At 44.2% G+C, this 72,089-nt stretch overlaps 1 protein-coding gene across 1 annotated transcript; it reads right to left on the minus strand.

Annotated features, from left to right (window-relative positions):
• Positions 1 to 20,553: 20,553 nt before the first annotated feature.
• LOC126474435 (serine/threonine-protein phosphatase 6 regulatory ankyrin repeat subunit A-like) lies at positions 20,554 to 57,290 on the minus strand. Its single transcript, XM_050101906.1, has 2 exons — positions 57,232 to 57,290; positions 20,554 to 21,907 (listed from the first exon to the last, which is right to left on the minus strand). Exons 1-2 carry the CDS (start codon positions 57,288 to 57,290, stop codon positions 20,554 to 20,556), a joined length of 1,413 nt encoding a protein of 470 aa, XP_049957863.1.
• Positions 57,291 to 72,089: the final 14,799 nt, after the last annotated feature.

The following is a 72,089-nucleotide window of genomic DNA, read 5'->3' on the forward strand; positions in this document are numbered from 1 at the left end:
AGAAAGACTAATTGAGTTCTGTAACAAGTTTCAGCTAGTAATAGCTAATACCCTGTTCAAGAATCACAAGAGGAGGAGGTATACCTGGAAAAGGCCGGGTGATACGGGAAGATTTCAATTAGATTACATCATGGTCAGACAGAGATTCCAAAATCAGATACTGGATTGTAAGGCGTACCCAGGAGCAGATGTAGACTCAGATCATCACAATATAGTAGTGATGAAGAGTACGCTGAAGTTCGAGACATTAGTGAGGAAGAATCAATACACAAAGAGGTGGGATACGGAAGTACTAAGGAATGACGAGATACGTTTGAAGTTCTCTAACGCTATAGATACAGCAATAAGGAATAGCGCAGTAGGCAGTACAGTTGAAGAGGAATGGACATCTCTAAAAAGGGCCATCACAGAAGTTGGGAAGGAAAACATAGGTACAAATAAGGTAGCTGCGAAGAAACCATGGGTAACATAAGAAATACTTCAGTTGATTGATGAAAGGAGGAAGTACAAACATGTTCCGGGAAAATCAGGAATACAGAAATACAAGTCGCTGAGGAATGAAATAAATAGGAAGTGCAAGGAAGCTCAGACGAAATGGCTGCAGGAAAAATGTGAAGACATCGAAAAAGATATGATTGTCGGAAGGACAGACTCAGCATACAGGAAAGTCAAAACAACCTTTGGTGACATTAAAAGCGACGGTGGTAACATTAAGAGTGCAACGGGAATTCCACTGTTAAATGCAGAGGAGAGAGCAGATAGGTGAAAAGAATTCATTGAAAGCCTCTATGAGGGTGAAGATTTGTCTGATGTGATACAAGCAGAAACAGGAGTCGATTTAGGAGAGATAGGGGATCCAGTATTAGAATCGGAATTTAAAAGAGCTTTGGAGGACTTACGGTCAAATTAGGCAGAAGGGATAGATAACATTCCATCAGAATTTCTAAAATCATTGGGGGAAGTGGCAACAAAGTGACTATTCACGTTGGTGTGTAGAATATATGAGTCTGGCGATATACCATCTGACTTTCGGAAAAGCATCATCCACACAATTCTGAAGACGGCAAGAGCTGACAAGTGCGAGAATTATCGCACAATCAGCTTAACAGCTCATGCATCGAAGCTGCTTACAAGAATAATATACAGAAGAATGGAAAAGAGAATTGAGAATGCGCTAGGTGACGATCAGTTTGGCTTTAGGAAAAGTAAAGGGACGAGAGTGGCAATTCTGACGTTACGGCTAACAATGGAAGCAAGGCTAAAGAAAAATCTAGACACTTTCATAGGATTTGTCGTCCTGGAAAAAGCGTTCGACAATATAAAATGGTGCAAGCTGTTCGAGATTCTGAAAATAGTAGGGGTAAGCTATAGGGAGAAATGGGTCATATACAATACATACAACAACCAAGAGGGAATAATAAGAGTGGACGATCAAGAACGAAGTGCTCGTATTAAGAAGGGTGTAAGATAAGGCTGTAGCCTTTCGCCCCTACTCTTCCATCTGTACATCGGGGAAGCAATGAGGGAAATAAAAGAAAGGTTCAGGAGTCGAATTCAAATACAAGGTGAAAGGATATCAATGATACGATTCGCTGATGACATTGCTATCCTGAGTGAAAGTGAAGAAGAATTAAATGATCTGCTGACCGGAATGAACAGTCTCATGAGTACACAGTATGGTTTAAGAGTAAATCGAAGAAAGACGAAGGTAATGAGTAGTAGTAGAAATGAGAACAGCGAGAAACTTAACATCAGGATTGATGGTCACGAACTCAATGAAGTTAAGGAATTCTGCTACCTAGGCAGTAAAATAACCAATAACGGTCGGAGCAAGGAGGACACCAAAAGCAGACTCGCTATGGCAAAAAGGCATTTCTGGCCAAGAGAAGTCCACTAATATCAAATACCGGCCTTAATTTGAGGAAGAAATTTCTGAGGATGTACGTCTGGAGTCCTGTATTGTATGGTAGTGAAACATTTGAGATGTGGTGCTATAGACGAATGTTGAAAATTAGGTGGACTGGTATGGTAAGGAATGAGGAGGTTCTACGCAGAATCGGAGAGGGAAGGAATATGAGGAAAACACTGATAAGGAGAAGGGACAGGATGATAGGACATCTGCTAAGACATGAGGGAATGACTTCCATGGTACTAGAGGGAGCTGTAGAGGGAAAAAACTTAGAGGAAGACAGAGATTGGAATACGTCAACCAAATAATTGAGGACGGAGGTTGCAAGTGCTACTCTGAGATGAAGAGGTTAGCACAGGAGAGGAATTCGTGACGGGCCGCATCAAACCAGTCAGTAGACTCACGACCAAATAATAAAAAAATAAAATAGAAATGGAATGTTGTCTACTCCGGGGGCCTTTTTTCGACTCAGGTCCTTCAGTGCTCTGTCAAACTCTTCACGCAGTATCATATCTCCCATTTCATCTTCATCTACATTCTCTTCCATTTCCATAATATTGTCCTCGGGTACATCACCCTTGTATAGACCCTCTATATACTCCTTCCACCTTTCTGCTTTCCCTTCTTTGCTTAGAACTTGGTTTCCATCAAAGCTCTTGATATTCATGCAAGTGGTTCTCCTTTCTCCAAAGGTCTCTTTAATTTTCCTATAGGCAGTATCTATCTCACACCTAGTGAGATAACCCTCTACATCCTTACATTTGTCCTCTAGCCATCCCTGCCGCCATAAGATACATAGGATAAAAGTGAATTTTCTGTAGTGTCAGAACAGAAACAGGCAGATGTAAACATTTGCCAGAACTAGGTGGGTGTACAGGCAATGGGAAGTAATATCTTTAGCGACTTATAATGCCATTACACTAACAAAGTAACTGTAAAATAAATTAACATTGTAAATATTAAGATAACAGGAATGAAGAATGACATAATTCTTAATGGACCTCACAAAAAAGCTGTTATTCTAGAATAAACATATGAAGCTTACTAATTTACAAAAGCTGTGGAAACAACCACAAAGTTTGACTGGGCCGGCATACATATAAGACTTCAGTAGTAATCCAAGAAGCTAAAGGCACAAGGAACGAGTCATTGTTTATAAAAAAATTTAAAATATTTCGGTGAAGATAAAAACAAAACTGGGCTTCCACCTGATGGAATTTATCTTTCCACCGAGTTGGCATACTCTTTAACGCCTGTACGTAAACCACGTTTCTGATAAATCTTTCCACGAAATTTATAAAAACAATATCTGACAGCGTCGATATACCTTAAGGTTTTGACCACACAGTAGTTTTTTTTTTTTTTTTATTAAGCGTTACGCGGTTCAAAGTTTCACCATCAGATTGAAGCTTTGGAGTAAAGTGTGCAAAGGAATAAACGATGGCAAATATGTACATGCTAACGTGAATACGCATATTAGTGATCCACCTGATTTGGAAACTTAAAAAATGTCTCAGCAGGACTATTTTTTCTTTAATTTCAATAGATGGTTCCATTTAATGAAGAGTTCTTTTTTCTTTTTTTTTTTTTAAAAAAAATCTTTATTATCTGAATCATTATAATTATACAAATTTAACCCACTACCTTACTACATTAGTGGGTCCTAACAGTGATACATTTTTATTACATTTTTTGCAGCTTAGTGTACTTATTAATGGGTGAGCTACAGTTAACATTAGTAACAATGGGCGTCTAATCTACTTATATTGTTTATCCTAATTCCTATTACTAATCTAATCTATATATATTTACTGCAGCGTCACATGCGTGCCAGTGAAGATATAAACCTACTTTTACTGCCCTGCTCTTCGAGCTAACCCCGAAGAGCATGCCCCTGGCACTGGGCGGGCCTCGATGTTTATTCGCTGCAGTCCCTATCTTAATTTTCTATATCTAATTCCTACAGACTACTCTATCCTACGTCATGTCCGGTGTGTGTGTGTCGCAATCGGTAGTTGTTCCCTACTCCCCCTAGTCCTGCACGTGGCGGTTCCCAACTTAGAGGTAGTCGGCCAGTCCTCGCACAGGCGGTATGAGAATAGGGCTCTCAGACTCATTTGGTGGTTATTGTCGCTCATTTTTTAATGTATCTCTCCTAAGTAGTCGATTAATACTTTGCGTGATATCTCGTTTGCCAGGGTGTTCAAGGTCTGAAACGTTTCTTCTCGTCTAAGTAATTGGTATGTGTCTCGGTTGGGTAGTCTGTCTCTTAGTCCGTTGGCGATATCATTGAAGAGGGGACACTCGTAGACCACGTGCTCAGGCGTGCCCTCCGGATCGCCACAGTCGCACGCTGGTGTCGCCCTTTTCCCAAATCGACATAAGTATGTCGGGTAGGGTCCATGGCCAGTGAGAAAGTGGGTCAACCCTCGCGTAGGCTCAAAGTACTTCAGGCCAAGTCGTTCCCTCACATCGGGTAGGAACTGGAAGGTTCTCCGTCCAGTCTCTTCTGCCTCCCAAAACTCCTGCCAGAGCTCTTCCCCTTTTGTTCTTATCTCTCTTTTGTCCTTTAATCTGATACCCATGATATCAGCAATTTTCTCATTATTTCCCTTCTTGGCCCAATACCAAGCCGCCTGTTCTCTAATCTTTATATCCAGAGGGCAGAGCCCCATTATGATTGATAGGGCTCCCCCTGGAGATGTTCTGTAGGCACCTACGGATCTTAATATCATGCTTCTCTGAACCCTTCTCACTGCCATGGCGGGCACCACCCTCGTGAGCCTGTGCGCCCAGACTCCCGAGCCGTAGCCCACTACTGAGGTTAAGATACTATTATGGTAAAGTCTAATTAGGTGTGGAGGAAGATGAAATCTTTTGTGGCCTATGGAAATTAAATTATTTAATATCTGAAGGGCTCTCTGGGTGACCGTTTCAATATGCTTCCCAAAACTCCACCTCTCATCAATGATAACTCCCAGGTAACGTGTCTCTCGTCGTCGGAGAACTGGTGAACCATCAATTCTAACAGTCGGGTTTCTAATAAGATTTCCTTTTAGTAGTAAGTAGGTCGATTTACTAGGTGATATCGTCATTTTTGTCGATTGGCACCACTTCTGAAGTTTGTCTAGTGCTGTCTCTATTTTTGGTTCTATGTCTTCGCGGCTACGGCCGCCAACCAACAGGAGGAGGTCATCCGCGTAGGCTATCACCTCTAGCACCTCATTACTTTGTTGCAATCTATCTAGTAATGGCTCCATATGGATATCCCAAAAAAGGGGTCCTAAGACAGAACCTTGGGGACATCCTTTGGTAATTACCTTCCCAACTCTTTCGCTAGACGATGATAACCAGACCTCCCGATCCTTACAATAGCTCCTCAGGCAACCATATAGCGGCCCTGGACACTCTTTCTCCCGCAAGCAGGAGAAGAGCGAAGGCCACCAAAGGTTGTCGAAGGCGCCACTGATGTCCACCATGATGACAACCACGTATTTATGCGGGGTCGAGCTGCAGACCTCGGCCGCCAGGGCAATAGCATCAGATGCTGATCGCCGCGGCCTAAACCCGAACTGCCTGTCACTCACCCCGCACAACACTCGGTGTGCCGTCAATCTGTCAGCCAGCAGTTTCTCCAATATTTTACCAAATATATCCAACAGGCAAATCGGCCTGTAAGATTTCACATTTGCAGGGTCCTTGTCTATTCCTTTCTTTATAATGATTACGTTTGCTGTTTTCCATCTCTTCGGAAATTTCCTCTGTCGGAGACATTCGTTATAAAGATGCGTTAATGGCGCAGTTAACTGAGGCGCCAGAAACTGCACTACCTCCGCCACAATGCCGTCCGGCCCAGGTGCTTTACCTTTTTTCAATGATCTTATATGGGCTGCCACCTCCTCCTCTGAAAAAGGGTAGACAGCCGTCTCATTACCGTATTCCTCCTGGTCTTCGTTTCTGAGTTGTTTCTGCCCTTCTGTTTCCCCTTCCGCATTGTCGTCAGGCAACAGGGACTGGAGGAGGACCCCTGCAGTTTCCTGCCAGGACTCCGTCATCCTGTCCCCGTACCTGACTGTTGATAACTCCAGAGGAGAGCGGATTTTTTCCCTTACCAGCTTGTATGGGAGCCCCCATGGGTCCGTGACTAGCTGGTTAAGCACGAAATTCTCCCAACTTCGCATCCTAACTTCGCGTAGTTCCTTTTGGAACTTCTGCTTTTCCTCCCTGTATAATATCTGCCACCTTTGGCGTTCTTGCCAGACGACACTGCGCTGGTAGTGCCTTCTTAGCCTTCTGACAGATCGACGCAGTTCACCTAGTTCTGCAGTCCATGGTGACGGAGAGGCCGCCATGGCCCTCCTCCTTGTAGGTACGGCTACCTTCACCGCTCTTGTCACTGCATTCACCAGTTCCTCTGTTCTTTGGTCAACATCTATGTCTAGATACATGTCACCTTCCGGTAACGGAGGAATGTCACACTCCCTTGCTAGGCGCTCCCAGTCAGCTCTTCTATAATTTAGTTGCACCTCCCACCCCGTGGCCCAGCGGCACTCTCTTTCGCCCAAGGTAAAAGATATCAAGTTGTGGTCGCTTGTGGTGGCATTCTCTAGGACTCTCCAATTTTGAATAAAGTTAGCCATATTTGGTGTTACAAGGGTCACATCAATATTTGTGCCCTGTCCTCCCCCTGCAGCGTAGGTAGGAGGATTTCCAGGCCTGTTAGCCACCACAAGTTGTGATGCCATTATGAGTTCCTCAATTTTTTCACCGTTGGCATCCCTTGTGCTACTGTACCCCAGGGGGGATTTTGCGTTAATGTCAGCTGTTACTACTACTTTTCTTCCCTGCAACGCCGTGGTGACTCTAGCCAGGTGGTCAATATAGAGTTCTATGTTGTCCCCATATTGGAAATACATGTTGATGAGGATTATTGTTCCCATGGGGGTTTGAAGCTCCACGACGTTGCAGTGGCTTGTTGCAAATTGTGATAGTATGGTAACTCTGAGGAGCTTATTTGTGATTATGATCACCGCCTTCGGGTTATCTCCCGTGCTAACTATTTGCCAGCTTGCAGCGGCAAAAGCTATCTTTCCAGCAAGGGAGTATGGCTCCTGTAGACAGAGTACATCTAGTCTCCTCTCTTCCACCTCCCTCCGGAGCTCCTGCATGACGAGTCTGCTATTATGACTGTTAAGTTGTCCAATGGTAAGTTTCGTCATTAAGGGTAGTATGTGTGTGTTCGGTCATGTGGCCAAGTCTTGCTCCAGTCGAAAGCAATTCGTCCGTATGCTATTACTGATTGCTGGTAAATTTCGTTAAGGTCGAATTTCTCACCTCGTCTGTCGAAAACTTTCTTGAGCAGATCACGCAAGGCTCCGAAGTCGGTGGGGAGATTCACTGATTTTAGCTGGATTCTGTCAACAGCCTCCATAACCGAGAAGGTTACCTTTCTGCCTTCTTCATGTCCTACCCGGACCACATGTCGTAAGGCAGTGGTCAGGGTTGCCGGCTGCTCCAATCTGGATAATTGCATAGTATACTCCAAGTTGGGGTATACCCTCACCGGATCGACCGGTGGGACTCTGACAATTGGTGAGCTTTGTACAGTGGGGCTCGTGCTTGAGCTTGTCACTGTATTTTCTTGAATCGGTAGTTGATTTATATGATTGATTTGATTGTCTTTTGACGTTACGATGTGATTGTCTTTCGGCGTTACCACAGTTACAGGATGCCCTTGCCGTTGTAGATGTATTATCGGCTTTTTTCCCCGGCTTCCAGAGGAAAGAGTTTCAGTCGTGAGGGGGAGATTGGTTTGTATACCAATATCCATTGTTGGAAAATCAGTCCGAGTTGCTTTGTCTTGTATTTCAGTTCTAAAGGAGCCTGGGAGCGACCTCAGAAACTCCTTAAATCTGTTTGCCCTCACGGCATCCCTCCTCCTTTTGCTCGGGGACTTCCGTTTTGGCATCCTATTTGGTGTACCTGGCTCAGCCATAGTCTGTTCTGGAGATGAGTCTTTGCTTCAGCATTCTATATGTAGGGCAATTCCTGCCTGTGGCTCCGCATGACTTCTTACCTCTATTCTTACACGGTATGCAGACCGTCGCCGCCTTACAATCATTGCGGCTGTGACCATGTTCCCCACATTTAGTGCATGCCGGCTCCCTGGTGCACAACCTTAAGACGTGATCCAGGTCGCCACAGTTGTGGCAACGAGGTACCACGACATAGTCTCTAGCGTTAACGGCGTGAAAGCCAATATATATTCTGCCCATTGTTGTGATGTTCCGCCACATTTGTGCTGACACCTCGGCGACGTGATGAACGTCATCACGACCCCGTGGCCTAGTCTTAAATTTTAATTTAAAACAGTTCTTGAATTCTTCTTCGTTAATCTCCTCAAAATTTTGCAGCCTGATTGTTTCTATTAATTCTTCATTGGTCATTACTGATGGTACGTCATATAATATGACTAAAGCATTACGTTTCCTCGGTGGTTCGCATTTGACCACCGAGTTCAATTTCTGGTTGTTCAACAGTTTTTCTTTGTCATTCTCAGAAGCAACTTCAACTATGACAGAGTTTCTACTTGGTTTTATTCTTTTGATTCGTATCTTGTCTTTAACAGGATCTATGTTTTTTGTGAATAGTTCTTGGATCTTTTTGACACTGGTGTCTTGCCCAGGTAGTGTCCTGAGGAAGACTGCCGTGTCAGTTCTCTTTGTGATTCTGTCAATTGTGTCTTTGGTCGAGTTTTGTGGGCGCTTTGTGGGCGCTTGCGCGGCCACAGCTGCCCACGTCTTGGTTGGTTGTCTTCTTAATCTTTCATTTTCTTTTTCGAGTTCTTCAGCCCTTCCTTCTAGTTTGGCGTGGGCAATAGCCCATGCTGCCAACTCATTCTTAATAATGGCAAGACCGGCTTGGCTTATCTCGCCGTTTTTAATTTGTTGCTCCATGAGCGACGCTATCCTAGTATATCTTTCCATAACTGTTTCATTCTTTGCCTGTCCCTGCTCGTCCTGGGGAGAGGGATCAGGCGCAATGGAAGCTCGTTGAGGCGCACACGTATCACTCGTTTCGTTGTCAGCCATGATTGACGAGTGATAAAAAGAGTTTTTCCAATAGAAACGTTAGCGTACAAACTTCCTGTCAGATTAAAACTGTGTGCCGGACCGAGACTCGAACTCGGGACCTTTGCGTTTCGCGGGCAAGTGCTCTCGAGTTCGAGTCTCGGTCCAGCACACAGTTTTAATCTGCCAGGAAGTTTCATATCAGCGCACACTCCACTGCAGAGTGAAAATCTCATTCTGTTAGTGTACAAGTTTGTGATATCAGCTGATGACAATGTTGCTCCTTCAGGTATAGTTACATTCCTTAGAACATCAACTTCTTCCGATTTCTTTTGTTTTTTTTTTTTTTTTTTTTTTTTATACACTGACAGACTGAGAAAGTGAAAGCCTCTTCCTGTCCAGTATTACAAAGGCTACTGCTATCAACTTTAAGATTCTTACGACCACTATCATTTGTCTAATTGGCACGCCAACTTTCTGTATTTTAATTTAGTACTGAAATATAGACATCTTTCAAGTCATCTGACTAAACCTTTTCTTGTTGAATTCTTATTCTAACAATAAATTAGATATGTTTATTCACTTCTTAGTATCATCACTAAACTTACGCAAACTGATTTCTTTCACCTTCATAAATATGATTGCTTTCGGATAAATGCATAGTTGTACTAACGTGGTCATCAGGTATGATTGAAACTTGAAACTGACTGGTAGATTACAACTGTGTGCCGGACCGAGACTCGAACTCGGGACCTTTGCCTTTCGCGAGCAAGTGCTCTACCATCTGAGCTACCCAAGCACGACTCACGCCCCGTCCTCACAACTTTACTTCTGCCAGTACCTCATGTCCTACCTTCCAAACTTTACAGAAGCTCTCCTGCTAACCTGGGAATCAGGTTTGATTGCTTGGGAATATTTATGCCACATGATGGTAATGTAACCCAGGACAGAAAAAAGGTCAGCATCGATCGTAATATGATCGGTACACTTTACGGTAGATCTGTATTTAAGCTAACAGCGTAGCTATCGCCAGTCTTTTATATGTTGTGGTCATGTTGACACAGCACGATTATAACTACGCATATTGAGATATAACTTTGGCATTCACAAGCATCAAACAGTTTTATCGATGCCTGTACACATCGCAATTATAATGTGATACGTGTAGTAACTATGCCGAGTCAACAGGAATACGACATATAACACACTGGAGATAGCTACGCTGTTAGCTGAAATCTAAATCAGCAATAAAATACAGTTATTATGACTGATGCTGTCTTCCTTCCTGTCCTGCAATTTGGTCATGTCTTGATACAACAGAGATGTGTGTATCGGCTGTAGTAAAAACTACTTTATTCTAGCTGACTTAAAATCGTTGAAGGTTATACGAGTAATTTAAATAGCAATTGTACACCTGTGTTTTGGTAGATCCTATAAATTTTCACTGCAATTTCTGCTTGTAAATTACTTGAGATTTTGCTTTTGCGAGTAGTCTTACCTGCGACTATTCTTTTTGTAAGTATGGAGCCTAGGCCGTTACTCAGAAATATTCATACCCAGAAATGTGCAAAGCAGTCTGATTTACCATTAGCAGCAAATTCATATTTGTAGGTAGTGTAGCCAGTCTTCTCCCCGTCTCCATGGTCAGCTTGACTATGCAACATAAAGTTGGCATCTACGATCTAAGATCTGTTTAATCAGCCACAATCTAGCAACTGAAACGAACACTTGGATATTTGTAAAGGAAATAATCTTTCGGTCAGGTGGGAATAAAATTCAGTGAGTTTAGTTCTGGTTAGTTATTAGCACCCTAATTTCACTTCTCGCCCACTCACATTCAAATTTGTTGTTACAGCATTGTCCACTATATGACCTAATATGAGGTTTACACTTAGCATATCTAGATATTACTTCATATATAACAGACAAGATTTATTTATCTCATACACTACCAACCTTCTCACAATTGGAGTGAGTTGTGGAAAGTCGCGGGAGGCCTGCAACGTACTTAAATATTGAAAGTCTTTTTTTCACTTTTTGGCTGCTAATAACAGTCCTGTACAATAAATTAATATAGTGGGCCTGTACATGTGAGGTGAACTTAACGGCGATATTATAGTAGGGCAAGAGGACTAAGATCAACATGAGATGGGACATATTTCTAGAACAATTTGACAGATCACTGAGACTTCTAAGTCGAAGCAAGGCCCCTGGGTTAGACTACATTCCGTCAGAACTACTGATAAACTTGGGAGATCCAGCCATGACAAAACTCTTCAAAGTGGTGTGGAAGATGTACGATACAAACGAAATACCCTCACAATTCAAAAGGAATGTAATAACTCCAATGCCATAGAAAGCAAGTGCTTACGGCTGTGAATATTACCGAGCTATCGGTTTAACAAGATGAGGTCGCAAAATACTAACACGAATTCTCTACAGAAGAATGGAAAAAGTGGCAGAAGCGGCATTTGGAGATCAGTTTGGACTTCATAGTAATTTAGGAAGACGCGAGGCAGTACTCACCCTACAACTAATATTAGAACTACGTTTTTAGATTTGAAGAAATCTTTCGACAGCGTCGACTGGAATACACTATCAGAAATTCTGAAAGTAGCAGGGGAGTTAAATACTGGGAGCGGAAGACTACTTAAAACTGGTACAGAAACGAGACGGCAGTATAAGAAATGAAGGGCGTGAAAGCGAAGCAGTAGTCGAGAAGGGACTGGCCGTCGTAGCTTATCGCGACTGAGGCAGCAATAACGGAAATCGAAAAAAGAAATGGAATATGAGTTAAAGGTTAGGCAAAAGAAACAAAATCTCAGAGTTTTGCCAGTGACATTGTAATTCTGTCAGAGACAGCAAATATCCTGGAAGAGCAGTTGCACGGAATGGATAGTGTCTTTAAAGGAAGATGTGGGAGGAACACCAACTTAAGCAAAACAATTATAATGGAATGTTGTCGAATTATATCAGGCGATACTGAGGGAATTAAATTAGGAAACGAGATACTGAAAGTAGTAGGTGAGCTCTGCTATTTGGGAAGCAAAGTAACTAATGATGGCCGAGGTAGTGAGAGTATAAAACGTGGACTGCTAATAGCAAGAACAGCGTTTATGAAGTTGAGAAGTTTGTTAATATCTAATATAGGTTTAAGTGTTCTGAAGTTTTTCAGGAGGTGCTTGTCTTGAATGAATCCAAATATAAAACTGGGACTTGGATGACAAGTAGTTTAGAGACAAGGGGATAAGAGGCTTTTAAAAACGTGGTGCCATAGATGAAGACTGGTTGGGTAGATGCCGTTACTGAACAGAAGTTTCTGGACAGAATTACAAATACAAATTTTGTGGTACGACTTCATTAAAAGGAAAGATCAGTTGATATGAACCATTCTGAGACATCCAGAGTTTACCAATTAAGTACCAGAGGGAAGATAGTGTGTGTGTGTGTGTGGGGGGGGGGCATTGTAGAGGGGGAGCAAGAGATGAATACAGTAAGCAGATTCAGAAGGGTGTAGGTTGCAGTTGTTATTCCGAAATTAATAGATCTGCACCGGATGGAGTACCATAGCATGAAGAGCTGCATCGAATTTATCTTCGGACTAAAGACCACAACCACCACAACAACAATAAGTCCACTTTTTAAATCAATATTCACACGTTTCTCGCACATTGTATCAGAACACTTGCGAAAACATAACAACTGTCACACAAGCACTATCTCTAGATCCCATTAAGAGTATACCCATTTAAAATTATTGGCATATAAATTTACATGCCAGATGAAACAAATACAGTGTATCTTGTCACATAATTTCAATGCTATCCTTGATGCTCAACTGACGACTTACTGCCGTTAAAAATACTACTTATTATCACATGCCATCAGTGTGTACGGTTATGGTGTCGTGATTTTGTAGTAAAATTGACGGACAATTATTGACAGAATCAGTATCAGTAACAAGAGTAAAAACATAAAACAACCGTTATAAAGTTTCTACGTTATTTATGGTATTCAACAAAAGCGGTGTGAGCTCTATTTGCATTCGATGTGACGTGCTTCATATTTGTAAACTGGATATTTTTCAAGCATAAATCTTCAGTAGTCGATAAATTACGCCACAAGGATTCTGGGTACAAAACAATGTGATTGTCGGTTGTCAGTAGTAGTATCCGTTGCCAGTATCATCCTGAGAAAAGTAAGTGAGTGAATCGAATGGGCATCGTGCTATTACACAGTCTAGAAATACGTTGCAGAGCCCACAGATAAAGATATAAAGGTTGTTGAGGTTTTGCAGTACGACTTGATGAAGAATAATTTGATATGTGTGAAGGCATTCAGGTAATGTCATTGTACTGTCATTATTTAGAGGTATCTCTCTTTATTGATATCGCTTTGTTAGTTCGATTTTGAGATTTTATTAACAAAGTTAAATATTCACATGGCGTGCACTTAGAAGTTTTAGATCTACCACTCCCTTACCATTCTATTAGCTCATTTCTTGGCAGAAACATATTTTATTATAAAGTGATTTTTGTAAAGATGATTTCACTTGTTATATATAGTTTTTGAATGCTCTCTTCTACATTATTCAGTAAATGCAATTAGCTGAATACTAAAGCTTAATATGCTTAGAGTAATTACATTTCCTTGCACTGCACTGTGCAAGTCGCCTATCCTTTAGCTGGTCTGTTGCAGGGCTCTAGTTGTATTTTCATCACTTTCGAATACTACCGAGTTTCCGTTGCAGCAAGTAAACAATGAAAATTGTTTGGGCCAAGTTTACATCACAGTCATCACAATAAAATAATTTAAAGTTGAGCTTTTCATTTCAAAATTAAGATCACTTCAGATTAGGAAAACATTAGCTCAGATTTTAGAATTTCTTCCAATCCAAATGTGGAACTGGAAAGGAGGTTAGGAAAGTGGCAGGAAGAGAATTATAGGTCACAGAAAGAGATGAGAAAGAAAGTGGAGGAAAATGACAGAAAAATAGAAGAACGTAATAGGTCACAGCAAGAGATGACATCACAGATGCAGAATTTGTCAGTTCAGATCGGGCAAGAAATAAGCGACGACGTCCAGCCGGTAACAAATCATTTAGAGACTAGGAACTGTGATGCTGAAAAGAACAGTGCCGAAAGAACGAAATACGCCTAGGAAAAAATTAGAAATTAGATGAGAGGATCGCAAATATCGAACCATATCATGTTCAGAATAAAGACGAAGAGTTAGCAAAAATAATGAGTGTGGCACTCTGGGTAACACTGCTGTGGTCACTCAAGTAAAACAGAATGAGCAAGTTCATGCTGTTATTCGTGAAATAGACGAAGAAAGTGGATCATCGACATTACAATCAGAAACACATAAAGATCAACTAGATGCTATTTCTGAAAAGTCGAACTTTCTGTAAAAGTGATGAATTTGTCAAGCATTACACGTAAGGATTATGACAATTTCCCTGTTCATTTTTTAGAAACCGGAGAATACGAAGCCTTGAAATGATTTACAGACGGTCAAAGAAAAATCTACCAACAACGGAAACAGGAAGTAAATGCCAATGGGTCTCAGCTCACACATGTCGAAAGAAAATTTACTTGAGGTCAAGATGTTAGCAAATTTGGTCATTCTCATTCAGATAATTTAAATTAAAATAGAAGTGTGTGGCCTTTATGTGATCATCCTACTCTACAACTTTCCTTTCGAGGACAAGGTATTGCGCAGCCAAATCGTTGCAACAAACAAAGTTCGAGAACACTGAAAAATATGAACATCGACAATAAGTATTTCTTGACAGAAAAGTCAAAGTGTACCGAAATTTTGGTACGAAATTCAACTTCAAACTTGGCTGGGCCGATTTCAGTTCTCATTACCACCCAACTGGCCACTTGCTCACCAACCAGAAGTCATGTGCGGATACCTAGGGAGCGGATCAGTTACAACGATGCGATCTAGAGCGAGAGAATATCGAAGTCAAGGAGAATTTTATTATGCATGATTGCCCACATACTGGTAGCAGATTACAGAAGACTGACAAACACGGAATTATTATGCTTAAAATCTTTGATCAGTTAGAATATTCAAGTCACACGCGTTATTCTGAAGACATAGTGCGGAGAAACTAATATTTGTCAAACCCCTATAGTCTATCTGAACTCTTACATACGTATTTGGCAAAACTGACAACACATTTACGACTCCTTACGCGGGCAGGAAGATGCTAAGATGATTGGGAAGCATTTCAGGATGTACTGCAGGAACTGGAGACATAATAACGACAGCCTAAGAGGAGACAGTTACAATAGTTACAAATAAAGTTTCAATAGTAAGTAATTTTGACAACCGGAATGATTTTAGAGATGAAAATAGACATGAATCACAGAACACACTCGATTGGTTATCAAGAAACAGTTTTCTTAACAGAGTCAGCTTCCACACCAATGATATACGACATAACTCGTGGCACAATAGGAATCATGGTAATGAAAATCATTTCGATCGAAACAATCAAGATAGGGAGAGATGAGGTTGGCTTTATAATGGTAGAGTGCCGAAAGAACGAAAGAGACAAGTTGAAGTGACTGAAGTTCAGTCGCTTAGCCCACGCGACAATGCATATCACGAACGTCCAACGGAACAATGACTTGCTGTACCTACATATAACAATGTACTCTATCAGACAGAAAATACCGCTGCCAGAGCACATTAAAAAACAGTGCATCTTTTCCGACTTCACAAAGATTACATCACAAGGAAGAAGTAGACCTAGTATTGAGAAATACAAAGAAAGATGCTGCAAGACAAAAGAAATTAAAAACCACAAGATTTAATTTAAGCAATTTATACGTTAGACATGTTACTGAAATCCCATCGCTTATCACATAAATGTAAAAAGCTGAGTGATAACTTTTTTCTTGTTTATAACAGACCTTACCACACAGACATACAATGGTCCACGACATTGCTGTGGAGGATGAAACTTTGTGCATGTACAAGAGTAGAGGGCTTCACCATGTCAGTCATGTGAAGTCATTTATTGAGTACAACGTAACTAAGTTTGCTGTGAGTAGTTATAAATTTTTCATATTTTGTGTTTGCACTTCGCCACATTCATGCATCCATCCTGTTGTCTTTTTTATTGGGGAAGGTGAATTACTGTATGTAATTTTGCTGTTGTATCTCCAGTCACATGCATTGCAGTAAAGACATATGATTTTCCATAGATAGTAATTGGCTCTGTGTTTTTTCGTATGTTTATGGGATTTGAAAATGCAATGAAAGTTGAAGATGTATTTTAAATTGTGTTTCAAAGAAGAAATTATTGTTGTTCGCCTAATGTAAACCGATTAAAAATTTTTAAACATGCATGAAGAGTAAAACGGAAAAGTGTACACAAATCCCTAACACATTTTTCTTCTAATATGAGCATTACATCAGATTTTTCACATTCACATTTGATTTCTTCTGCTGTGATATAGTTTAACTTTTAATCTTATAAGGTGACCTAATGCAGATAAAATTGCTTGTAATAACATTCTTTTCAGGTTATGTAATTTTTCCTCTTAGCACCAACAATATTTAATAACGAAGTTTAGGGACATGATGGTTTTAGGTAAGTTATATCATATGGCAAGTGGGAGCTCTAATTCTGGAGAAAGGTCAAGTGTGGGTACGTTTAACTTACATTCTATTTAGTAAGCATGAGGAATTTAACATTTCATGTGATGGTATGTATTTGGGTTTTCTAATTGTTTGTGATGTTGTTGGCTTTCGAAGCAGCATGACAAATAGTATAGAGGTTAATGAATAAAGTGTGGTACTGTGGAATATTAAGTCAATAAGTATGCTAATAAAGTAGAGGTATTATTTTTAAACAATGAGATGAAAAATACAGATAATTAATAATGTGTGATACCACGTAATGTTGACAGTTGAAACTTGGGAATAAAGTGTAGATTTCGTTTGTAGTGGTCAAATGTGTATGAAACCGAAGGTTTATGAAGCTATGGTAGTAACAGAAATTAGGAGAAAGGTGACAAGATCGGAAAAAGAAGTCAACATTGATGAATTGTCAACGTGCTGAAGGGAGGTGTTGGTAACCTCACACGTCTTTATTACTGGTAATTTTATGTAAAGCCTCTTTCGTTTGTATTCTGATTTTATTTAAACAACAACGATGAAGGTGAGGCACAAAAACAGGTCATTTGCAACGTTATTTGAATGGTAAGGTACGTTTAGTTTCAAGAACCACGTTTGTACTCGTATTTTTCTTTGTTACCGTAAGATAATATTTTTAGGCCTTTGCTTGTGACTGACTGGTGACTAATGAGAGCATTTATCTTTCAGAAAATTCTCTGAGAGCATTTAATAACCTTTTCTTTAGTTAGCCCAACCATGGTTGTTCCCTGTCTTCATATGTTTGTACTATAATCGTTTCTTGTCCTCACATATGTTTGTAGTTACTTTCTTCCCTTTCCTTATATATGTGTGTAGTTGTAGTGGTGTAGTAATGGTCTGCATTCTTTGTATAGTGACTTAAAATGTGAAATTTCTTATAAATGTGCTCACAAAACTACTTCATTGTTTCTTGCCATTAACCATTAACACAGTTCACTGAAAATAAATCTGCTTGCTAATTGCCAACACGACACCTGACAAACCCGACTACACACTGTTTGCACAAGGATGCAAGTTACATCTGCCTTGATATCAAAGTGTTTACCTCTTCCTCAGCATGCTACTTTTGTGTCTGGACTACTGACGTTCTCTAAAACAGATGCAAATCAGCAGAGGCAGCAGCTAAATGAAAATAAACTACTCACTACTAATTTCTTTCATTTTGCTTGTCAGAAACAATCTGTAACTTCATGTGGCGTAAGATGCAATGTACACACCATAAAGTATTCAAAACGTTCCTGTAAATTATGAAGGTGGAGGGTACCTTAAAGAAAATGATTCTTGAGTAACCAAACTGATTATTCGCAAAAACTCTGCCCGACATAAGAAGACGAACAACTACAAAACTCTCCCATTTTAAAAGAAATCGATTGAGTTATTTGTGACATAATGAAAAACAAAGGTCAAATTAACACCAGCCATGAAAGTGGTTACCTGAGGGACAAAGATTTCCTTCAGTTAATACTTGTGACGAACAAAAATTAGTTCTTGCTCAAGCCTTCGTTATCTTTAAAATTCTTTCAAAATCTTTTCCATCAATACAAAGAATGAAAAAGTATTATAAATGAGTTTTCATCTCCATAGTAAAGTATTCCAGATAGCCTCTCCCAGAGTGCCAAGGAAACATCTCCTCTGAAAAACTCAAATGCTCATAACAATGACTCAAATGTTCCCACGCTGCACAACAGACTGACAAGCAAGTCAACTAAGCACAGAGTCAAGGACGTTACTACCACTCATGGAGTGACCTGAATCGTATTTGTCCCAGTAGTGTAAGGTGAATAATTTACAGTAGCAGAAAACATACGGGAACTCAAACATTACACAGTCAACACTAGCCCTCTATTACTAAACCCTCTTACAAATTGCGATTTAAGATGGTAACTAATCGCGGTTCCTGCGGTCTAGTACCGCCATTACGGGATGTAAAACACGGCAGTTTGTACATTATATTTGACGTACAACTGGACACCTTATAGACTTAATTAACTAGTGCATAAACAATACATTTCGAATTCCTTTTAATATGATATGAAGTTATAAAATGTTCGATGGTTCAATAATGAGTAACATTTTCTTCCCTTTATTGTTCTGTGGTTGAGGATAATTAAAAGTATAGTTAAAAGTGCACAAACCAAAGTTTCGGTATATTATTGAAGCTATGTGAGCTAATGATGATGGGAAGAAGAGAAAGGGAGGACAGAGGGGCAAGTCTTCATAAGAACGAGACCCAGTAATGAACAGTACTGACAAATCTAAACTATGTAGACAAGACCCTTTGTACATCTATTACGTATTATTGAAAATATACCAGAGAGGGGATAGGAAACGGCGCTTAGGTTTTGGGGAGAAATATCTTCATTCACCACTTTTTTAAATTTTCCTACCGAATCGGTGTCAGACTTCCGTATCCAGGTTTGGCGATGTTGACCTCTATCCTAGCCTCCCACTGATAATGCGTAGAGATTCTCGTCAGTTGAATGGACTGTGTAAATGAAATGTCGGAACAATTCTTCGCGAATTATTTGTCGTTGCAATTCATTGGAATAAAAGGACAAACCTCTATTCAGAACAGTCCGTCAGTCCATTCAAAATTTCAGAGCAAATACTCGTTCCCCCGTGTGCAGTGCGAAGACCATGGTTATCTTATCCCCATTCACGCGGAAGATACAAAGGATTTATTTGAAGTGCCGCAGACTCTTGAAACCTAACAATAGTTACAAATTCCGCCAGATTGTTTTTAACATTATAGTTGAAGAATTGGAGAGTGTAACATCTAATTTTGTTGATGAAGTAATGAAAAACTTTGAAGGAACCATATTCCTTGAGCAACGGAATTTCCTCGCTGTGCTAAACTGCTGTGGGAAAATGTATTCAAGACAGAGGCCACTAGAATAGTTCTGTGTAACTGGCATTCAACAGCAGCTTAGATCCTTTGGCGCGAATCAATGTACTACTTAAACATGATATGAAAGTCTATAGACATACAGGACGTAGAAAATAGTGATAAGTAGACGTATCTCGGGGACTCTTCAGTTGAAGCTGAAATAAAATTTCGTAGTTTACTCTACATGCTACCACAAGGAGTTTAAGAAGAGCCGAGTATCTGTAATTTCACCATTCAGTTCACAGAGACTTCGCAAAAGAAATTTTCTGAAATTTCTTCGTAGCAGTTACATTTCGAGAAGTTCATGGCAGATTGTAATTCAAGCAGTTTCCTCATTCATTTCATGTTAGTTGGTTTTAGCAGTAGAATTTCCGCAAGCTAATATAACTTTCCTCGTACCGAACGTCGGTTTGAATCAAATGGTGTTTTACCAAACAGCGTGATCAATTTGGAGGTAGGTCGTCATTGTGTACTCCACCAGTTACACAAAGATTTACACTTTAATGAGGACTACAAACCACTGTGCATCTCTGAAGTTTTCACAGCAAATGTTTATAGGAGTGAAAGTAATGATAAGTGACACACAAAAGTACTAGGACTGACTGGTAATCAATCCTGGGACATTTTTATCGGTAGCCTGACGCTTCACAACTGAGCCATCAAAGTGTGAGAAGTGGCAGTAAGAGAGGCGTTAGTTCACTTGCTCAGTGGCAGTTTTACAGCATGCATTCTTTGAGGCATGTGATTTAGAGTACTTTGTAGTTAACGATATTTGCACACTACTGAACATTCAGTGACCCAAAATTAAAAGGAAACCGAAGGAAATTGTTTCGAAACAACGTAACTGAGTGGTTGTAGATAATCACTGTTTTAGGATATGAGTTTGAAATGAGTTATTACATTGATTAATAACTGAATATAGTAATTATTAATAGAAAATGTTTTTATTAATACAGAATGTGTAACATGCGGCTTTCTTTTTTACTATACAATGACAGTGCTGATGAGCTCTAAAAGGAAATAGCGTAACAGTCAGACTCAGTGGATGTTGCAGATCTATGTATGCCTCCTCGTAGGCTGTTCAACCATTCTACTACGATGTCGCTCCGCTCTACTGCTTCGTTCACTGGTGTTTCCCACGGCAACATACTGAACGACAGAGTCGCCGCTGCCACAAGGGCAGCAGTAGAAGAAGCGACCCCGTTCACGGCAGTCAGGTGTAGAGGGGTGAGGCCCCCGCCGTCTGCCACATCCACGTCAGACCGCCGCAGAGAGAGAATATAGTCCGCCACTTCGTCGTGCCGCTCTGCAATGGCCACGTGCAGAGGGGTAGACCCTTCCGCGTTGCTAGCGTTCACATCCGCGCCAGCACCGATCAGAATCTCTACAGTTTTTCTGTCGCCGACTAGAGCTGCCATGTGGAGGGCTGTGTCCAAATCCACACTGGCGCTATCAACGTCTGCTCCCCGCTGCAACAGAAGTACTACCGCCCCCACGTGTCGGTGGCTGGCTGCTAGGTGCAAAGGAGTGCGGCCGAGGTCATCGCGGCATTCAGTGTGTATTCCGGCGTCCAGAAGTAGTTCCGCACACCTCACGTGACCGCCGGACGCCGCTTCGTGCAGGGCCGTTCGATGCATGGCGTTGCGAGCGTCCACGTCGACGCCCGCTTGCAACAGCGTGCGAACTGCGCTCGTGTTACCCTTCCCTGCTGCAGCGTGCAGGAGAGAGACACCGTCTGGCGTGGAGACGAAGGGGTTCGCCCCGAGGTCCATAAGCGCGTGAAATCCTTCGTGGAATCCGGAGGCCAGCGCCGTGTGCAGTGGTGTGTGGCCCTTCCAATCAGCGGAATTCATGTCCGCACCCAGGTCCTTCAGCAGTGACAGGGCGGCGGTGTTCCGGCTGCGAACTGCCCAGTGGAACACGGAATGCCCCTTGCTGTTTTGGGCCGTCAGTGACGCTCCTGCTTCAACGAGTTTCTTGATTGACTCCACACAACCGGCGAAAGCAGCGATGTGGAGGGCTGTGTTTCCATTGTCGTCAACTGCGTTTACGTCAACGTCAAATTCCAAGAGCAATGAGACTGCCTCCAAGATGTCTGCAGATGCTGCGAGGCGAAGAGCTTGGGACTCACCATTAGGCAGACGACTGATTCCCGACAAATACGGCAAAACCGCAGTCTTGGGCATTAGATGTCCACCGAGAATGTCGCAGGAGGCGGTTTCCTCGATTTTACCACCAGTAGCTACAAAGTTTACTCTGAACGTTGAATCCTCATCCGTTCCATGCTGCTCGTATTCACCAGGAATCATTAGTGTCTCAGGAGCTGAGAGAGTATCCGAATCAGCATCATCCCACTCTTCAAACCTGAAATAAAAAACTTATGTTATTCTGGACGTGCAATAACCACTCTCAGACTGCAGGTGGCAGCACTAGCAGTGGACGATAGACGCGAAAAACAGAAGAGTCGTCATATAATGCGGAAACAGATATTTATCTGACGTCCAAGACAGCATGATCTTTGGCCTCCGGGTCAAGCGTGGAAACATCTCCAAACCCGCTTAAGTTCTTAAACAGTTGGCGGGCTGCAGTGGTTTAAGTATAGCATGCCTAGCAAATTTGATTATCCAAGACCGGCGGCTAGGCAACCGCGGTGTACCATGGGTCAAACGACAAGTATGAATGACGGCAGCGGATGTGTGTGCGTACAAAGTAACGTGCAACAGTTGGACAACTGAATACCCAGATGAAATGTCCACCAACAGCTTCCTCAACGACCTTTCGGTGAAAGTTGCTGTGTATGGGTCACAGTAACAGGCCTGGTTCATGCACCCATACTGATTGCTGATCATTGGCGACGAAGGCTTGTATTTGCATGCCAATAGCGCAACTATTCTCCCACTAAGTGACGGCAGATGGTCTTTTCAGATGAATCACGTTTTCTGCTCCACCAGATGGCCGTAGGCGTGTACGGCCTGCAACAGTCATCGGAAGGATCCCGGCCAGAGGGGGGAGCGTTATAGTCTGGGGAATGTTGTCACAGCATTTCTGGATGATCTCGTCATTATGGAAGGCACAGTGGATCAACAGATATGCAGCTGTCATTAGGGACCACATCCACGCCCACATGCAGTTCGATTTTCCTCGGCAAGACGGCGTCTACCAGCAGCACAACGTAACCAGATACACAGCTCGTACTGTATGGGCGTGGTTCTAAGAACACCAGGATAAGTTTACCGTACTTCCCTGATCATGAGACTCATCGGATTGAAGCCCAATGATTCTGTAAGTACCTCTCGATAGGGCTCGTCGCGCTATTTATCTTGAACCGAGAATATATTCCTGGTTTCGTCAAGCGGGGGCGATCTGCAGTGCATGGTAACGGGAGAAAGCTTCACAAGCCAAGATCGCTAAAAACACCATTTTACTGTATGGCCTGTTTCGACAGAGCTATACTGTAACCATGGAATCTGAAGAGGGTGAACAACAGATGATACGAAAGTATTTTGCAATTATTATATTACTACTTGATACCCTGCTTTGTTACAGAATCTATGAAATGTTAACATACCATATGCTGCTGAATTTCTACAACTATTATCCATGAGGGTTACAAGTCGCTCTACATTGCGTATGTACACCGTGATCATGAAGATCACTACACATCACGATGTGAACTGTAAGAACCAACCGCCACAATGTCATCTGGGGAACGTAGCCGGAGGACTCCGGTCAATTGGCAGCTGGTAGTGTACACGAACACTTGCAATCTGCTCAGTATAGGTTTATGTCTGTACATAATACTATCACAATCGACAGTCCACTGTAGTTAGCTTCATGGTAGTGGGATGTACATAAGCAGCGTGAAGCGACTTTTAACATTGGTGGGTAGTTTATCGTAAAAATTCAAAAGCATAACGTATGTACCAAGTTGTATTACGATCATCGTAAAATATTTTTCTATCAGCTGCCGTACATCCTTTTGCAGAACCAATAATGACGGCATGGATCTGTCGAAAACGGTCACACAATGAACAGCTTTTTTAGCGATCTTTGCTTGTGAAGCTTTCCTTCGTTATTAAGCGAGACACACAGCGCAAATGGCCACGGTACTGGAGTCTTCATGGCTCCACATCCCCGTCGGCACCTTCCAGAACCTCACTGACACTCTCCCCTGCACGTTCGCGCTGCAAAACGTGGTTAGTCCAGTTTTTGTGGGTGGGCACAATGTCATAGGACCCTGTAAATATGGTTTCTGTAGTCTTCCGCACCAAACTCAAGGCACAGGAGTACATGGTTTTATATTATAAAGTAATGCAAGTCATTTTAAACTGTCTAGTTTATGTACGATGCTAAAGTTGTGAAGCTTTCACATACACCAAAATATCTAACAGTATATTTTCATTAAATAGTAGCACAGATGCCTCCATTGGAATGACAGTCACCAACGGCTGGAAAATATTCGTTAAGTCAGCTATGGTTGACACACTGATTTTATCGAAATGGGAGCCCTGATATTGAGAACTTACACATGGGAGACCTGATACTGAGAACAAAGAGATGGATATTATGAGAGAAAATGTTTCGAAAATAAGTAAAGGCTTGTTAATGTGCCTTGATGCGAACCTATTTATCAGCACTGACCAATAGTTTTCGCTATAGCAAACTACGATTCGGTAGTTTTGGTTCAGTACATAAATGAGGAAGTAAACAGTAGCCTTACCAGTTGTGTTGGTAGCTTTGGTAGGGAAGAAACATCAATGAATAAGTGAGAGGAACAGGAAGCTCATGACTTCCCTTTATCTCGTTTGTTAGTTCGTTTTCTCCCACATAACTAGAACCGCACATCATTCAGTGTTAGTCCATTGTGTAATTAATATGCTTACAATTAATGAATTGCATTTTTTAAGTGAAAAAAAATTAGCTACTCGCATAGCTTCTGCGCTTTTATACAATCAAAGCAATTAGTTTTCATTCAAGTACAGTTTAGATGCACACTGCACCGACACAAAAAGTCTGTATAATTACTGTTTTTATTTTAAAATCAATAGAATGTTCTCCGTCATGATCAAATGGAGTTTCCTGTTTTATCAAGTTCAAAAGTTGTGCAAAATAAAAGAAATATGTTTCGTATAAGCTCGACAAAGTATTGAGGCATTATTTGATGTGTGTTTGTCCTTTGTTTTTATTTTTTCTTGGTTTTGAGGAAATTCCGTGTGTAACACCACTTAATTTCTATTTTTACTACTGTATCACTATTTCACGCTAAAAAATCAACATTTTTCGAATAAAACCTGAATTAAGAAACGACAATTTTAGTTTTGCTACGAACCTTTTAGTTTTAAGTGACAGATAGGAGAACTATGTAAAACAATTTTCCATGGGTTACGCTTGTGGCCCTTTATACATTGTTACTGTTTCTAAGAGGTTCACCGCTTCCTATTCGTAGGGATTTCTGTTGAGACACTAATTGCATACGCAGGCAAAGCGAAATGAGGTATGGGCCGATAGGCATGCAACACGTCAAACGTACAGGTAACATGGTTACAAACTTAAAGCTCGGTTTACACTATCAAGTTATTGCAGCAATTTACTTGCGCGGAGGAATTTTCCGCGCGAGTTTTGAGTTTTCTTTGTGTGGTTTTAGGGTGCACAACTACGGTGGTCATTAGCGTCCAGACTAATTTAGGAATGCTTTGCGAGGCACAAGGTTAAAACAGCAACTAAAAACGACAACACTATAAAAGGCACATTAACAGGCAAGGGATTAAAACAAAACAGCATAATCAAATGTCCTTAGACAGGTTTGTCAAGTGGATAAAACGAAGGACGCGAGCAGCTGCTCCTGGGTCATCCGCTAAAATTTCATCCAGAGTACATGGCAGGACAAGATCAATGCGCAGTGTATTAAAATTCGGACAGGACATTAAAATGTGGCGTACCGTCAGCAATTGCCCACATGGGCATAACGGCGCCGGCGCAGCCGTCAGCAGATGGCGATGGCTCAACCGGCAGTGTCCAATCCGTAACCGGGCCAAAACGACCTCCTCCCGCCGAGATGGGCGTGAAGAGGGGAGAAGTTTCAAGGCCCGAAGCTTGTTTTCAGTAAGTGTAGACCAATCGGCATGCCACAGCGATAAAATGCGCTGACAAATGACCCTGCAAAAATCAGATGAAGGCACACAACAAGAAGCTGTCCGAGTCTGGATGACCACAGCCTTGGCTGCGGCATCTGCAGTTTCGTTCCCAGGGATACCGACATGGCCAGGAACCCACATAAAGGTAACCGGAGAATCGTCCGCCAGGTGCTGAACAGAGCGTTGGAGCCTGTGCACGAAACGGTGAACCGGATATGGATCACTGAGGCTCTGGATGGCGCTCAGGGAATCAGAGCAGATGACATAAGCAGAATGTCGGTGGCGGCGGATGTAAAGAACAGCCTGACAGAGGGCAAATAGCTCAGCTGTGAAGACCGAACAATGGCAATGGAACCGGTATTTGAAACTGTGTGCCCCGACAATGAAAGAACACCCGACACCGTCACTGGTCTTAGAGCCACCTGTATAAATGAAGATCGTATTAACGAACCTCGAACGAAGTTCGACAAACCGCGAGCGGTATACCGAAGCAGGGGTAACCTCCTTTGGGAACGAGCTGAGGTCAAGGTGACCGCGAACCTGAGCCTGAAGCCAAGGTGGCGTTTGGCTCTCACCACTCTAAAGGTTGTAAGGAGTGAAAAATCAAGGTGCTGAAGGAGGCGACGAAAGCGAACTCCAGCGGGTAGCAGGGCAGGTACATACAACCCGTATTGACGGTCGAGAGAGTCATCAAGAAAGAAACGATAAGACGGGTGGTCGGGCATTGATAATAGCCGACAGGCATACCGACAAAGCAGTATACCGCTCCCGTGGGTTAGTGGCAATTCACCGCCTTCAGCATGAAGACTCTCGACGGGACTAGTATAGAACGCACCGATCGCAAGACGTAACCCCCGATGTTGTATAGAGTTGAGGCGGCGTAAGATGGACGGCCATGCAGAGGAGTATACAAAGCTCCCATAATCCAGCTTTGAGCGGACGATCGACCGATATAGGCGAAGTAGGACGGTTCGATCCGCTCCCCACGACGTACCGCTGAGAACACGGAGGACATTTAGAGAACAGGTACAACGGGCAGCCAAATATGACATGATTTTTTTTTGTTTTGGGGCGCAAAACTGCTATGGTCATTAGCACCCGGTCTGTGACTTACGAAACGGTCAAAAACTAAAATGGAAACCAGCAGCAATGGGAATGAAACTCAAAAAATTGGAGAAGCTAAAAACAGAAGGAAAGCTTAAAAATCCACTACAGAAAGGGGTTGGTTGTCCCCAAAAAGAGCTTCAAATGACTGACGTCATCTCACTGGCACTAATAAACTCGAAAACGCGATCGGCCGAGCGCGTGTCATCTGCTAAAATGGACGATATATCAGGCGACAGCTGTAGACGGGCGCGTAACGGAGTAAAATAGGGGCACTCAATTAAAAGGTGTCTTACCGTCCACAGCTGAGAGCAGTGGGGACAGAGTGGGAGAGGACCGTCGCTTAAAAGATGTCGGTGGCTAAAAAGACAGTGCCCTATCCGAAGTCTAGTTTAAATTACCTACTCCCGACGACGCGTTCGGGAGGAAGAGGTCCAAGCACAGGGAAGAGCTTTCACGTCCCGCAATTTATTACGGGGAAGTGTCTACCAATGTGCGTGCCATAAAAGAACAACACGACGACATAAAACACTCCGTAGATCGGCGAAGGGAATCGATCGAATAGCTGGCCGAAGAAGAGAGACTGCAGCCTTGGCCGCTATATCGGCCGCCTCATTGCCACAGATACCAATGTGTCCTGGGAGCCAGAGGAACGCCACCGAGACGCCCCCCCAATTGGAGCAAGCGTAGGCAGTCCTGAATCCGGTGGACCTCAGGGCGGACAGGGTAGAGAGCTTGGAGACTGAGGAGAGAGCTGAGAGAATCTGAACAGATAACATACTGTACCCGCTGATGGCGGCGGATGTATTGGACAGCCTGGAGAACAGCGTAAAGCTCCGCAATATAAACCGAACACTGGTCGGGAAGCTTTATCGATTTGGGGTGTCGCCAACAATATAGGCACTCCCTACACCTAACGATGTTTTCGAGCCATCAGTGTAAATAAATGTGGCTTCCTTCATTTGTGCACATAGAGCAGCAAATGCCCGACGAGAAGCAAGTGAAGGGGTACCATCCGTGGGAAAATAACAAAGGCCACGGAGCAGGCAGGTCCGGGGACGGAGCCAAGGCGGTGCTGTACCCCAAGTTGTCAAGAAGGTTTTAGGAAAGCGGAAGAAAAGAGAATGGAGCAGTTGACGTAAGCGGACTCCCGGTGGTGGCAGGGAGGAAGGGCGGCCTGCATACCCTACATCCAAGGAGGCGTCGAAGACAATGTCATGGGCTGGATTAGCAGGCATGGAAGACAGATGGCTAGCATAACGACTCAGAAGGACTGCTCGCCGATTGGACAGCGGAGGTTCAGCAGTCTCAGCATAAAGGCTTTCCACAGGGCTGGTGTAAAAAGCTCCAGACACTAAACGTAATAGAGTCGAGACGCCGAAGAATAGACGGCCGAGCAGAGGAGTATACTATGCTTCCATAGTCCAATTTCGAGCGCACTAAGGCGCGATAGAGGCGGAGAAGGACCACTCGGTCCGCTCCCCACGAGGTACCATTCAGGACACGGAGGGTGTTGAGGGATCGCACACAGCAAGCTGAATGATAGGAAACGTGGGAGGACCACCACAGTTATCTGTCAAACATAAGACCAAAGAATTTAGAGACGTCCGAAAACGGAATGTTGACAGGTCCTAGATGTACGGCGGGTGTGAAGAAACTCCGTACGATCCCAATAATTAACACAAACGGTCTTACTGGGAGAAAAGCGGAAGCCTGTTTCGATGCTCCAAGAGTGGAGGCGATCGAGACAGCCTTGAAGACGTCGTTCAAGAAGGCTATTCCGTTGAGAGCTGTAGTAGATCGCAAAATCGTCCACAAAGAGGGAGCCTGAGACATCACGGAATAGACAGTCCATAATTGGATTTATCGCAATGGCAAACAGTACAACACTTAGCACGGTGCCCTGGGGTACCCCGTTTCCTTGGGAGAAAGTACGGTAGATAGTAGTGTTCACCCGCACTCTAAATGTGCGCGCTGCCATAAATTCGCGAAGAAATAGTGGCAGCCGACCTCGAAAGCCCCAAGAGAACAGTGTGCGGAGGATGCCCGTCCTCCAAGAGGTATCGTATGCTTTCTCCAGATCAAAAAATTTTGCTACTGTTTCGCGTTTCCGGAGAAAATTGTTCATGATATAAGTGGAGAGAGCAACAAGATGGTCAACTGCAGAACGATGCTTTCGGAATCCGCATTGGGCAGACACTACTCGTGAGAGAAATGGGGCGATAGCTAGAGGGGAGACGTTTGTCCTTTCCAGGTTTCGGAACAGGAACGACGATTGATTCCCACCATCGTCTGGGAAAAGTACTGTCGGTCCAAATTCGATTATAAAGGCGAAGGAGGTAACGCAGACTATGGGTTGATAAATGCAGCAACATTTGGATGTGGATACCATCCGGGCTTGGGGCGGAGGAGCGAGAAGAAGAGAGTGCATGTTGGAGTTCCAGCATGGAGAAAACAGTATTATAGCTTTCGCGATTTTAAGAGGGGAAAGCAAGAGGTTGCACTTCCGCTGCATGTTTCTTCGGGAGAAACGCTGACGGGTAGTTTGAAGAGCTCGAAATCTCAGCAAAGTGTTGACCCAAAGAGTTAGAAATTGCGACAGGGGCCACCAACGTATCATGCGCGACAGTGAGCCCACAGACCGGGGAGAAACTAGGCGCGCCAGATAACCGTCGAATCCGACTCCAAACTACCGAGGGGGGAGTGAAGGTGTTAAATGAGCTAGTAAATAATTTCCAGCTTGCCTTCTTGCTATCGCGGACGACGCGACGGCATCGCGCACGGGACTGCTTATAGCAGATACAGTTGGCCAAAGTAGGATGGTGGCGGAAAACGCGAAGACCACGTCGCCGCAGCCGGTCGCGGTGGTCTCGCGGTTCTAGGCGCGCAGTCCGGAACCGTGCAACTGCTACGGTCGCAGGTTCGAATCCTGCCTCGGGCATGGATGTGTGTGATGTCCTTAGGTTAGTTAGGTTTAAGTAGTTCTAAGTTCTAGGGGACTGATGACCACTGCAGTTGAGTCCCACAGTGCTCAGAGCCATTTGAACCACGTCGCCGCTCACGTATTGCGTCACGGCATGCCTCGTTCCACCAAGGAACTGGGGGGCGCCGGGGCAATTCGGAGGTGCGTGGTATTGAACGTTCCGCAGCGGTGAGAATAACGTCGGTAACATGTGTGACCTCATCGTTGACGCTGGGAAAGCGACGGTCATCGAATGTCGCTAGAGACGAAAAAAGTGTCCAATCGGCTTGGGCAAACTTCCAGCGTCGCGAGCGCATATATGGCAGTTGAGGCTGCAGTCGAAGAACACATGGAAAGTGGTCACTCGAGTGTGTATCATCAAGAGCGAACCATTCGAAGCGCCGAGCTAGCGGAACAGTACCGACCGCAAGGTCCAAATGAGATAAATTTGTCGTGGAGGCAGACAAAAATGTGGAGACCCCAGTGTTGAGGCAGACTAGATCCGCTTGGTGGAAGACGTCTAGCAATAGGGAGCCACGTGGACAAGGATGCGGAGATCCCCAAAGCGGGTGGTGGGCATTGAACTCCCCAACCAGCAAATAGGGGGGTGGAAGCTGATCAAGAAGATGAAGAAGATCAGCTCGTGCCATTGGTGTGGACGATGGAATGTATACCGTACAAAGAGAGAACGTGTATCCAGAAAGGGAAAGACGGAAAGCGACAGCTTGGAAGGAACTGTTTAAGGGGGTTGGGTGATAATGGAGAGTATCATGGAGCAGAATCATGAGTCCTCCATGGGCTGGAGTGCCTTCAACAGAGGGGAGGTCATATCGGACGGACTGAAAATGAGGGAGAACAAAGCGGTCATGGGGACGCAGCTTTGTTTCCTGAAGACAGAAGATGACCGGCGAGTAGGATCGTAAGCGGATCGACAATTCATCCCGATTGGCTCGAATGCCGTGGATATTGCAGTGGATAATGGACATAGGTTGGTTGGTTGGTTGTTTGAGGTTAAAGGGACCAAACAGCAAGGTCATCAGTCCCTTGTTTCAAATAGACTCCATTCTGCTAACGGGACATCTCAGTATAGTCAGAAAAATAAAACGGATAAAGGGGAAACGTAAAAGGGCAGTCACGTTGTCATTAGTAAAAACAAATGAGGGAAGTTGGCAAGAGAACGAACCCAACACTATGCTGAAACAGCATAGGCAAGACCACCTGTGACTTAAAAGGTACAACTGCTATAATGCAGAAAGCACGTATGGGAACAGAAAAACTAACCAAGCCTTAAAAAGAAGGGGTAAAAACAGAGTAAAAGGGAAAGAAAAGAGGATTCCGGTCAGGGAGGTGAATCGGGAATCTCTGAACACTGCCTACAGTGGGAGACACCCAAACACTCACCGCCCTGCCCCAACACCAGAGGGAGATTAAAAACTTTAAAACTGAGAATAAAAACCACTCTCCCGGAGGAAACCTAGAACCAGAGAGACCATCCGGGAATCGTCAGCCAACATCAAAGGTAAAGTGTGGGGGAGTCTGTACTTAGCACGCAGAGCCAAAAGAAGGGGGCATTCAACCAAAATGTGGGCCACTGACTGGAAGGCTCCACAACCACATAGCGGGGGTGGCTCATCACGCAAAAGGAAACCATGGGTCAGCCTGGTATGGCCAATGCGGAGACGACACAGTGTGGTCGAGTCCTTGCGGGAGAGGCGAAAGGAAGAACGCCATGGGCCTGTATTCACCTTAATGGCACGAAGTTTATTAGACAGTGGAGTAGCCTCCCAAGAATTGGCCCATGACTGTGCAAAGTGGGATTTGATGTGAAGCCGTAAATCCGCTGCAGGAGGGGTTACAGAAAATGGGGGGTAAGTAACTGCTCCCCCAGCCAAACGATCAGCGAGCTCATTACCCGGGATACCCACATGGCCCGGGACCCATAGGAAGTCAATGGAACAAGCAGCACGGTGAAGATCAGCGAGATGGTCATGGATGGCAGAGACCAAGGGATGGCGCGAAAAACACCAGTCAATAGCAAGAAGGCCACTCATCGAGTCCGTACATAACAAAACGCGGTTGTGTTGGGATTGTTTAATAAAGGTGAGGGCCCGGGAAATTGCCATCAATTCCGCAGTAAACACCCCACATGAGGGTGGCAGTAGATGATTTTCCGTTCCAACAAAGGACGTGAAGGCATACCCAACATGATCAGCAGATTTAGAGCCATCAGTGTAAAAAACAACAGCATTCCGAAACTCCCATAAAATTTGGCGGAAAAAGGAACGGAACACCACCGGGGGGATGGAATCTTTCGGACCGCGGCGGAGATCCATCCGAATTCGAGGCCGAGGAACTAACCAAGGAGGGGTGGAGGGGAGGGAGCGAGGAAGACAGGACAAAGAAGGAAGCCGAAAATCACGGGTAAGAGACGCAAGGCGCAGCCCAACCGGTAAACCCGCCCGAGGGCGGGAGTCAGGCGGGCGACGTCCATGGTCTGGGAATAGGATAGAATAGGAAGGATGAGCGGGAGAAGAACGGATAGTAAGGGCATAAGACACCAGAAGCTGGGACCGCCGAACAGAAAGGGGGGGGATCCCAGCTTCAACCAGGAGACTATCAACAGGGCTAGTAGGGAAGGCACCGGTGGCCAAACGGATACCACGATGGTGGACTGGATCCAGCACGTGCAGCGTGGAAGGAGCAGCTGAACCATAAACTTGACAACCATAGTCCAAACGTGACAGAACTAGAGCACGATAAAGACGGAGGAGGAGGGAACGGTCCGCACCCCAGGAGGAGTGGGCAAGGAAGCGAAGGACATTGAGTTTACGGAAACATCCTACCTTCAGGAGTCTGATATGGGGCAGCCAAGTGAGCTTGTTGTCGAAAAGAAGACCTAGGAAACGAAACTGTGGAACCACAGGCAATCTTTGTGCAGCGAGATAGAGCTCTGGATCAGGGTGGACCGTAGTACGGCGACAGAAGTGGACCACCCGCGATTTTAAAGGAGAGAATTGAAACCCGTGGGAGAGGGTCCATGCAGAGGCACGCCGTATAGCCACCTGGAGCTGCCGTTCTGCAGATGGCATCGAGGAGGAACTAACCCAAATGCAGAAATCATCCACATACAGGGCAGGGGCGACCAAGGGACCGACAGAGGCCACAAGTCCATCGATAGCAATGAGGAAAAGAAGGACACTCAAGACAGAACCCTGTGGGATGCCCGTCTCCTGGGTCCGTGGAGAACTGAAAGCAGTACCAACTCGAACTCTGAATGACCGATGGATCAGGAACTGGCGGATAAAAATCGGGAGTGGGCCCCGAAGACCCCACTGATGAAGGGTTAGTAAGATGTGATGGCGCCAGGCCGTGTCATAGGCCTTGCGAAGGTCAAAAAACACTGCAACCAAATGGCGGCGCTGGGAAAAAGCCTGCCGAACTGCGGATTCCAAGCGAAGCAAATGATCGATTGGAGATCGTCCCTCTCGAAAGCCACACTGGTAAGGGGACAATAGATCCCGAGATTCGAGGACCCAAGTGAGCCGACGGGCGACCAGCCGTTCAAGTAACTTACAACCAACATTGGTCAAACTAATTGGCCGATAGCTGTCAACAGATAGGGGGTTCTGACCAGGCTTAAGGACAGGAACCACAATGCTATCCCTCCACTGAGAAGGGAAGTCACCCTGGAGCCAGATACGGTTAAACACCCGAAGAAGATGGTGCCGTTGTGGAGCACTGAGATGTTGAAGCAGCTGGTTATGAATGGAATCTGGGCCAGGAGCCGTATCATGAGAAGCAGATAGAGCAGAAAGAAATTCCCATTCAGTGAAAGGTTCGTTGTAAGATTCTGACTCACAAGTGGTGAAACATAAGGTGACAGCTTCAGCCTGCTGTTTTTGATGAAGGAAAGCAGCTGGATAGGAGGCCGACGCTGATGCCACTGCAAAATGGGTCGCAAGATGTTCTGCGAGAACTAATGGGTCCGTACAAATGCCATCTGGGAGGTGAAGGCCTGGGAGGGTGGACTGCCGATGGCAACCTTGGAGAGAGCGAAGTGTAGCCCATACCCGTGACAGAGGGACAGTGGAACCAAGGGAAGAAACGAATCGTTCCCAACATATCCGCTTGCTCTGTTTGATTAAATAACGGGCTTTAGCGCGAAGGCGCTTAAAGGTAGAAAGGCTGGCTGCAGATGGGTGCCTCTTAAACTGTTGCAAAGCTCGACGGCGATCACGGATGGCAATGGCAATGGCCGTACTCCACCACGGGACTTGCCGACGACGAAATTGTCCAGATGAGCGCGGGACAGCAAGGTTAGCAGCGCGAACAATCGCGTCAGACACGTCACGTAGGACGTCATCAATACAACCCGACAAAGAGGGAGAAAACTCGACCTGTGCAGTATATAGAGGCCAATCGGCGCGGTGGAAAGACCAACGAGGTAACCTCTCCATCGGGGAGCGGGAAGGGAGCGTGATAATCAACGGGAAATGGTCACTATCACAAAGGTCGTCGTGTGGCGACCAGTGTAATGAAGGGAGGAGAGAGGGAGAAGAAAGAGAAAGATCAATGGCAGAAAAAGTACCATGACCAGCACTGAAATGAGTAGGGGAGCCATCATTAAGAAGGCACAGGTCGTGGTCTGCAATAAATTGGTCGATAAGAAGACCTCGTCTAGATGGAAAGGCACTGCCCCACAAAGGATGATGAGCATTAAAATCCCCAAGGAGGAGGAAGGGAGGAGGAAGTTGCTGAAGAAGGGTGGTTAAGGCAGCAGGTGTAAGAGTCCTGTCAGGAGGGAGATAAAGATTGCATACTGTGACTGCAGAGTCTAAGTGGACCCTAACAGCAACTGCTTCCAATGTAGTTTGGAGAGGAATCCACGTGCTAGCAATGTCTGTACGGACCAACGTACAAACGCCACCAGAAGCCCGCAAGGGTCCGACCCGATTTCGACAGAAAACACGGAACCCACGGAGGGTCGGTGAGTGAGCATCAGTAAAATGAGATTCCTGGAGAACCACACAAGCTGCAGAGTAGGACGAAAGAAGGGATTTCAATTCCGGAAGGTGACGATAGTAGCCATTACAATTCCATTGGAGAACCACAGAACGATGGTTTAAATGAGGGCTGAACACGCTAAATCCAGTCATACCGCCGGGTCCCCACCCGTTCCCGACAAGGAGGGGGCGACATCCATAAACGACAGGTCAGAATCCGGTTGTGAAGCCGGAGAAGGGACCTCCGGTGACACCAGAGGCTCTTTGTCCCGGGACTTATGTTTCTTCTTCTTTTCAGGCTGAGATCGAGGAGGGCTGTGTGGCATAATGGAGCCAGCTGCAGCAAGATCAGGAACAGAAAGAGACCGGGCGACCTGGGGGCCGATAGACCGCGGCTCTCGCGGTCGCCGCGCTGCAGCAGACCTTTGACCTGGAAGGTGCCGGGAAGGGGCATCCCGGGAGAGGCGCCCTTGACCGGCAGACGCCGAAGGAGTGGGACACTTCTCCGGCTGGGGAGGGGGAGCGGCGCCCAGAGGAGAAGGTGTGGGAGCCGCAGGGGAGGGGGGAAGGAGAGGGGTCCGGGATGGGGGTAAGGAAGGGGGAGGAAGGGATGAAGATGTAACCAAGGCGTAACTAGATGTCATGGACACAGGGTGCAATCGTGCATATTTCTTACGGGCCTCTGTGTAGCTTAAACGATCAAGAGACTTATACTCCTGTATCTTTTTTTCTTTCTTATAGACTGGGCAATCTGCTGAACGTGGAGAATGACTACCATGACAATTTACACATACAGGAGGGGGAACACAGGGACTCCCCTCATGGAGTGGACGTCCACAGTCACCACAGAGAGGGTCCTGGGTACAGCGAGAAGACATGTGGCCAAAACGCAAGCACTTAAAACACCGCATAGGAGGTGGGATGTACGGCTTCACATCACAGCGATAGACCATAATCTTAACTTTCTCAGGAAGGGTATCCCCTTCAAAGGCCAGGATAAAGGCACCAGTATCAATACGATTATCTTTAGGACCCTTCTGAACACGCCGAACAAAGTGAACACCCCGCCGTCCGAGATTGTCCCGAAGTTCCTCATCAGTTTGAAGGATAAGGTCTCTGTGAAAAATCACACCTTGTACCATATTTAGAGACTGGTGAGGGGTAATGGACACGGGAATTGTGCCAAGATGGGTACAGGCACGAAGGGCCGCAGATTGGGCAGCCGAAGCAGTTTTTATCAGTAATGAACCCGACCGCATCTTGCTCAGGGAGTCCACTTCGCCGAACTTGTCTTCAATGTGTTCCACAAAGAATAAAGGTTTGACACTGGTGAAAGTATCTCCATCAGTCCTGGTGCAAACTAGATAACGGGGGAAAGGTTTTGCCCCTAGACGACGGGCCTGACCCTCCTCCCAGGGGGTAGCCACGGAAGGGAAGGCCGAAGGGGCAAGAGAAGCAGCACTTGAGGAATCAGTACCACGCAGAGAGACGGCCGCAGAAGAGCGGCCAGAGGTTTGGACCCTTATGCGTTTCATCTGCATAGCGTCCGCCCTGATACCACCCACTCCGATCAGGGGCTCTCCTCACGGGCGCCACCCAGCCACAGCAAGGGCCGTCCGGCACGGCGGCCATTGCCGGGAGTTCCGATGCTCCAGGATGACGAGCAACCACTCCAAGGCATGCATGAGGAGGTCACAGCTCAGGTATCAGAAGTGTGATCCCTGTGTGTTCAGGGGGCTCAACCAAAAGGGTACATAGCGACCCCACCACACGGGCTGGCTACCGTGCTGGCTATGCACCCTAGCATCAGACAACGACGTAGAAGAAAAGGTGGAATATACTAGGAGGGCACACGTCGGAGACACTAGGTAAGGTGCTCTTCCCCAAATGGCTCACACTACGGAAGAGAAATTTTGGAATGGAGGTCAAACCCCAGAGGGGGACCAAGGAATGCCAAAAGGAGGAGATGATTACGCAACAAAGCCAGAGTGTAAAACCAACAGAACCAGGAGGATAGCGGGGGCCAACATAAGCAAGGACACCAATAGAGGGAGAGGAGAGGGCGAGGGGAAAGGGGTATGGAGGGGAAAGGAGGGGAAGGGAAAGGAAATGCAGCCCGGGAGAGAAAGAAGGCTGCAATGGCTCGGGGCCCCGTGCTCGCCACGCACGTATCCACAAAAGAGTTGTGGACCCCCTGGGGGGTAATGGACATAGGGTGAACAGAAAATGGAGGAACGTGACCAAGGGTGCTGTCAACTCAACGACTGCTCAGAGCTTGCGACCGACGGCATGGAATGGCATTCAGTCGAAGGCAGAAGATCCTGATCCATAGGTTGGTCAGGAGCAGCTCCTGCCACCAGCGATCGGCCGGTTGACCGGCCACCAGCAGTGCCCCTCGGCGACACAGAAGACGGCTGAGGGCGATTTCCGCCAGGTGGTGCTGTAGATGGGACACGCCGTGGCGGAGAAGGAGAGGAACTGTGTTTCTTCGTAGCCTTCTTGGAAGTATGATGTTTAGATGAAGGAGGAACCGATGGTTGTGAAGTTGCGGTACGTAAAAACTCTTCACGAGAATGCTCTTTTTTCGAAGACTTGGCGTCTGACTTTTGGGCTCGAGATTTAGCAGAACCCGACGAAGGGTGATCCATTGAGTGGGCAGGCGAAAGTGGTGAGGTTGAACGGGCGATCTTTGCACTGGCCGATCTAACGACCGTGGTACTAAAGGTGAGGTCGCAAGTCTGCGTGGCCGCCTCCTTTGTTGGCCGAGGAGAAGCAAGGACAGTGCTGTATTTTCCTTTCTGAGGCACGGTGGGCTGTCGACTGGCGAATAATTTTCGAGCAGCAAAGGTCGACACCTTTTCCTTTGATTGCCTGGATGAGCTTTTCGTCCTTAAAAACTGGACAATCTCGAGAGGAAGCAGCGTGGTCACCCATACAGTTGATGCAGCGAGGGGATGGAGGTGGACAAGCACCCTCATGGGCATCCTTGCCACACGTAACACGTTTGGCCGGATTTGAACAGGACTGGCTGGTGTGATTGAACCGCTGACATCGATAGCAACGCGTAGGGTTTGGGACATAAGGGCGAACGGAAATTATCTCATAGCCTGCTTTGATTTTTGATGGGAGTTGAACTTTGTCAAATGTCAAGAAGACAGTGCGGGTTGGAATGATGTTCGAGTCAACCCTTTTCATAACCCGATGAACAGCCGTGACGCCCTGGTCAGACAGGTAGTGCTGAATTTATTCGTCAGACAATCCATCGAGGGAGCGTGTATAAACGACTCCACGCGAGGAATTTAAGGTACGGTGCGGTTCCACCCGGACAGGGAAGGTGTGTAGCAGAGATGTACGCAGCAATTTTTGAGCCTGGAGGGCACTGTGTGTTTCAAACAACAGGGTGCCATTCCGTAATCTGGAACAAGACTTTACAGGACCCGCAATTGCGTCGACACCTTTCTGAATAATGAAAGGGTTGACCGTGGAAAAGTCGTGACCTTCGTCAGACCGAGAAACAACAAGGAACTGTGGCAACGATGGAAGAACCGTCTGTGGCTGAGACTCAGTGAACTTACGTTTGTGAGCAGACATAGTGGAAGGTGAGGACACCATTGCGGAAGAATCCCCATGATTACCGGCGTCTCCGTTGGCGCGCTCCTCCCTTGTGGGGGCCCTCACCGAGGGCACACCCGCCTTAGGTGATTGTTCACACCTCAGGTCATACCTCCCGACAAACGGACGGAGGGACCAATCGGCACTTTCGGAAGGTATCAGCTCGGGTAATCACCCCTCCCTGGGCCTGGCCGTTACCAGGGGGTACGTACGTGTCCTACATGTCTACCTGGGGCGGGGAATTACGCGTTACCCCGTCACCGGCTACGCACAAATCTGCTTGGGTCGGCCTTCAGACACACACAGGGAGGAAGAAAGAGTAAGGGAAAAGCAAAGAAAGGAAAGAAGAGATGTCTCAAACGCCGCAGCGGAGAAAAGGGTTAAGAGAAGGGGTAAGGAGAAGAGAAGGACAAAGGAAGGAGGAAGACATACAAGCAGAGAAGGCAAAGAATGCGTTACAGTTACGAGCGTCTGTCTCCAGACATGGCACAAACCATACTCCCAGAGGGGAAAGAGGGGAAAGGAAAGAGCCAGAGGTGAGGGGAGGGGTGGGGCGAAGATGGGGGATAGGGAAGGATGCGGAGAAGGACGGTATGCAGCCTGGAAAGGAAGGAGGGCCACATTAGCTTGGGGTCCCGTGCTCGCTACGCACGTATCCACAAAAGAGTTGTGGACACCGTGGGGGGTATGACATGTGAAGACCAGCTAAGTTTCCTGTCAAATATATAAGACCTAAAAATTTTGTAGTCTCCACGAATGGGAGAGCAACGGGACAGAGTCGGAAGGACGGTGGGAGAAACTCTTTGTAGCGCCAGAAGTTAATACAGACCATCTTCTCGGCAGAAAAACGGAAGCCATTGGCGACACTCCAAGAGTAAAGACGGTCAAGACAAAGCTGAAGAAAGCGCTCCAAGAAACATGTACGCTGTGCGCTGCAGTAGATCGCAAAATCGTCCACGAAAAGGGAGCCTGATACATCAGTTGGGAGACAATCCATTATTGGATTCATCGCTATGGCGAAGAGAGCGACGCTTAAAACTGAAAAACTGAGCCCTGTGGCACCCCATTCTCCTGGCGAAAGGCGTCGGACAGGACAGACCCCACACGTAACCTGAACTGTCGATCCATTAAAAATGCACAAATGAAAAGAGGGAGGCAACCGCGAAGGCCCCTTGTATGCATTGTGCGGAGAATGCCCGCCCTCCAACAGGTGTCGTAAGCCTTCTCCAAATCAAAGAACACAGCCACTGTCTGGCGCTTCCGCAAGAAGTTATTCATAATGAAGGTCGACAAGGTAACCAGATAGTCAACAGCAGAGCGGCGCCTACGAAGTCCACATTGTACATTGGTAAGTAGGCGTCGACATTCAAGCAGCCAAACCAAACGAGAGTCAACCATTCGTTCCATCACCTTACAGACACAGCTGGTAAGAGAAATGGGTCGATAACTGGAAGGCAAGTGCTTGTCCTTCCCTGGCTTAGGAATCTGTACAACCATAGATTCGAGCCACTATTTGGGAACGTGACCCTTAATCGAGATGCGATTATAAGTACGAAGAAGAAAACCTTTACCCTCAGGAGAAAGGTTCTTCGGCATCTGCATATTAATAGAATCAGGCCCTGGAACGGAGGACTGTGACTGGGCAAGTGCATTTTCGAGTTCATGCATGGCGAATGGGGCATTATATCTTTCATGATTCGAGGAGCGGAAGTTAGATGGTCTTGCCTCCTCTGCCCGTTTTTGGGGGAGGAAGGCAGGGTGGTAATGAGCGGAGCTCGAAACCTCTGCGAAAAAGCGGCCGAAGGCATTGGAGACATCCTCAGGGGCCACAGGGACGTCATTCGCGACCGTCCAGCCAGAAACTGGTGAGAGGACCTTAGTGCCAGATAGCCGGCGCAGGCTACCCCAGACAACAGGAGGAGTAAAACTGTTGAAGGTGCTTGTGAAAGCAGCCCAGGTGGCTTTCTTGCTTTCTTTAATAACACGACGACACTGTGCACGTAACCGTTTATAACTGATACAATTCGCCACCGTAGGGTGGCGTTTAAAAGAGCGTGAAGCACGTCGACGAGCACGTAAAGCGTCTCTACATGCTGCGGTCCACCAGGGGACCGCTACACGTCGTCGAGAAGAAGTAGTATGAGGGATGGAATATTAAGCAGCAGTGAGAATGACTTCCGTGACGTGTGCGACCTCACTATCGCAGCTAGCGAAGTTTTGATCCTGAAATGTCGCCCTGGAAGAGAAGAGCCCCCAGTCTGCTTTGGAGATGTTCCAACTGGTTGAGCATGGAGATGGGGTATGATGCAGGAGATGGATAACACAAGGGAAGTGGTCGCTCGAATACGTATCGTAAAAGGCGTACCACTCAAACCGGCGTGCAAGTTGGGTAGTACGTATAGAAAGGTCTAAATGGGAATAGGTGTGAGTGTGTCCGAAAGAAAAGTAGTGGCGCCAGTATTGAGGCAGACAAGATTGAGGTGGTTGAAAAGGTCTGCTAACAGGGAGCCTCTCGGGCAGGATGCTGGAGAGCCCCAAAGGGGATGGTGGGCATTGAAGTCTCCAGTCAACAAAAATGGTGCAGGCAGTCGAGCAAAAATTTGCATCGTGTCTGCCCTGGTAACGACGATGGAGTGTAAACGGTACAAACGGAAAGAGAGTGGGGAGAGTGATTCGGATGGCAACTGCCTGCAGATCGGTGTCCAATGTGATGGGATCGTAGTAGATATCATCCCGGACCAGCAACATAACCCCTCCATGAGCCGGAATACCTGCCACTTGGGGTAGGTAAATACGCACAGAGGCATAGTGTGCTAAGTCAATTCGATCGCATGGGCGTAGCTTCGTTTCCTGGAGAGCTACTATGAGTGGACAGTTCAAGTGTAGCAGCAACTTCAAGTCCTCTCGGTTCGAGCGAATGCCGCGAATATTCCAATGAAGAAGTGCCATCGTGAGAAGGAAAAGAAAAAGGAGAAGCAAGAAGGGGTCACCTCGAAGGCCGCTGAGGGCCTGGCTTCGAGCGAGCACTGCAGCCGCTATCAATAGGTGGAGAGTCATCGTACATTTTTTCAATAGGTTCGTCGGCCACCATGTGAAGATGGCCGGGTGGGGGAGCTTCCCCCGCCGGTGAACGGCCAGATGTTCGGCTACCAGCGGTGCGGCCAGGCGAAACGGATGACGGCGTGGGGCGGCAACTGCTGGGTGGCGCATTAGAAGAAACGGGCCGTGGCGGAGAAGGAGAATTTTGCTTCCTATGAGCCTTCTTGGAAGGTCGTTTAGTCGAAGTACTGGTCGATGGCTGGGAGTTCGTGGGACGGAGGAAGTCTTCACGGGATGGTTCCTTCTTGAAGGCCCGTGCATCTTATTTCTGGGCTGTAGTCTTGGCAGAACCTGATGAAGGTGCTTGTATCTTAGGGGTGACGGGAGGAAGAGGAGACGTTGACCGGGCGATCTAAGCAGTGGCCGAACGGACCGTAGCGCTAAAGGTGAGATCGCATGTCTGCGTCGACACCTCCCTGGTAGGCCGAGGAGAGGCGAGGACAGTACTGTATTTCCCCGCTGGGAGCAGCGTGGGCTTCCTACTAGCAAATAGCTTGCGAGCTGCCGAGGTGGACACTTTCTCTTTGACCCGAATTTCCTGTATACAGCGTGTATCATTATAGGCGGGGCAATTGCCGGAGAACGCTGCATGGTCACCCTGACAGTTCACGCAACGAGGAGATGGAGGTGGACAGTCATCCTCATGGGCGTCCCTACCACAAGTGACGCATTTAGCCGCATTAGAAAATGACTGGCGGGTGTGATTAAAACGCTGACACTGGTAGCAGCGCGTAGGTGTCGGGACATAGGGGTGAACAGAAATATCCCATAGCTCGCTTTAATGCGCTCGCTTTAATGCGGGCAGAAGTCGAAAGAGAAGAGGAAGAGAAATCCATTGCGAATGAATACCCCATGATTCCCAGTGTCTCCGATGGCGCGTTCCTTCCTTGTGGGGACCCTCTCAGAGGGCGCTGCCGCCTTAGGTGAATGTTTACACCTCAGGTCACACATCCCAAGAAACAGACGAAGCGATCAACCGGGATGGTCGGAAGGTGTCAGCTCAGGCAATCACCCCTCCCTGGGCCTGGCCTTTACCAGTGGGTACGTGCGTGCCTCACTTGTCTACCAGGGCGGGGAAATACGCGCTACCCCGTCACCGGCTATGCGTGCGAACGCGTGGGTAGGCCTTCAGGCACACAGAGGGAGGAAAGAAGAATAAGACAAAAAGGGGGGGAGAGAGAGAGAGAGAGAGAGAGAGAGAGAGAGAGAGAGAGAGAGAGAGAGGACAGACTGTCTCAAATGCGAAGGCACGGAGACGAAGGCACGGAGACGAAGGCACGGAGACGAAGGCACGGAGACGAAGGCACGGAGACGAAGGCACGGAGACGAAGGCACGGAGACGAAGGCACGGAGACGAAGGCACGGAGACGAAGGCACGGAGACGAAGGCACGGAGACGAAGGCACGGAGACGAAGGCACGGAGACGAAGGCACGGAGACGAAGGCACGGAGACGAAGGCACGGAGACGAAGGCACGGAGACGAAGGCACGGAGACGAAGGCACGGAGGCGAAGGCACGGAGGCGAAGGCACGGAGGCGAAGGCACGGAGGCGAAGGCACGGAGGCGAAGGCACGGAGGCGAAGGCACGGAGGCGAAGGCACGGAGGCGAAGGCACGGAGGCGAAGGCACGGAGGCGAAGGCACGGAGGCGAAGGCACGGAGGCGAAGGCACGGAGGCGAAGGCACGGAGGCGAAGGCACGGAGGCGAAGGCACGGAGGCGAAGGCACGGAGACGAAGGCAAGGTAAAAAGGAAGGTAGACAGAGAGAGAGGGAGAAGGACAAAGAAAGGAAACCAACAAGGGAAGGAAGAAACTAAAATCAGCGAAAAACCAAAATGACCACAATTAAAAGTCGTTGAACCATCCGTCTCCCGACGCAGGCGCAAACTACCCCCCTTGAGGGGAAGGGACTCCTTTTAGTCGCCTGTTATGACAGGCAGGAGTACTTCAGGCCTTCTTACGCCGGACCCGCAGGGGGCGCGAGTTGCGAGTGTAAACATATCGCCAAGTCGACTTGCGACTGTAGCAATTTATTGCTTAAGTGACTTGCTGCACGTTTTCCGCTTCCAGTGTGAACACCACGCAAGAATTATCTGCAAGTAACCTGCTGCTTTTAGGCTTTATTTCTATTTCCTGCAAGTAGGAAGCGCAAGTTAGAGTAAGTATGTCGTCTGCATAACACTCCTATTTAACATTTTACTTAATGTGGGCCCGCATCTCGTGGTCGTGCGGTAGCGTTCTCGCTTCCCACGCCCGGGTTCCCGGGTTCGATTCCCGGCGGGGTCAGGGATTTTCTCTGCCTCGTGATGGCTGGGTGTTGTGTGATGTCCTTAGGTTAGTTAGGTTTAAGTAGTTCTAAGTTATAGGGGACTGATTACCATAGATGTTAAGTCCCATAGTGCTCAGAGCCATTTGAACCATTGAACTTAATGTGGTGACAATTTTATGCAACCATCTTATGTATTATACGCAAAAAATTTCAGAAATGGAGGAGAAACTGGAATGTTTGAAGCAGGATACAGAACATTTTATTGAAGCCGTGGAGAGCTACCCCGTAATATAGAACGTGCATAGCCGAGACTTTAAGGATAGAGTGAAGAAGATGAGCACATTAAATGAAAGCTCGTCGATATTCGACACATCTGTGAAAGAAGTACAGAGAAAGTAGCATAACTGGCAGACACAACCCCTTTGCCACCTGAATCCACACTCTTGTTGTTTTAGGAGTCTAAAAATACGATGTGTAATTATTACATGATATATTTAATTAGCATATCACTTCCCATTTTATGAACATTAGAACAAAAACATTTTTATAAGCATATTCTGTAAAATGCAGTTTATTTCAATAAAAATTTAATTTCATTGTTGTGTTTTCACACACCTTCAAATAATTTTCCCTTTTCAAGACGTCAAAAATGGCTCTACATACATCGGGTACGATCAGAGAAATCGTTCTGACTGAAATATGAAACAAGTACATTAGTGACTGGTATGAGTCTCGTACAAAGAAGAGATTTCAAAATTCAAACTTTTTCGGTTGTATGTTTCACATAAATAAATGAAAAGGCCTATTTTATTCGTAGCTCACCTGTAGCTATAAATCGTAGAGTGACTAGCAAACGTTCCTTTGCTGAAAAAGCAGTACGGAAGTTTGTGTCTCGTTTTGATATGACGGGCGCTATTAACGTCAACAAACACTCCAGATCATTTGAGGACATTCTGCAAAAGTTTTCAAAAGTATCCATGCTCTCTATACTATGTTCTTGCAAAAGGTTATAACAGGCACCATTTGGCGATCTTCTCATTATCCACTCTCTAACCCAAATATATTTCTTTTTCACGTTTTTCATCACAAGAGCTGCAGCATATCTCACCCGCCTACTTGTCATTTTATACTTAGGCTGGCGCTCGTAGTGGTACTGAAAGCATATGTAAATAAGTTGTTGACGCAAGTTTCTTGCCAAAGAACTTGCGGAAGAATCTTGCTTAGTTCTAGCGCTGCTGTGTAAACACAGCTGCAAGCGGCTCGCAATAACTTGCAGCAATAACTTCTGCAAGCGACTTGCTAGTGTAAACCCAGCTTAGATGAGGAAAGCTACTAGGAAACGTACCGTAGCCTAAGCTTACTTAAGGCAGTCTACAGTAACCTACCGTAGTTTTACAGCTGTACTCACCAATTTTCTCTGCCTCGTGATGGCTGGGTGTTGTGTGCTGTCCTTAGGTTAGTTAGGTTTAAGTAGTTCTAAGTTCTAGGGGACTGATGACCGTAGCTGTTAAGTCCCATAGTGCTCAGAGCCATTTGAACCAACCATACTCACCAATGAAGGATTCCTTTGGAATTTCGTAGTAAACATGTTACACACAAGAAATTCCTACTTTTGTATTTTATGTCTTTTACACATCTGTCACTGACGTTTCAGGTTGGCGGGAGGGAGAGGGAGCTATATGGTTAGCCTGCTTTCAGACTTACAAAGCTGATGTTCAAGTAGTTTGCTCTTGGCACGTGGTGCCTTGCAATTACTCTTAGTTGGCCTGTTAACTGCTTTGAGGAGAACGTTGTAAGGTTAATTACAGAAGGACGTCACTGGCCCTGTTCGGCTTGCACGGCTACGTAGCGCCTCATCCGATCAGCGGTTGCACCAGCCTCGTGGTTAGAAATCACCTCAGCAGCGATCTGATGCTTTCTGTACTGTCTCACTATGTCTCTCTGTCGGACGAAAGGTTTCCTTCATGCATCTCTCCCAGTGTTGGACTGGCTAAAGAACAATGTTTTGTAGCTTATATTAGTCTCTGCTAAGCTCTCTATCAGTGAATCCCTTGTTTCTGCTGTTCTCCACTGAAGTCAGCGACTTTCTACTATTGTAATATACAGGGTGTCCACAGTTAAAGTAATTAAAGTTTCATTTTCAGAAGGCTGTACAAAGAGAAGCACTGTGAAGCCACTCTCTCGTAGTACAGTAACTGAAATATTTCTTTTATTTGAGTTATTTAGATGAATTATGTCATTTTTTCTTTGAAATTTCTATGTTTATTAATATAATAAAATAATGTAGATTTTCCAAAGAAGCTAAAGGCTTTAGAGTAAAAAGTAGGTGTTACATAGTTCAAAGTTTTGTTTTTAGTAGATTAAGTACGTGTTTTAGACCGTAGCGATATCTTCTGTTCTGTTCTCTCAGATAGAATCTCGGTTACATTTAGATTTGTTGTTGAAAAGTGTTATTTGTGAAAGTTTCGTTTCGTACGATATACGAATAAAACAGAATCAAAGTGATCTCTGGTACTACTTCGTTATTAATGGATTTTAATATGAGCAATTACTGAAGTGTTGCGTTTTTACATCTGAGGCTGATTGGTTTAAAAAGACTGAAATGCACTTACTATAATTTTGAAGTCAGTCTCAATTCGACAGTAGTTAAACAATTTTCATGTAAAGGTTAACTTCCGATCGCAGCACACACAGACCGGTCGGCTGACATTTATTTGGATTCCACCGACTACATTGCAGCAACCTTTCACTTTTAGCGTGTAATCTGACGTGAAAACTTAACTACCACGAATATAAGGTGTCGAGAAATTTGTTTTCAATTCTGAGTGCTTGAAACCAATTCCAATTAAAAACAAATAGTGTTTGTCCACCGAATTAGACTGAGCTTGCTCAATAACAGGGCGTATGAATAAACAGTTCACGACGATGTCAAGCTACGTTACGTCTGCTATTACTGTTTCAAGAGATTCTAATAAAGTTTCTGATTCGCCGTCCTAGCTTTAAATAGAAATAAACTGAATACGACCCTGGAGATAGAAGTCATCGTCACCCGCCAACTTAATAAACTAAAATTTAGCACCCATGAAAGACTACAAAAGGAGGAGGAGCCACAACTGGTCAAAATGATGTCAAATTTGAGCAGTATGTTATTGGGGAAACATGGGAGAAAAAAGTAACGAAAAGTTTACCAATGGACGGCGTTTTACGTGGCAGAATATGCGCACCAACAGACTCGTGGCTCACGGCTTCCCCTCAGAGTGCGTCCCAGACGCCCAACGTGACTGTCTCCAGGAAGGACCGCGCGCTGCTGTTTAAGCCCTTTTGCAACAACGGTGATTGTGGGCCAGTTGCTCTGCAGAAGTGCGAACAGTCAGTGATATACATATATATAAAAAAAAGAAGCACTGGCCCGATGTCCGCTAAGCGTCTAGAGGAATTGATTGCAAATTCGACGAGAGATGTTCTTCTGAAGTACAATATGGCAGAAGGAAGAAAGCAGTTGATCTGTCACTGGTGAATGCAATAAAAATCTTTTACGAACCAAGGTAATTCCTACCCTTCAAGAGCGAGGATGTTAGGGTAGGATCATTTATATGAAAGATGGCACTGCTCCGCACATTATATAGCCAGTGAAGCGGCTGCTGCAGAGATATTTGGGAAAATGCTGGAATAATCAGCCTACGTTCCCCTGCAGCCAGGCCATCCAGAGCACATCTTAATCCCTGTGACTGTGGGGGTTGTCTGAAAGATATGTACAATGCTCCAGTTGCGAAAGTAGTTGAATACAAGGCACAAATGGTGTAACAGATTCTGAACGTGACTCCGGAGACTCTCCGGTAAGCTGTGGAAGGTACTGTTTCTAAGTTTCAACTCGTGGCGAAAAACGGTGGACAGCATACTGAACACGTCTCGCGCCAGTCTTGTTACCATTAGAAACAGATACTGCTTTGCTTTTTATGCAGTTTTCCTCCATCGAATGAAGTACGACCTTGCCGTGATGGACAGGCTAACCTAGCAGTACCACAACACTTGACTAACGAACTTGTGCAGTCATGCATGTTGAACAGTACGGATGGTGTAACATGCAACTCAAACCATATGGCTCTGAGCACTATGGGACTTAACATCTATGGTAATCAGTCCCCTAGAACTTAGAACTACTTAAACCTAACTAACCTAAGGACAGCACACAACACCCAGCCATCACGAGGCAGAGAAAATCCCTGACCCCGCCGGGAATCGAACCCGGGAACCCGGGCATGGGAAGCGAGAATGCTACCGTACGACCACGAGATGCGGGCCAACTCAAACCATAGCCGTCGTATTGCGATTCAGCTGTCATTTGTAGCTGACCCTGTTTACGTCAAGACGCCTACAGCACCACCTGCATTCTGTTAATTTTTTTGCTGTTTCACAAGTTTCCCCCGTGCCGATAATATGCTGTTCAAATGTGGCGTCATTCTGAGCAGCAGTTCTCTTTGTATACCGTTCCGAAACTGGAATTTAAATTATGTGCACCTCGTATGTCATTGTTCACCTTCAATTTCTTGAATTTTACTTGTATCCGTTATTCACTTGCCTCGGCTTCCTAATTAATTAAGGACATACTGCAAATAGGTACGACCCGATGCTTTTCACGGTCGGGAGTGAATAGGTTGTTAATTTAAATCCCAGTTGCGTGCTAAATTGGCCTCGCCTGTGGAACGGGATAAGCTCTACATCAAACTTCCGTCTGTGGTGGTCGCCAGCTGCGGGAGGGTGACAGCGTTTTTAATTTTTTTCCATGTGTCCTCAGGTTTCCTACTTGATGACTATGATTAGAGCTGCGTCACTGCTGATATTCTAACAAAAATCTATTACATTGACGTCGAGTGACTTATGTACAATCACCTTCAATCTGTAAGGGAGTTACAAAGGGCAGACAGTAACAGCTGTTCAACATGTTCATGTTTTCATTGTTGGGGAAACTTCCCATGTCTCAAGAAGTGGCAAAGGTATGTGACATGAAACAGAAGGCACTGTATCTTTAAAATGTGTAGGCATGATCTCTTCCTTGGATGAAATGTGCGCTATGTGTCATATTCCCTGTCCGTCTACCTTCCATTTATCTGCACTTACAGAGTGGTTACGGGTGACGTTTCAGAGATTTAACAGATACGCCGAAAATGTTACGAATTTGAGCATGGACAACTGTCAGTCTTAATATTACGAAGAAGCTGCGATTCCGTAGCAGAGTTAGTTGTTATTTGAATAGTAAATGAAGCAACTTTGTTTGACAAAAGAGATTCAGAGTACTTATAGTTTCGGTAAAAAATTTAGCAAATGTCTTTTTTCTAACTCACAAACTGAGGTTGCTACCTGGCAGTCGAGGACCATTTCTTGTTTGGGATACAGGCAGTTCGAAGAAAAACATTTGGAAAAGAGCTCGAATGTAGAACAGTTCCATAAGAAATATGTTGAATTTTAATTGCAATACGCTAAGTTCTAGTGATAAACTGCAGCTGAAGGTAAGTAACAGCTGATTTCAAAATCGAAACATAAAATAATTGGAGGACGTGGGACGGTAACAATACATCGTTGTTAGTCCAACCTTTAGAAAGATGCGCGAGTATACTACGTACTCTAGCGTGAATACACATTCTCATCATAATTTAATAGTAAACCCAAGGGATGAGAAGGTAATATTTATGACAACAGAAAAAGAAGTTTTCAAAATTTATGTATTAATAGCGCTTCAGTTACTCTTTTCGGATTGGAGGGAGGGGGTGTGAGTGTTAATTTCGTATAAGATGAAAGAGTTAATGTCACAGTACTAACACCACAGCAAATTTAGGCTGTGGTTTGGTGCGGGCGGTGGAAAAATAACCTAGTATACTTTGTTCAAATTTCAGGTTGGAATAAATAGCTGTGTAAGATACTGCAATGAGGAGCCATGAATGTGTGTCGCTTAGAATATAATTCTGTCAGTTACCGGAAACGCTTACCAAGTTCTACATTCTGGCGCTTCGTTTACCCTTCCCAGATGTTTGCTCCATTTCTTTCGATATTACATAATTTACATTTGTAAAAACTCATCGGTTTTCCTAATTGGATGAAATTCAGTTTGCCTTTACCGTCTAGAGCGGTAGTTACTGTGAGGTGCTGCGCGGTTCTGTTTTTTCATTACAGATTTAATGCTCGATACTTGTCTCAAAATCTTTCAGGCTGTGTTTCAAATAGTTTTACTATGTCACGAAGCGCACAAACTACCAGCTTATTGGATTTACTCGTACAATTAGCTTTTCGTTGGATTAAAAATTTGGCAGCTGAGGGAAATCTGCACGATATATTTTACTGAGGAAAATTTATGTGAAAACCTATGGGTTTCGGACGAGAGAGATTTGCTGGAAAACCACTAAGCTAGGAAACTGCGGGTTAGCGGATTGTACAGGGAGTGATACTTGTTTCAACAGTTAAAAAAAATCAAGTTTTGCATACAAAAATGAAGAAATCATCTACCGTAAAACTACGAGAATATCCAGCTGGGATTAGCTCACCGTGCGATTCTACCCGTCTGCAATGATCGATGACGTCATATTTCGAGTAAACGGCATAGTTTATATTAATTTCCAAGCATAATTTACAAACATAGATCGCACTAGTTACTAGGACAATCACAGGTAACGTTTAATAACATGACACATCCTTCGCAATTTAAACGCTTGACGTGACACACGACATGGTGCTTCAAAGAAGAGGGGTGGAAACGGACCGTGCGTCTGACCCGTGCATGTTTACAACCGAGAAATGGAGTTGGCCCTCACATAATTCGAAACTGATTGGTCAGGAACACATGCTACGAAAAAGACGCAGCCAGTCAGATTCATCGCAAGACTATCAAGAAATACTAACCCATCCACAAGAAATTTAAAAATTACCTTAATTTAGTTTACCAGTTACCTGTCACTGCTAGTAAATGGTCACTAACACAGTGACAGGGAGGCTACGTGCAGCAGCAGCAGTGGCAAGGGTAACGTTATCGCTTACAGATGCGAAGCGTGCCTTAGCTTTCAGATCTCATCTCACTGGATATGTAGCATGTTTCATTAGGTTCTCATCTCTCTATTGACCGAGAAACAACCAGCCCATGTAAAACGATTCACTAATACTCCTTTTAGTACCCCTATACTCAATGGTGTAAAACAAATTAAATGAATGTTACTCAAAACGCAGAAGACTTTCTGAACTAGAAAATCAGTCATAACAAAATAATCCTCCCAGAAACGACAAAATCATTAATCGACGTTTTCCCTCTTAGGGCATTCGCCCCATCGACGACACACATGATTCGAGTTTCCTTCGTTACCCACACTGTCATAGCCAAAGTAAACTTAAGTTGCAAATTTTAACCTTTGCCAGGACGCTCCATTCTCTAACGCTTTGGGAACACACGCGTTAAATATGATTATCCGGTACTTTAACTGTAGGAACAATACCAGAGCAAATGTTAACAACTGATAAATACACACCTGCAGACTGCCATGTGACAAGCCACAAAACGCTATCTGTGCACTTACGCACCAACCTATTTTTTCAAGCAATTTATCCACACTGGTAGATTACATACATACATACATACATACATACATACATACATACAAACATACATACATAAGCATGGAAATGAATGTGTGCGAGTGTGCTAGGAAGGGGTGTGGGGTGGGTGGTGGCTGCGAGGTCGCCCGTCCCACGTCTGTTCCTAAACCACTGAAACGATTTCCATCGAACTTAGTACATACATTTCTAACTTTCAGGCGACAGTCTCTGTGGAAGTAAAAACCACCTGCCTATCAAAGCGGTTGGGGATGGGGCTGAAAAAGTTGCCTAACTTGTGACGTGTTAATTGTCAGACATTACTCATCCACTATTTGAGAATGATAGCACTTAAAGACTTGCAACGTATTTCACGCATTATTTCTAACCGATACGAATCTTTTCTCGCTGACCATCCGTACGATGAAAGGAAGGAGAATATCAGTTACTACTTTCCCGGTATTCATGCAGTTAAAGTAACGCATTAGGCATGACGTTTTACATTAATAATTCTTTACTACTGACAATACTGGCGACATATTTTGTAGACGCTGTGTCCATACGCCACTGAACGTAACTGTAAAATTTTGTTATTGTATGACATCTGAGGATATGAGGTCATAAAAAATGAAATGAGTGGAAAACTGCCACATCATGCCCGAGTTTTAAATATATTACTTCTATGCTACTAAGCCTACTCTACATACGCCACGTACTACCCACATACGCCACCGAATGTACCTGCAAAATATATCATTCCACTACGCATAGTTCTGGAGATGTTAAGTCATCAACATTAAACACAAGACCAGATGCTGTATGGTCGTACAGTTCGAAATAAATACTTAGCAACGCGGGGTTTCTCTGCTAGCACTACAATGTTCCTCAAGTCATATGCTGCATGACCAATGGCGACATGACTTTCTCCATGTGATCGCTTGGGTTATGCAACACATTTCACGGTGATTCTCACATTACAACCATAAATAATTTCATGCTCTTTAAAGCGCTTGCAGCACTATGCGCTGTAGGTAGGAGGCGCAAGATGTGATACGTCGCGGTTAGTGGGAGGGCCCCGACTAATGTCACGCTGCATTCGGTCGACTGCGTGCGCTGTATAAGGGGCAAGCACTGGTGGTGGTGGTGGTGGTGGTGGTTAGTGTTTAACGTCCCGTCGACAACGAGGTCATTAGAGACGGTGCGCAAGCTCGGGTTAGGGAAGGATTGGGAAGGAAATCGGCCGTGCCCTTTCAAAGGAACCATCCCGGCATTTGCCTGAAACGATTTAGGGAGATCACGGAAAACCTAAATCAGGATGGCCGGAGACGGGATTGAACCGTCGTCCTCCCGAATGCGAGTCCAGTGTGCTAACCACTGCGCCACCTCGCTCGGTCGGCAAGCACTCGCACAGAAACTGTGCCGAGCTGGACTAACAGCCACAAGTTGTTACACCACAATGTTTTTTGGAGGCTTTACTACTCTGTTGACGTACAAAAGTATATAATTTGTTATTCCATCAGAACTACTTTTAGCTCATAGACGGAACGGGGTTTAAAAACGTAAGTGTATATTGGAACTAGAGACAGTTTACCCTGTGTAAGTTTTACCGCTTGTCCGCGAGCAGATACAGCCCCAGAACAGCTCGAGCAGAGGACAGCACTTCCTACAGAGGCTTGTGCGTTCTACAGTGTTCGCAGTTCGTACAGAAGGTCAGATCTTGCATTCTGAGAGGAAGCCAGTGAACGACTGACAGTTTCTGCAGTAGTTGAATGGCCGCCTAGTTCAGTGGTTGGTTGGTTGGTTGGTTTATTTGGGGGCAGGGGACCAAACAGCGAGGTCATCGGTCCCATCGGATGAGAGAAGGATGAAGAAGGAAGTCGGCCCTGCGCTCTCAAGGGAACCATCTCGGAATTTGCCTGAAGTGATTTAGGGAAATCACGGAAAAGCTAAACCGCGATGGCTGGACGCTGGATTGAACCGCCGTCCTCCCGAATACTAATCCAGTGTGCTGACCACCGCGCCACCTCGCTCGCTAAGTTAAGGGTTAAAGACACTACTTAACAGACGACAGTGGCCCTAAATGTCTCAGTTAATGTCTCAAATACACTTAAAGTATCAAGTGAAACCTCGTGCAAGGTGTTAACCTCTACTGAATGCTATAAAATATTTTGTGACGAATCTGTGGACCATACGCTGGAAAAATCTGCGCATCATATGGCTGAAAATGAAATTTCCCAAACAGTCGCATTCCAAGATATAATTCTGAAAAACCATTTTCAATGAAGGACGAGATACATTACCCACTACAAGACAGACAACATAGCGCATTTCACAAATAAATAATTGACAAGTTGTTACAGAATTCATCAAAATGAATGGGAATCCATTTACATAGACGGTGATTAATAGAAACTGCGATTAATAAAAACTGCGATTAATAAAAACTGCGATTAATAAAAACTGCGATTAATAAAAACTGCGATTAATAAAAACTGCGATTAATAAAAACTGCGATTAATAAAAACTGCGATTAATAAAAACTGCGATTAATAAAAACTGCGATTAATAAAAACTGCGATTAATAAAAACTGCGATTAATAAAAACTGCGATTAATAAAAACTGCGATTAATAAAAACTGCGATTAATAAAAACTGCGATTAATAAAAACTGCGATTAATAAAAACTGCGATTAATAAAAACTGCGATTAATAAAAACTGCGATTAATAAAAACTGCGATTAATAAAAACTGCGATTAATAAAAACTGCGATTAATAAAAACTGCGATTAATAAAAACTGCGATTAATAAAAACTGCGATTAATAAAAACTGCGATTAATAAAAACTGCGATTAATAAAAACTGTAATTAATAAAAACTGTAATTAAGAAGTTGTAACAAAATTTCCTATGGCTGAGAACTTACTAACCTAACTTACATTCTCCCTCGGTCGAGGAAAATCTGTACTGCGCAGTTGATAGCAAAAGAAAACATCGACGTCGAGAGGACCTCGGCTGGCAGTTCATGTTCGAGGTACGCGAAAAACTGACTTGAGACACTGCGACGCAACTACAGTTATATTTCATCAGAGAGCTGACTAGAACTTGTCGAGTCAGTATTACTCAATAGTTTATTATAGTTTATTTCCATTTGGGTAACATGTATTACAAAATTTTTGTAAGGTGCATATTTTAAAGACATATCAGAGTTTTTATTGTGGTAGTAAAATTAGTTCTACTAACTATAATGAATTAATTTTCCACTAAGACAATGACACAGAAGGGAGTCATCTATGAATCCATAGTGTTCCAAAATCTGGAGGAAGGTGGGTGTAAATTACAATATCTTTGTGACGTTACCTCTAACTTGCCTGCCTTTCTTCTTCTGTCGCTTCGTTCGTTACCTTTCCTTCTCCTGGCCTTGTACTATTAACATGCGAATACTGATTTAAGTTTCTGTAAGCGCAAGTAATCTCTTTTGACCAGACATTGTGTTATGGTCGTTCGCTTGTATTAATTTCACAAATGCGCGTCGGTCTTGCTGAATGAACAGTAAATACCGGTTTAGGTGATGTTTATGCAGCCATTATTAGGGCCATCCTCACCGAAATAACTACGTTGCATGTAGTAACTGCTTACATCCTGCGTATCATTTGATTTTAAATAAGTCCGGAGTAAATGAATTAAGCATACTTGAGATATTCCAAATCTTCACGGTCACGAAAATACGAAGCCAAGCCAGTTGCTTCGGAACAATTATGATTTGTCTTGCTAATTGTAAATCCGTAGACTTTTCGTTAGTTTAATTCGCTTGGTTCTAATAAAGGTGAGTTAAAATGTCGTCAATGAAACCGGCAGTATATGGTGAAAGACGTACTTGGGTTTATGGTATCTAACTGTATCTATGAAATAGATTAATGGGGTGTAAAGAAGTTCGTGATACAGCTACTCTCTTTTGTTATTGGCACTTTTTTTTAATGAAGTTGCTAGTGACAAGACGTATCTGTAGTGTATACCGCACTATGTTAGGTTGGAAGGTGCTAGTCTGGTGAATTTGTAAATCCAATGAGTGATAATTTTCTCTCGCTGTAAATACCACAATTACACTTACGTTCCGCGGGGAATATTTTCTCACTATAGATGAGCATTTTGGAGATTTTCATACTTTTGGAAACGTTTGTAAGAGCGTCCCCACCTAAACTGCTTATGAATTCTAGTGATAATTTGAAAGTTGAAATTCGCTTGCTTTTATATCATAATCGTCAATGTTGTTATGAGTGGTGATCGCCAGTTGCCTTGTTGATTACGCAGTTTACCGTATCTGTCACCAAAGTTAACAATAAAAATTTAATATGGAGGGTGGTGACGTAAAGTTTCTGATCACTAGTCGTTTCGCCAATGTCCTGGATTAAATTCCTAACCTCTCCGTAGTGTCTCACGAATCAAGGGATTATGACTGTGATAGTGATCCGTCTATCGGACGGGAATGTTTAAGCTTGACATCCCCCTTGGCTATGTGCCGGCAGGGGTTTTTACACTCTGACTTTCCGTCATCCATAGAAACGCAAACTCAACATTACAGCGGATAAACAATGATCACAATCATCCACGCGTCACAGACGCTTGACGCCTATATAGTAACAGGCCATAGGAACGCAATACCAAAACACCTCCACTAGGACGCTTCCGTGAGCGGCTGTGCAACGTTCATGCGCCTCTCCCTACTCTCATCCCTGAGTATGAGTATTACTATTGTTACACGTGAAGGTAAAATAAACGGGCTTCGTAAGCGCTCTGAGTTTTGCAGCGCCTGACACTGGAATCTGATAACTATCTCGATAAACTTTCAACGTTTGTTAAGCAATCTCGTGGGGCACTAATCTCCCTTTCCTTCAGATGTTCATCGGTAACTACTTCTACCCGGTCAGGCTCGTAGACCACCTTCCAGATTAAGTCAAATATCGCAGAAGCGCGAATTTGGTTTTTAATCAGAATTCCAAAGAAAATAAAACATTTAAATAAGGTAAATGACAACTTGAAAATGCAAAAACGAAAGATCTAATTTTAAGTGTGACTTGGAACTTGCCTCACTTGCACGAAAAATACAAAAGTTACAAGGACATGTAAATTTGTCCGTCCATATTCAGTCAATATGAAAAGTTAGCCAGGGTAGTAAGTATTGGAGCGACAAAAGGATTTTAGTTTAAAAAATTAGTACTTAGCTCGTTACCACCAAGTAAAGATTAGAATCTGCCAAAATCTGTCACTGCAAAAAGTACTCGGTAGACTCGAAAAGTTTTCGATGGACAAGTGCGACACGGTTTAACATAAAAACGCAAACCACTAGGAGAGAGAAACCGTTAACTGATTTCTTTTGAGTTCATTTATTCTGATCTGCACGTTATTTCCTCGTATTTAAACCTTCGTAATAAGGGTCAAATGTTTTCGCTGTTTAATCAGTTCTCCTGTTCCACGTAGTACACTCGTGGAAGAAAATTATTTTATTTCGGCAGACCGTTACGGATGCAAATGATTACGGCTGTTACGCAGCGGACTGGTCGTTACGGTTCAATGCGTTGCATTACTTGCTTTGTTCGCGTGACAGACAAATTTCACTAACTTCAGTCCAGCCAACTACGAGTTTCTCTGCAGAAAATAATTTCTATTTGAGATGTCACTCTTCAGTCTTGTTTAAACCATTCTAATATTTTACACCATCTTCCCGATTATTAATTCTAATTTTCGCAGATATTTGCATCTCCTTATATTCGGCTGCGTAATTATATTGCTAAGACACATTATTCAAACTGAAATGACAGTCAAATACGAAAAAAGCTGAACTGAAGCAGTCAGCTGTTAACAATTAGTCCATGAAAAACATACTGAATGTATGACATCACAAGAGGAGGCCGGCTCTCTTGTTCTGCAGTTTCTCACCTGGTGGCTGCCATTATGCAAGGCTCTTCTTCCTCCTGTGATAGCCGGTCACAGTTCATGGCAACTTGTTTACAACGAACCGCAGTCTCGAAATTGAAGCGCCGCTTGGCGGAAGTGGCAAGGATCACAACATCGTAGGAAACACAGTAGAGTCGGCAAAAGTGGAACGTATGGTTCCATGTACGCGGTTATCAAACTGGACTTGCCAAATAGGAAATAATCTGTTATGAAGTAATAAGTGTAACTTTTGTTAAGAGAAGAAAACTGTCTTGGTTGCGATGTTGAAATTACTGTGTATTTATTCATCAGTGACGCGCGTTTCGCCTCATTCCAGGTAACTTGAGATGGGGCTACATTAAAATTTAATCGAATTAGAAAAGCTTGATCCTACTTTGGGATTTGACGAAATTAGGTAAATTAAAATTAGACATACTGATAAATGCTAATATGCAAGTTTTTGATGTTGATAGTAAAACAACTACAAAGATAAATTGCCCTCGTCATGTGCAAGAAAAATAGTCGACACAAGTATGTGCTCTGGTAATGTTGGTAATGTATTAGAAGCAGAGCATCCAACCACCCTGGCGGGTCATTCAATGTGGTCCAGTGAGTAGAAGGCCGGATGACGCCTGTATAATCTGTCAAAATGGTAGACATGCTAGTGGCGTCGTTCTGCATCCTGCGACCACACACCCAGTAGTTCCCTAATTTTCTCCAATCCTAAGGTAGAGTCATATCTTTCTGATTAGATTGTATTTCAGTATAGATCAATCTCAGTATGCCTTGAATTAGGAGAAACCTGCAACATCGATGAATAAATGAACAGTAATTCCAACATGTAACCAAGACTGTTTTCTTCTCACTCGCTATACTGGTTAATATGTAGCCACGCCGTGGAATATCAAAATTTTCTGATCCTTTCGTGTGCAGCAGAGGCTTGACTGTAACTCCTGGATTTGGGTACTTAACAAGCGGGGAATTAAATGCTTTTGTAATATACGTACTTGACGGAGTGCTTGGCAGACGTAACTTTAATCACAGAGTTTCCGGCGGTGAAATTTAAACACTACAGATGTTTGTGGGACACACCGCGTGACGAGTGTGGCAAAGGTTGTGCAAGAAATGAAGCAGTTGCTTTACTATTTAACGAATCCATAATGTTTCAGTCTAAATCTTTTTAATTCCTGTGGCTAGCTGGTGCAGCTCCCGTTACGAATAACTTCAAAACAGTTTTGGTTGCAAAATAATGATCATGTAATAACGAGTTTCAGTCTGGTCAAGTATCATCAGATAACCTACAAAGAAAGAGGAAATGAAAATTTGTTCCAAAAGGAGCATGGGCCTGTCATGTGATATTAAGATGAATAAATAATTTAAAATCGTCGTAAAGGAAAACTTGCGTAGTAACCTGCCTGCAAATAAGCATTCGTCAAAAAAAGTGCCCCTTAACGCGTGGACCTACAAGGCAAACAAGGTAAAAATTAGTAATTGACACAACGGACAGAAACCGCAAAATTTATGTTAAAGACACCGGCATCCACAGACGTAGGAGCACAGAGGTAGGACGACGTTTACTGATCTTCACAAATGTGGCATCATATGTATACAGTGCTTTCCTCCAAACGTGTAAACATGCACGTCGAACCACAGAAAAACTGTACGCCGCGGGAAGCTTAGTAAGGGAAACTTCACCTAGGTGGCGCGGAAAGAATTACAGAATATAAATAAGACGAGCACGTGTAACTGCAGTATAAACTGCAAACGTTAAAAAGAATTGTAAATAAAGGCGGAAATGATGAGTAATCGTATAACATACTAATTTGCTCTTTGAATATATGAAAAGAGTGCTGCCGCAGAATTAGCAGCGGACATCGTATGCAGTAACAGGTAAGATATAATAATCTGGTTAGCAACTAGCTGCCGACCGCTGTGGCCGAGCGGTTCTAGGTGCTGCAATCCAGAACGCGCTGCTGCTACGGTCGCAGGTTCGAATCCTGCCTCGGGCATGGCTGTGTGTGATGTCCTTAGGTTAGTTAGGTTTAAGTAGTCTAAGTCTAGGGGACTGATGACCTCAGATGTTAAGTCCCACAGTGCTTAGAGCCATTTGAACCATTTTTTTTAGAAACTAGTTGTAACAAGAATTATAAGTAAATAAACAAATATGTAGAATTGGCAATTAAAATACAGTCACATAATGGTTCAAATGGCTCTGAGAACCACTTAAACCTAACTAACCTAAGGACATCACACACATCCATGCCCGAGGCAGGATTCGAACCTGCGACCGTAGCGGTCGCACGGTTCCAGACTGTAGCGCCTAGAACCGCTCTGCCACTCCGGCCGGCCACACAATGGTTTCATGTGGCAAGCACAGAGAGTAAAAGATATATATTTGATGAATAAAAGTTTTATTTCTGATACTTAACGCAAATTAAATCCAAGTATCAAGGCGCAGATAGATTATATTGTAGATTTCGTTTCCGATGGGTATCGGAAGTAAAAACTAAAAAGAGAAATATAGACAATCAATGGTCCCTTATTCAAAAAAATACTTTCTTATTTCCTATAATTATTAAAAAAGCCCAGCCGGTATTCAAGCCTTTTTCTATGTAGGACAAAGGTGGGACTTTTTTATTGTTTTTTACTGTTCAGTTGCTAAATTTTTCATTTCTTACCTATATTTGTTTTATTTGTTAGTTGATGTGCGCTGCCGTCATTTGTAGTCTTTCTTCTTATAATGTGAAGTGAGTTTCTTAAACTTACAGGGGCATCTGTTATGCTACACACATAGATAAATTAATAAAGTTTAATCAAATGAAACTACATGTTCCCAGAGACCTTTCCAAAGCTCAGACGTCTATGATTTATAAATGCAGACTGAAGGGACGAATAAAAATTTGTAAATAATCCAAGATTTGAACCCACGTCACCTACTCGATAGGCAAATGTGTTAAACACTACGCCACTCTGCAACAGCGGTATAGCACAACTACATGGTCTACCTTAGCAAGCCTCCCTATTGAATCCATATTCAATTTGGTACAAATTTTCATTAGTCGCTTCATTCTGCATATATGCATCATAGATGTTCGAGATTTGGAAAGGTCTTTCAAAGCATACAGTTTCGTATGACTATAGCATCTATGCCTGAGTTTCCGGCAGGATCCCCCTTTTCGTGAGGTGCTTTTCCAATACAGTTGGAGAGCCTCTGCAATACTGTTAGAGTTGGGGGGGGGGGGGGGGGAGGGGGGACATCAAGTGGGCTGAGGATTGAAGGAGAGTTTCGAATGAGGAACGATCTGTGCGAGTGTAGTCCTTGAGCAAAGCGGGGGGCGTAGTGGTTAGCCCATCTGCCTTGTAAGCAGGAGACCTGGATTCGAAACGTAGCCTTGGTTAAAATTTTCATTCCTCGCTTCACCATGCATACACACATCATAATAAAGTTTACATCAACATCTTTTGTTTTATTTATTTTGCTTTACCATGATGTATTTCCTCAGGAAACTATAAAAGAAGTTGGAAGGAATCGGGAATCATTCTAGATAACAATTGTATGGACATAAATGCACTGAATTTGAAGTCTTCGTAGCCTCTACCAGCGGCTAGGGACCGTAATGCAGCTAGCAGCCTCTCCTTACAATTATATTCTTTATCGTTAAGAATGGTTTGATAATGTTCAGCACCTCCGAAATACATGTTTAATTCGTTCTCACACAATTACGAAAATCATTGACTCCCAGCCCTTTAGGTAACACAGTGCGGTGATATTTCTACTTTGCATTAGCCACAACTTTGCCCACAGTTTTCTTTTGGCCTCTTTGTCTTTGTTACCTCTAAACCAGTCAGGGCAATACATAGTTTATGTTTCTGTGTAAGACGAAGCGGAATCTCATTGAATATAACCTCTGTGAACGTAAGATTAACAAACAACACAACAAATGGGCGGCGCTGTAAACGCTGACAGCAGTCGGTCGGGACGTGTGTACGCTGCCAAGAAACTGCTCGGCCGGTCAGCGGGCCGTCCGACTTATTGGAACGCGTGTAGGGTCATCTTAACATCCCCAGTCACTATAAGCTGTAGCGTGTCTTATTCCCGGCCTGATTCATGGCTAAGCTGGGTATCTACAGGTTATTAGACGGTTGAGACATATTGAATAGGGAGATTCTGTGACCGCCACGTAAAAAGAAAATTCTGTTCGTGTAATTTCGCAGGTTCTGGTCACACGAACGCTATCATAAACGATTTTACTTCCTAGTCATCGTGAAATGACATACTCAATAAGAACGAAAACAAAATTATCTGTGCGCTCAAATTGGTGAATCGAAGGCTGAAGGGAACAGCACTCTTCAGTTCCACCCACTGAGGCAGAGATAAGTTTATATCGTGAGCTGTACTTTTTCAAATTACAAAGTAATCTATTTTGGTAGATGTTTGAGTATGAAAGTTTGTTTGCAAGCCATAATCTCCTTTTCCTTTCTAAAGTATTCGTCTCATTTGTGACAGCAATTCTTTCACTGCAGTACAAGAATTTTTGCTGTAGGTCGGGCTTTCAATTGTAGCTTAGATTTGCTTTCGACCTCGCGTTAACCGGCGCAAAATAGTTGTCGATTGGCGCTAATACTTTAACAGATTAAACTCTACGTAAGTAATATTTACCTCTGTTTAGGCTTCGCATACTTCTCGCCTACTGCCGGCCTCTGTGGCCGAGCCGTTCTACGCGCTTCAGTCTAGAACCGCGCTGCTGATACGGTCGCAGGTTCGAATCATGCCTCGGGCATGCATGTGAGTAATGTCCTTAGATTGGTTAGGCTTAAGTAGTTCTTAGTCTAGGGGACTGATGACCTCCGGTGTGAAGTCCCATAGTACCTAAGCCATTTGAATTTTCTAGACTACAGCAGATTTTTCGCATATATAATTATCTGACATATTCACAGAAATAAGCACAATGGGCTTGACGGAATACTTAGACTTTGATTTTGTACATAAATGTTATGAGGTCGTGATCATAAAAATCAATATTAAAATGTCGGCTCAACCCAAAGTTCACTATAGAAAAAGCGCTAGAATTTACGCTTTCCGAAGGTCAAGTCTTGATCATCAGCATGATCGTTCAACAATTTCTGAAAGTAATCAATATAAAATTTAACAAGAACAGCAGCAGTAATGACTGAAATGACGGGTCCACTTCCCTCGTAGCCTCTTCGTGGTTCGATGAACCCTCCACCAGGCACTAAATGTGATTTGCAGAGTGTCCATGGAGATGTATATGTAGATGCCTTCTTAAGATGTACGTTCATATTTTATCGGTTGACGGTGATGTGGATTTTTATCTTATGACGAATTAACCAAATTTTTTTATTATTACTTTTATTCTTCTTGTTGATGTTCCATGTTGATAAATTTAAGAGAATCTTTTACGATTATTCTGATGAATGTTTGACCTTCGAGACGAGTAAATTCTAGTGTTTCTTATCTTGTAAGTAGGTGATTGAGCACAAATTTCAAATTTAATATTTATAAAATTTCACCATATGAATAATAACAGTACTCAGATGTTGGTGCGTGTGTCTGTGTGTGTGTGTGTGTGTGTGTGTGTGTGTGTGTGTGTGTGTGTGTGTGTGTGCGCGCGCGCGTGTGCGTGCCAGCTTTGGACCAGCGCGCATTCATCCCCTTAAATAAACTAATCAGTCACTTCCACCTAACTAATTTAGTGGTCTTTATGCACGCAAACTGTTCACTTGGGTGCATATTTTGTTTATTTAAGTCATAATTACTGGTCTTTTTTTTTGTTTCCTTGTGTAAGCAACTGTTCAGTTTGGTGTATGTGTTGTTTATTTAGGTCGTAATTACTGTTTCTTTCTGACTGGTTTGATGCAGAGCGGCACGATCCTCTTCATCTCAGAGCAGCTGTTGCAACCTATGTCCTCAGTCATTTGCTGAATGTATGCCTATCTCTGTCTTCCTCTACAGTTTTTATCCGCTAGAGTTCCCTCTAGCATCAGGATAAGTTACTCCTTGAAGGCTTAACATTTCTCCTCTCATATTGTCATGATAATTACCTCAGTTTACGGGCAAGATGATGGGACAGTCACTTCATGTTTACCTAGGTGTTCAATCCTTTTAGCGTAATGTGGTAACTGTCATTTCTAATTATTGTAAAGTATTACCCAAATAAGTGATGCCGCCTCGGGCACCACTATGCTGTTATTAGTCGTTGCCCCGCCAGTGCCCCGATTGCTGCTTAGCGTCATCCCGAGACTTGACTCAGGCAGTAGTAGCAGCAACAGCAAAATCAAAAAATGTTGCAAATTTCCAGGATATTTTAACGACAGCCGTCTTGACCTAGTTTTAGTCAATGTTCCGCACCCATCACTGTTTTCTGCAAAAAGCGATGCTGTTTAAGGTTTAGTGGCTGATTCTTAAGTAGACGAACATTTCTTTGCTATTTTATTGATTTTCCCGAACTTTTAAGGAAATACACGTTAATATGGGTTTCACTGGTATTCCCTCAAACTATATAAGAAGATATACGTAAATACTGGTTTCGTGACTTATTTCACTGATTTTGTAAGACGACACATATAAATATGGGTTTCGCTGCTACTTTACCGATTTTCAGAAAATACATAAAAAGACATGCCTTTAAATGTTGAATGATTTTTGCCTAGTGTGTCACTTTTCTCAGAAAGGCACACGTAAAAATATCGGTTATTCAATCGCAACTGCGCGATAATCTAACAGATTACACGTTTATTCACCGTTAAACGATTTTTTTAACAACAGCGGACAAGGCCTAAGCTTCGCTTAAAAATATTCTTATCCACCGCAGTTTATTGCGTATGGTGTAACTATCAGCCACACCGACACTACGTGATTATGAAGGACACTGTAAAAAAATTGAGGCGGGAACATTTCTATAGTTAAAGGACTATACTTCGCTAATATGCTCCACACGTGCGCCGCTACCACAAAGGTAAGAACCGGTGAGCTATACACTCTACTAAAAAACATTAAGTACTTCAATTCACCCAGCGTTTCTTATCGCACCACACCTCATTCTGCAGACTGTCTTGATATCACGGAGGCCGTGAAAAGATGGCTACCATTATTTATTTATTTAAAACAAGAGGAAACATGCGACAGAACTCCTAACGTTCCACTTTGTACTTATGCTGCCGTTAGCCGTCGACTGGAACACCGCCGCTGCAGCATGTGTCGTATGCTGCTTGCCCTTGCTCATGGGTAAACAAAACATTAGGCCTGCAGAACTCGAGTTGTCTTGGTCAGCAACTGTGCCTCCAACACCATCCCTCCCACGCCCAGCGCCCATAGGGAGATATGGGAAGAAAAGTGAATGCGACAGTGCGGCGCTGCAGCCAGCCACTACGAGCGACATCCATCCATACATATCTCGATTAAGGGACAAATAGTAACTGTGGTAGCCCTATGTACTGGAGCATACCGCATACTCGAATTTTCATCCTTCCTAGACGTTTGAAAAAAATATCCGGACTTTCCCTGGTGCAGTTGCCAGTCCAGCCCGTGTACATGCCCTATGTCATCCCAAGCCACTTACACACCTCAGCACCCATAGCTCACTCCAGAAGGGCTCAGCTAATCAGCCACACACGGCCGCACAACTGAAATACGCGCACACTCTCTAAGAAATTTTTTTAATGTAACGTGCTTCCTGTATCCAGTGAGTCTTTATGGCTGCCTCGACATGCCGACACTTATTTTTTACGTGGCAAGACATCTACAGTAAACATTCTTACGTTATCTGTACTGCCAATGGAAATGCGGTAATGCACAGTATGTACTTTAACAGTGGGTTGGTATACCATTTACGTCGAATACAACATCAAATCTATGTGACAAAATGCTTGTCTAAGTTTCCAGAAGTTTATGGCTTCATTTTTTTATACGAAATTAACGGCCAATCGCAATTTGACAATCGCGGTATTTATTTCCCCTCATTGCAGCAGAGTGTGTTCCAATTGCAGGAGACAGCTCTCCCTTTGCTTCAGTTGCACTGTCGTAGCAATCATATATAGACTGTAAATTTCCTTTACTTTACGTCTGTGGTCACAATTTTTTTTGGCATCAAACGACCGGTTTCGATCTATTAAGACCCTCTTCACATCTGTTGTATAAAAACATTTCCTAATGTACTGCAGCCATGTGAACACAAAATTAGCACCAGCATCATCATATTTAGTGTTTAACATTTGACGATGCCACTATGACTGCAGTACATTGGGACATGTTTTTACAGAACAGATCTAAGGTGGTCATTACACTTGCAGACAGAAACCGATAGTCTAATGACAAAAAAATTGTGACCACAGACGTAAAGTAAAGGAAATTTATTATATATTCCGATCACTGTTTTATTCGCGACCATGTAGCAGCTTGCGATATATAAACTGTGTCATTCCTAGGAATCGTCAGATATGTTTGTTTTTCGTCTGCAGTTAGAAGCATTCGTGATTTGTGCACGGAGAGGATGTCTGTCTGTCTGTCAGAACTTTTGAGCTACAGAGCGATTCCACAACGTCATTCATCCTATTTGATTTACGAGTCAACATCGTCAATTAAGATGCCAGTCCACCTACAATCAAAATAAGTTTTGCATCACCACAGTTCAGAGAACTCCTGAAGATAGACGTTGATTTTGGATACTGTATCACAGACACAGTCCCTTTGACTGTTCAGAGATGTTGCTAAACTCGCCCAAGGATGTAAATAACCATGCTTGAGCAGCACCTCTTAGACGGAGAGGGTTCGACAGCCGATCAGTTCCAGTCATTCCACCAGGAAGCAGGTACACGGCTCGTGTTGTCTGTAGTTCAGCCAGGCTTAAACGGTCAATACCGCACTGTTACTTAGTACCAAGAAGGACTCTCAACAAGGGAAGTGTCGAGGCGTCTCGGAGTGAACCAAAGCGATGTTGTTCGGACATGGAGGAGATACAGATAGACAGGGACTGTCGACGTCATGCCTCGCTCAGGCCGTCCAAGGGCTACTACTGTAGTGGATGACAACTAACTACGGATTATGGCTCGGAGGAACCCTGACTGCAACGCCACCATGTTGAATAATGCTTTTCGTGCAGCCACAGGACGTCGTGTTTCGACTCAAACTCTGCATAATGTGCAAATTCACTCCCGACGTCCATGGCGAGGTCCGCCTTTACAACCACCACACCGTGCAGCGCGGAACAGTTGGGCCCAACAACATGTCGAATAGATCGCTCAGGATTGGCATCATCGATGCAAGTCTCTTACGCCTTCAACCAGAACCGCACCGGATTAGCCGAGCGGTCTCAGGCGCTGCAGCCATGGACTGTGCGGCTGATCCCGGCGGAGGTTCGAGTCCTCCCTGTGGCATGGGTGTGTGTATTTGTCCGTAGGATAATTTAGGTTAAGTAGTGTGTAAGTTTAGGGACTGATGACCTTAGCAGTTAAGTCCCATAAGATTTCATACACATTTGAACTTCAACCAGACAATCGTCGGAGACGTGTTTGGAAGCAACCGGTGAAGCTGAACGCCTTATACACATTGAGCAGCGAGTACAGCAAGGTGGAGGTTCCCTGCTGTTTTCGGGTGGCATTATGTGAGGCCGACGTATCCCGCTGGTGGTCATGGAACGCGCCGTAACTGCTCTACGGTATGTGAATGCCATCCTCCGACTGATAGTGCAATCATATCGGCAGCATAATGGCGAGGCATTCGTCTTCATGGACGACAATTTGTGCCCCCATCGTGTACATCTTGTGAATGACTTCCTTCAGGGTAACGATATCACTCGACTAGAGTGGCCATTATGTTCTCCAGACATAAACGCTATCCAACGTGCCTGGGATAGATTTAAAAAGGCTGTTTATGGACGACGTGACCCAATAACGACTCTGAAATATCTACGCCGAATCGCAGTTGAAGAATGGGACAATCAGGACCAAAAGTGCCTTGATGAGCTTGTAGTTAGTATGCCATGACGAATACGGGCATGCATCAATGCAATAGGACGTGCTACTGGGTATTAGAGGTACCGGTGTGTACTGCAATCTGGACCACCACCTCTGAAGGTCTTGCGGTATGGTGGTACAACATGCAATGTGCGGTTTTCATGAGCAACAAAAAGGGCGGGACTTGCACCCTTGGTCTAACGTGCCGCCACGGTAGCTCAGCGTGCTCGGTCAGAGAGCTGGCTGCTCTCTGTAATAAAAAAACTGACTGAAGGGATATATAACGAACTTCTACGGCTGTCATGTGACGTCCGCTACGACCAAACACAACGAAAACAAAACGAAAGAAAGGAAGCGTAGAGTCTTTGATTCATAATCAAAATGTCTTTGGTCCCGGTTTCGACTCCAGCCGGTGCTTAAATTTTGATTAATAATTAGCATTGGCGGCCGAAGACTTCCGGCATAAGTAGTCACCTTTCATTCTGCCAACGGCTTTGTCAAAGAGGGTGGAGGAGCGGTCTGAGGTTCAGGACACTCTCTTGTTCTTGGGGTGGGAAACTGCCCCTAAAGAGGGAAGAATCAGCAAAGATCAACGGTCTGAGGATGCAGAAGACAATGGAAACCACTACATTGAAGACACATAACGTGTAACCACAGTAAGTGTCGCCTGTAACTGAAGAACTGTCATGATGATCTCTCCATTGGCAAAAGATTCCGGAATAGCCCCCATTGGGATCTCCGCGACGGGACTGCCAAGGCGGAGGTTACCATGATAAAAAAGATTGAATAATCAACGGAAGGATAACGTTTTCCGAGCCAGGGTGTGGAATGTCTGAAGCTTGGTCGTGGTAGGGAAACTAGAATATCTTAAAAGGGAAATGCCAAGGCTCAATCTAGATATAGTAAGGGTCAGTGAAGTGAAGTGGAAGGAAGACAAGGATTTCTAGCCAGATGAGTATCGGGTAATATCAACAGCAGCAGAATATGGTATAACAGTATTGGGATTCGTTACGAACAGGGAGGTAGGGCAAAGAGTGTGTCACTGTGAACAGTTCGGCGATAGGGATGTTCTTATCAGAATCGACAGCAAACCAACACCGACACGATACTTCAGGTAAATATGCCGACGTCGCAAGCTGAAGAAGAAGATACAGAGAAAATGTATAAGGATATTGAAAGGGTAATATGGTGTTTAAAGGGATATGAAAATCTAATAGTCATTAGAGACTGGAATGCAGTTGTAGGGGAAGGAGTAGAAGAAAAGGTTACAAGAGAATATGGGTTTGGGACAAGTAATGACAGTGGAGGAAGTCTAACTGAATTCCGTAACAAGTTTCAGCTAGTAATAGAGGATACTCTGTTCAAGAATCACAAGACGAGGAGGTATACTTTAAGAAGACCGGGTGATACGGGAAGATTTCAGGTACATTACATCATGGTCAGACAGAGCTACCGAAATCAGATACTGGATCGTAAGGTGTACCCAGGAGCAGGCATAGACTCAGATCATAATGTAAGAGTGATGAAGAGTAGGCAGAAGTTTAAGACATTAGGCAGGAAGAATCAATGCAAAAAAAGAAGTGGGATAAGGGAGTACTAAGGAATGGCGAGATGCGGTTGAAGTTCTGTAAGGCAATAGATACAGCAACGAGGAACAGCTCAGTAGGTAGTACAGTTGAAGAGGAATGGACATCTCTAAAAAGGGCCATCACAGAAGTTGGGAAGGAAAACATAGGTACAAATAAGGTAACTGGGAAGAAACCGAGCGTAACAGAAGAAATACTTCAATTCATCGACCAAAGGAGGATATACAAAAATGTTCCGGGAAACTTAGGAATAGAGACATAAAACTCTCTGGGGAATGAAATAACTAGGAAGTGTAGGGAAGAAGGACAGACTCAACATACAGGAAAGTCAAAACAATCTTCAGTGACATTAAAAGCGAGGGTAATAACATTAAGAGTGCGACGGGAATTCCACTGTTAAACGCAGAGGAGATAGTAGATAAATGGAAAGAATACATTGAAAGCCGCTAAGGGGGGAAGATTTGTTTGATGTGATAGAAGAAGAAACAGGAGTCGATTGAAAAGAGGTAGGGGATCTAGTACTAGAATCAGAATATCACAGGGCCTTGGAGGTCTTAAGGATACAGGGTACTTGTAAATGGTGGAAAACCGAATTTTTTTATGACTTTACTAAATTCTATAACCTTTCCTCATTACATTGATATACACTACTGGCCATTAAAATTGTTACACAAAGAAGAAATTCAGATGATAAACGAGTATTAATTGGACAAATATATTATACTAGAACTGACATGTGATAACATTTTCACGCAATTTGGGTGGATAGATCCTGAGAAATCAGTGCCCAGAACAACCACCTCTGGCCGTAATAACGGCCTTGATACGCCTGGGCATTGAGTCAAACAGAGCTTGGATGGCGTATACAAGTATAGCTGCCCATGCACCTTCAACACGATACCACAGTTCATCAAGAGTAGTGACTGGCGTATTGTGACGAGCTAGTTGCTCGGCCACCATTGACCTGACGTTTTCAGTTGGTGAGAGATCTGGAGAATGTGCTGGCAAGGGCAGCAGTCGAACATTTTCTATATCCAGAAAGGCCCGTACAGGACGTGCCACATGCGATCGTGTATTATCCTGCTGAAATGTAGGATTTCTCAGGGATCGAATGAAGCGTACAGCCACGGGTCTGAAATGTAACGTCCAGTGTTTAAAGTGCCGTCAATGCGAACAAGAGGAGACCGAGACTTGTAACCTATGGCACCCCCATACAATCACGCAGGTTGATACGCTAGTATGGCGATGACGAATGCACACTTCCAATGTGCGTTCACTGCTATGTCGCCAAACACGGATGCGACCATCATGATGCTGTAAACAGAACCTGGATTCATGCGGAAAAATGACGTTTTGCCATTCGTGCACCCATGTTCTTCGTTGAGTACACTATCCCAGGCGCTCCTGTCTGTAATGCAGCGTCAAGGTTAACCACAGTCATGGTCTCCAAGCTGATAGTCCGCGCTGCTGCAAACGTCGTCGAACTGTTCGTGCAGATGGTTGTTGTCTTGCAAATGTCCCCATGTGTTGACTCAGGGATCGAGAAATGGCTGCACGATCCGTTACAGCCATGCGGATAGGATGCCTGCCATCTCGACTGGTAGTGATACGAGGCCGTTGGGATCCAGCACGGCGTTCCGTATTACCCTCCTGAACCCACCGATTCCATATTCTGTAACAGTCATTGGATCTCGACCAAAGCGAGCAGCAGTGTCGCGATACGATATACCGCAATCGCGATAGGCTACAATCCGTCCTTCATCAAAGTCGGAAACGTGATGGTACACATTTCTCCTCCTTACACGAGGCATCACAACAACGTTTCACCAGGCAACGCCGGTCAACTGCTGTTTATGTATGAGGAATCAGTTGGAAAGTTTCCTCATGTCAGCTCATTGTAGGTGTCGCCACCGGTGCCAACCTTGTGTGAATGCTCTGAAAAGCTAATTATTTCCATATCACAGCATCTTCTTCCTGTGGTTAAATTTCGCGTCTGTAGCACGTCATCTTCGTGTGTAGTAATTTTAATGGATCCCATTATAGGGTTTCAAATGAAGAATGACCTATATATACCAAATTTCAAAGTTACAGTCATGTATGCCGCAACGCCCCATTTATTTCTGTTGCAGAAACCAGTATTATTTCGAAAAATCTGTGAACTTTCGGTCTCCAGCGATTATACGTATGATACACTGTATATGTTGGTAACAGTGCAGGTTTCTAGTGTCTGTAAATGATTTTCTTCCCTAGTATTTACTTTTGTTTCGCTGAAGCAGTTTATTCACGTGTTACTGAATATTTGTTGCCCAAGTGCTACTTATATTTGTAGAAGTACATATCCTTCAGTGTACAATAAATACGAACTATGCTACGCATCAAGAAATTCAATAAAAGGAGATTCCGTGGTAAGTAGTTGACAAACAAAGCAAGCCACACGATTGAAAGTAACCTATCTATCAGTTCTTCAGGGAAGAAGCTCCCATATGGTACGCCTCCTAGTGATTCAAATTTTTGTGTGAACTATGGCACTATTTGTAGTGGATTTGTTGTTGTTGATGTAAGTATCTTATCTTCTATGATAAAGGAGTTGCGTAATGTAAACAATGTGATGTTGCAGGCTGTCTGAAAATAACTGAACAACAAAGTAGCAGGAAGTGTTTAGCCTCAAAATTAGTTGTTCCACGTAGATCCTGCAATAAATCTACCTTGAAAATGACTTCAAACATTGTGCGTAATTCATATGATGTGAATTTGAAGTTAGTGTTTGCAATCCGCGCAATAGGAAAAAAGGAAAAAAAGGCTGCTCAAACGTTTTGTGGTTTGATGGACCTTCCTCCGCCTCCCAGTGGGTTCAGCAAGTACATAAAAATACTTTTAGGTGCCTTGGCGGTTGTATCTAAATCAGAACTGTAAATATTAGTGGAACCATGGACATTTCTGTTGCATTTGATGGGACATGGAAATGTCGATGACATCGTTCCTTGAATGGTGTTGTATGTGCTACATCTCTGGAGAATGGAAAAGTTGTTGGTGTTGAGTGCTTATGTAAGTGCTGCCACACCTGCCATGGTAACACTGAAGGGCATATCGAACATCGGTATTCTAAGAATTATGGTAGTTACAGTGGAGGTATGGAGTGTGATGGAGCGCTAAAAATATTTCAGGGGTCGGTATCTTTTTATAACGTTAGATATACGAAGTACCTAGGCGATGGGGACTCTAAAGCTTTCAATAAAATTATTGAGTTCAATGTTTATGAAGATACCATAGTAACAAAACTGGAGTGTTGTTGACGTGTGCAAA

The sequence above is a fragment of the Schistocerca serialis genome, chromosome 4 (assembly GCF_023864345.2).
Source record: "Schistocerca serialis cubense isolate TAMUIC-IGC-003099 chromosome 4, iqSchSeri2.2, whole genome shotgun sequence".
Lineage (NCBI taxonomy): Eukaryota > Metazoa > Arthropoda > Insecta > Orthoptera > Acrididae > Schistocerca > Schistocerca serialis.

What these genes read in the sequence shown, in the direction of transcription:
- LOC126474435 (XM_050101906.1), bottom strand. Translation starts at nt 57,290, where the DNA reads ATGAACTGTGACCGGCTATCACAGGAGGAAGAAGAGCCTTGCATAATG. An exon ending in TGCATAATGGCAGCCACCAG is followed by an intron (nt 21,908 to 57,231) that starts GTGAGAAACTGC and finishes TTTTTATTTCAG; the next exon opens with GTTTGAAGAGTGGGATGATG.